General features: G+C 42.6%; 2 protein-coding genes and 1 pseudogene across 2 annotated transcripts; all 3 read left to right on the forward strand.

The window, feature by feature from the left end:
- The first annotated feature begins 2,016 nt into the window (after positions 1-2,016).
- Positions 2,017-23,003, forward strand: LOC115779515 (GTPase IMAP family member 7-like). Its single transcript, XM_030728221.1, has 2 exons — positions 2,017-2,108; positions 22,139-23,003. The coding sequence occupies exons 1-2, from the start codon at positions 2,090-2,092 to the stop codon at positions 22,981-22,983; spliced, it is 864 nt and encodes a 287-aa protein (XP_030584081.1). The 5' UTR covers positions 2,017-2,089; the 3' UTR covers positions 22,984-23,003.
- Positions 23,004-47,291: 24,288 nt separating this feature from the next.
- On the forward strand, positions 47,292-59,247 carry LOC115779499 (NACHT, LRR and PYD domains-containing protein 12-like). Its single transcript, XM_030728196.1, has 9 exons — positions 47,292-47,415; positions 48,487-48,667; positions 49,026-49,082; positions 50,586-52,511; positions 55,244-55,432; positions 55,577-55,825; positions 55,903-56,073; positions 57,516-57,689; positions 59,002-59,247. The coding sequence occupies exons 4-9, from the start codon at positions 50,689-50,691 to the stop codon at positions 59,063-59,065; spliced, it is 2,670 nt and encodes an 889-aa protein (XP_030584056.1). The 5' UTR covers positions 47,292-47,415; positions 48,487-48,667; positions 49,026-49,082; positions 50,586-50,688; the 3' UTR covers positions 59,066-59,247.
- On the forward strand, positions 59,120-65,138 carry LOC115788732 (NACHT, LRR and PYD domains-containing protein 1b allele 2-like; annotated as a pseudogene).
- The last annotated feature ends 6,951 nt before the right edge of the window (positions 65,139-72,089 follow it).

Below are 72,089 nucleotides of genomic sequence, written 5' to 3' on the forward strand. Positions count from 1 at the left end.
AGTAATTCCATTCAAAAAGTGAAACTTGTATATTATATTCATTCATTGCACACAGACTGATATATTTCAAATGTTTTTTTTAATTTTGATAATTTTAACTGACAACTAATGAAAACCCCAAATTCAGTATCTCAGAAAATTAGAATACTGTGAAAAGGTTCAATATTGAAGACACCTGGTTCACTTTTTGAATATTACTGAAATAAATCAACTTTTTCATGATATTCTAATTTTATGACCAGCACCTGTATACTATTATGTTAAAGCAGAGAGGGAGATAGATGTTCCACCAGGGGATCAGCGCAACACTACTCGCTGGCCTCCATTCATGCACAGATAAAAAGAAAACTTGGACTATGCCTAATCATTTGAAGCCACTGAACCTCAGACCTTCATTGCACTTCGATACCCTCTGGTGCTGAGCTCAGTGTAATGCCTAACACCACATCAAATCCCTTTCCAACAGATTCACAGGACAACATTGTGGTAATGGGACAGAGTGTTTAACCTTTTGATCATCTAGTTCACATCTCAAGGGAACTGTACAGTTTTCTGAAATTGGGACCCCATTTGATCCCGCTGTAAGGCATGTTGTACTACTTTTCTTTGTAGGATGAGATAAGGCATCCATTCAAGCAGCATTTTTAAGCTGTTGTTCAAATGGCTATTCTTATTCATGCTTTCAGGAGTAACTCCACTGTGTGTGTGTCAAAGATTTCTTTCAGCCTAGAGTATTTTTATTCTTCCCTTTCATCTACACTTTGTATTTTCATATGAGTGACTGTGGGTGCAGTTGGGCGTGTCACTTCTAGAGGAGCTGCTGGACCAGTTTGTTCTATTTGGATTAAGATGAGATGCAGTTTCACTCTCAAGGTGGGGGTGGAGGATCTACTGCATCTCTGGCCTACAGTATTATTTCCTTATTTCACTCTTGTTTCATTTTTTGCTGCCACCCATTTTCTTGTTTGTGTGAGACCTTTTTTATTTACTTTTGGCACATTTCCTGGCAAATCAATATTCTTACTTATGGCCAATCAGTTTGCATGGAGTTCACCTGAGCAACTGGCTCCTACGGATGGGTATTGCTTATGTTGTTTTTAATATTTTAACATAGCTTTTGATTCAGACACCATGTGTTTCAGAGTTCTTGGATCTCATCATCCTCCACAACCCAGCAGATCCTGAAGGGCTAAGATGTTGGAGAAATTATGACAAAAGGCACAAGATCACACCTGCTATCTGAAGAGAAGAGAAATTTTATTACTTATTAGCAAGGGAGCAGGTCCATGCAGAGAATCTGCAGTGCAAATGCTCCAAATACAACATTTACACAGAGCTTTAAAATACAGAAGCAGAAGACACATTTTGACTCAAAGGCTAAATTCCCTGAACTGGTGTCTCACAATCAAACAATGGGGACAATGTCCATGATAAGCAGAACACCTATCCTTACTCCTGTGTGACTTAAGCAGAAACAACAGTCAGGACCCGTTCCCCGGTCCGAAGGCACAGGGAAGCAACCCTCTCAACTATCCAACTTACAGGCAACAAGCCAAGGGGATACAAAAACACCCACCCCAGCTCCCTGCCTCTCACTGAGAGCAACCATTTGAAATATATCAGTCTATGTGTAATGAATGAATATAATATACAAGTTTTACTTTTTGAATGGAATTACTGAAATAAATAAACTTTTTCATGATGTTCTAATTTTATGTCCAGCACCTGTATTGCACCTAACCCCTACCACAATTCCTGTGTGGGGTGGACCTACAGGAGGGCGGATCCATGTCTTTACTTTGGGCTGCTCCTCCTAGGTGGGGCCCTGTTAACCCTATATATTTATATAATTTGGATAAAAATAAAATAAACTAATGATCCCTCATGGAAATTCATATCTGGTATGAATGTGATGTGAATGGATTTCCTTCCCTGAACTGGTCACACAGGTAAACAGATTTGCATCACATGTTCAAAGGGAGGGGACTAGAAACAGGTTATATCACAAAGCTGGCATGTAAAAGAAAACAGGCAGCAGAACATCAGCTGAGACTACATTTCACTATTTAACCATCTGATAAAGTCAGGCATGGCCACCAAACAAGCATGTGAGTACATTTTAAAAGATTTTATTCAATAAATCTAAAACATTTTTTATAATTAATTAAAAATAAAGTAATAAAGCTCAGTAGCCCTCTGTTTAAGTGATTATTTGACTTAACAGAGTTGGCTCTCACTGCGGTATTGTATCACTTCCTGTTCCTGTTTCGGAGCACAGTGTTTTGCTGTCTGTTAGCTGTTATATCTGTATAACTAGATTTATCTGGATAATAACATATTTTAGTGTAATCTTCACCTACTTTAAATAGCATACTCTTTGCTGAATCACCTGTATTCACATTATTCACTTTATTTGTTTTTAGAAATTCGCTAGCTTAGCTCAGCTAGTAGCTTAGCCCTTAGCCGACTCACTACCAGCATGGCTTCTTCTCCTGTCTCTCCTGCACTTTCCTGCTCTGGGTGTCACATGTTTAGTTACTCCTCGGCCTCCTTTAGCAGTAACGGTACTTGTAATAAATGTAGTCTGTTTGTAGCTCTGGAGGCCAGGCTTTCTGAACTGGAGACTCGGCTCCGCACCCTGGAAAATCCTACATCTAGCCAGGCCCCTGTAGCGGGTGCGGACCATGGTAGCTTAGCCGCCGTTAGCTCCCCCCCAGCAGATCCCGAGCAGCAGGGAAAACAGGCCAGCTGGGTGACGGTGAGGAGGAAGCGTAGTCCTAAGCAGAAGCCCCGGGTACACCACCAACCTGTTCACGTCTCTAACCGTTTTTCTCCACTCGGCGACACACCCGCCGAGGAACAAACTCTGGTTATTGGTGACTCTGTTTTGAGAAACGTGAAGCTAGAGACACCGGCGACCATAGTCAAATGTCTTCCAGGGGCCAGAGCAGGCGACATTCATGGAAATTTGAAACTGCTGGCTAAGGCTAATCGTAGATTTGGTAAGATCGTTATTCACGTCGGCAGTAATGACACCCGGTTACGCCAATCGGAGGTCACTAAAATTAATATTGACTCGGTGTGTAACTTTGCAAAAACGATGTCGGACTCTGTAGTTTTCTCTGGGCCCCTCCCCAATCAGACCAGGAGCGACATGTTTAGCCGCATGTTCTCCTTGAATCGCTGGCTGTCTGAGTGGTGTCCAAAAAATGACGTGGGCTTCATAGATAATTGGCAAAGTTTCTGGGGAAAACCTGGTCTTGTTAGGAGAGACGGCATCCATCCCACTTTGGATGGAGCAGCTCTCATTTCTAGAAATCTGGCCAAATTTATTAACCCTCCTAAAAACTGACTACCCAGGGTTGAGACCAGGAAGCAGAGTTGCAGTCTTACACGCCTCTCTGCAGCTTCTCTCCTCCTGCCATCCCCCCAAAACCCCATCCCCATAGAGTCGGTGCCTGCTCCCAGACCACCAAAAACCAAAGCTAAAATCAGCAAAAAGCTATTTAAACATAAAAATTCAAAAACAATAAATAATACAGCTTCATCAACTGCACCAAAAAATAAAACAATTAAATGTGGATTATTAAACATTAGGTCTCTCTCTTCCAAGTCCCTATTAGTAAATGATTTAATAATTGATCAACGTATTGATTTATTCTGCCTTACAGAAACCTGGTTACAGCAGGATGAATATGTTAGTTTAAATGAATTGTTACGGGCCCCAGGGATGGTGCCACCATAACAAAAATGAAATCCCTGCAAATACAGGTAACATTCAGGAGCAATGAAGACGCAGTGCACTCGGTTTGCCTTCCAGATTGCATCTGTTTAGCGGGCGGAAATTCACCCCCCTAAAGCAACCGGGGTGCATCTTCCCTGGAATCAACAGTTCCACCTGAGGTGTTGCTCCAATTTTACTGTCCTTCTGTATAGTCCATGTTGCCCAATAAATCAGCACAAATATTGGTCATGTTTCCCAAAAATATTTTGAGTCTTTGTCGCTGGAAATCACAGGTAAGCAAATTAAATAAATGAAATTAACAGATTAACACAAAAGTGGCCATACATTTTGGGTGTGCCACACGCTCCCCAACAAACAAAAGTGGCTCCTGACACTTGCTGTTAATAGTCCAAATTCCTTTTACCTCTTGAACCAGGTTTCAACTCCTATATGATACATATAAACACACATTACAAATTTATAACAGTATCGCATGAACAAAACCTGTCAGATGTCTTTCTCGACCTTAACAACAGTGGATACAATGATTAATTGGTGAGTAGGTGACAGGTATGGTGTGAGTGGGTTGGACTGAATACCAGTAAGATTGTGGGTACTGGCACATGTGAAATATCGGCTGTACTCCTATGGAGCCAACAACCAAACGTGGCTGATAAGTTGGCTGACCAAGGGAAGAGTAGGTCAGCATCTGGCCAGGTCGCCTCTCCCTTGTAGATCTCCTTGGCTGAGGCTGGAAGTCTGGTTGACACTCTTGAGTATTTCCCCTTGAGCTGTTTGTCTGAAGCACCTGCTGTGCTTCGTCAAGTTGGGGCTCCTCAGCAGAGAGCAAAATCTCACTTTCCTTCTCTTGCTCTATCTCTCCTACGTTCACGCTTTCAGACTCAGATTCCACAGGGGTGTGCTCCTCCAATAGATCTCCAGGTGTCTCAATGGTACTCTGTAGCCTGCTTGTGGTATCCTGCCCATACATGTCCAAATTGGCCTGCACTTGTTCTCTTGGTACCCGTAGCCAGTAACGGGGTGCCTCCCCATCCATCTCGGAATCACTTGTGCCACTGTTCTGTCTTTGTTCGACAGTTTCCAGGGGTGGATTTGACCTTCCTTTCCTCTTTTGAGGCTTATCAAGCATGGCAGACTCAGTTAGGTCTATTGGCAGATCATTAACTTGGAGTAACAAGTTTCTATGGAGGGTACGAGTGGGGTGACCCTTCTTCTCAGGACTGACTTTATAGACTGGGTTATCCCCAACCTGCTCCCTGACAATGTAAATGGCTTTCTCCCAGTATGGTTTCAGTTTGCATGGACCTCCCCTTTCTGAAAGGTTGCGAACAAGAACCCTGTCCCCGGGCTGCAGAGTCACACCTCTGTTCCGTTTGTCATAGTAGCGCTTTCCTTTTGCACTTGAATGTTGGCTGTTAGTGCTGGCTATCTTGTATGCCTCAATCATTTTCTCTTTCCATCTTTTTGCATATTCACTTTGAGTGCATGTCTCATCCTCAGTTACCAATCCAAAGAGAACGTCAATAGGCAGACGTGGATGGCGGCCATACAGAAGGTAATATGGAGAGAACCCTGTTGACTCATGTTTGGTGCAGTTATATGCATGAACGACGTAAGCCAGGTGATCTTTCCAGTTTTCTCTCTCTTTCTCACCCAGTGTCCTGAGCATCTGTAGCAGAGTTCGATTGAATCTTTCTGCGGGGTTGCCCTGAGGATGGTATGGGGAAGTTCTGGAATGATTTACACCAGACAGCTGTCTGAGTGTCTTGAACAACTCATTCTCGAACTCCCGGCCCTGATCATGATGGAGCTTAGCTGGGTACCCAAATCGCAGGATGAAATCACTGAAGATTCGGTCTGCAGCTGTCTTTCCAGCCTTGTTTCTGGTGGGATACGCCTGTGCAAATCTGGTGAAGTGGTCGACTACAACCAATATGTATTCGTACCCACCTCGGCTGGTCTCAAGGTGCAGGAAGTCAATGCACACAAGCTCTAGGGGTGAGCTTGATGTAAGGCTTCCCATGGGTGCTTTGTCAGGCAATGCTGGCTTTTTTTGCTTTATGCAGCGACATCTTCTGGTGATGTATTCCTCAACCTCTCTTTTCATAAAAGGCCAATAAAAGCGGTCTCTTACTAGGCCAAGGACTCTTTCCACCCCAACATATCCCATACTGTCATGCAGGTGTGAGAGGATAGTTGGCTTGTAGATGGCAGGCAGGACAAACTGTCGTCGCCCGGGAGTCTTCCTATAAAGAAGGCCGTCCTCCACCTGCAACCTGCTCCATTCCCGTGTCAGTTTTCTTGTGGGCATGTCAAGTGTCCTACGTACCTCATCAGTTAGTTCTCTGTTTTTCTCCTTTAACTCTAAGATTTTACCTATTACAGGATCTTTATGCTGTTCCTTTGCAAGTTCTTTGTGACTGATTACTGAAAGTGGCTCTATGTTTGAGTGTATTTGTTTTTGTGACGTGATATTGAGGGCTGCTACCCAAGCTACATCCCCTTGTTTGGCTGTCCTAGTTCCCTCCCAAGTGGCACACACTACTTCTTCTGATAGTCTTTCTGAGCACTGATCCATAAGGACATTGATATCAAGTGGACAGCGAGAAAGGGTGTCTGCATCAATGTTCTGTTTGCCGGGCCGATACCTAATTTCAAAGTGGAAATCAGCAAGCTGCCCCACCCAGCGATGTCCCACGGCATTCAGCTTGGCCGTACTCATAACGTAAGTGAGGGGGTTGTTATCTGTGAATACAATGAAGTGGGGTGCATAGTACAAGTAATCTACAAACTTGTCACATATGGCCCACTTCAAGGCCAAGAACTCCAGTTTCCCACTGTGGAGGTGGTAATTCTGTTCAGCTGGAGTCAGGGTACGGGACCCATAACCTATCACCCTCATCTTACCATCCTGGTTTTGGTATAGTACTGCCCCGAGGCCCTGTTGAGAGGCATCTGTGTGCAGTATGAACGGGTGGTCAAAGTCTGGGTAGGCCAGCACTGGTGGGTTTGTTAGAATATCTATGAGGTGCTCCAGAACCTCTTGGTGCTGGTCATCCCATTCTACTAAAGTCCGTGAAGGAAGCTGAGGCCCCTTCATTTTCCCTCTTTTTGGCTTGGTCAGCGGTGGACTAGGTTTTGTCTGGAGTAGTCCATAGAGTGGCCTGGCTATACGGGAAAAGTCCTGTACATAAGCGCGGTAATAACTCAGAAAACCCAGCAGTCGCCTGACATCACCTACTGTTTGTGGGGTTTTCTGCTTCAGTGCCTGTACAGCTTCAAGATCTTTTGGGTCTACCCTCACCCCATCTGCAGACACCAGGCGGCCAACATACCTGACCTCCTTGCGGAGTAGCTCACATTTCTCAGGCCTGAGTTTAACCCCATGTTGTTTCAGAGCTTGGAGTACACGCCGCAGGACCTCAACATGCTCCTCAATAGACCTGGAGAAACAGAGTACATCATCCAAATACGGGATGCAACACTCATCTCTGAGTGTATCCAGCATTTCCTCCATACTTCTTTGGAAGGCTGCTGGTGCGTTAGACAGGCCAAAAGGGATCCTAACCCATTCATACAAACCCCATGGGGTTGTGAATGCAGTCAGATGTCTGGACCCCTCAGCGATGAAGCCCTGGTGGTAAGCTTTGCCCTGGTCTAAGATGGAAAACCATCTATAGCCCCCCAGTGAGTCAATCAGGTCCTGGATGCGGGGAAGAGGGTGCCGATCTGGCACAGTCTTTTTGTTGAGGAGCCTGTAATCAATGCAGAGGCGCAATGATCCATCTTTCTTCCTCACACAAACAATAGGTGCAGCATATGGTGAGTGTGATTTAATAATCCAGCCTTTCACCAGCAGCTCCTGGATATACTCTTTGACTTCCCTATACAATGGCTTTGGGATTGACGCATAAGCCTTTTGGACAGGGGTTTCGTCTCTGAGTCTAACTGACATCTGGAGAGAGGGAATACAGCCAATGTCACTGCTGTCCCGAGCAAATACAGTTGACTCCTCATAAAGTACTTTCTCAACTATTTCTCGTTGGTCTGAACTGAGGTGACTGAGGTCAACCGGTGGTTGCCACAGGTCATTAGGGGGGGTGCTAGGGGAAGCAACATTAACTTCAGCCGTTACTACACCGGCTGGTGATGGCCTCCCACATTGCACATTCTGCTTGCCTAGTTCGAGAATCTTGACTACATGCTGGATGAAGCCAAGTTGAGACCTTTTTGGCAGGATGATTTCCTGCTTAGTGTGGTTAGAGATTGGCACTTTAACAAATGGTTGCCGGCTATCACTGATTTCTAGTAGACCCTCTCCAACACTAAGCTGTTCGAGGATGGAACTCTCTTCCGGTGGTTCATACAGGACCACAGGATTTGAAATGTCAAAGGTAGGTGGTACTTTACATCGCACACGCACCGTTTTACCAGGTGGGAGATTGATATTTTCCCTACCTACTCGAATGGCAGCCATACTGTAATTTGGCTCTTTCTGAACACTGATGAAGTTGACCATGGCCCTAGCCTGCTCTTCCTCTACTCCTAGGGCTTTGCTGAGGAGGCTAAGGATCATAGTTTGTGCGTCTGCATCAGTTTGCTGGTTATTTACCATCCCCTGGAGAACATTGGCTCCCAGTAGTGGCTGGGGAAGCGGGATCTGGCTAACAAGGAAGGGGACTTCCATTGTGAGGTTGGGGTCAACATTCCCTGGGAGATTGACTGCTAGCTCCACCCACCCATCATATGGGATGGACTGGCCATTTGCTGCACACAAGTCAAAGCGTTCCCCAGGCTCCAGGAGCTCTTGTAGAGGCCTTACTGCATTTTGAGGGATGAATGCCTCCTTCCAGGCTCTATCAATGATGCTTACTTGTGAACCAGTATCAAATAGTACTGAGACAGCAAAGCCATTGAGAAAACAATTAATCAGACTCTTTCTACCAATTAGTGGCACTGTGCGCACTGTACTGTTACTAGCAGCTTGTGTCTTAAGAGGGCATGAATGTCTTGTTTTTTTGCTATGTTTCTTTCCATTCCGATGTCTCTGTTTGTGGGTGGCCATTACTGAGCGGGACTGAGACTGTGGAATGGCCTCTGTCTGTCCCTCAACAGAGACCGACTCCCGTTTCCCGACTGTTTGGGTCTTTTCAGACAGCCAACTGCTCTATGCCCGGGGTCCCCACACAAAAAACAGTGGTTACAGTTCTCTGAGCCTTGCTGCATGCAGTTGGTGCAGCTGAATATTTTACCCCTCCTCACAACAGAGGGCTGACTTGGTAGAGGAGTGGGTGCTTGGTGAGCAAGAGGCTGGGTGGTATGCAACTTGTCTTGGTCTGCTGTTTGGGTAGGTACAGCTTTTGAGTGGGTTGCTGTCTGTTGGTCCATTAGAGTTGCGACCATGTTAGCTAAAGCCTCTACTTGTACACTGAGCTGCTGTATCATCTCACTACCACCCTGGTCTACGGTCCCCTCTCTTTCTTCCACTTGGATACTGTGTGCATGTGTTGTTTTTTGACGGGGAGCATGGCCTAGCCTACGCTGATGTTCATTTTCATCACTCATCATTTTTGTAACCTGGCTGAGAATCTCCTCATCGGTGACTTCGCTGTTTGAGAGAAGCGGTCTCAGCTGTTGTCTGATGTCAGTGTGCTTTGCGCACAAACCCTGATAGATGCTGTGAAGAAATACTCCCTGAATAGTCCTGCGGTCATAGCGAATGTCTGTACTGGCCTGTTTTGACTGGAAAAGGATCTTCTGTTTGAGCCCAATCATACGGTACAGAAACTGTTGGGGGGTTTCTTGGTCATTCTGTTTTGCACACATTAGTTCTTGGAACAATTCAGTACTGGCCTTTTCGCCCAAGTGTGATCGGAGGAAGCTCTTGATTTCACTGATGGTGATTTCCTCTTTGTTGATGAGCATGTCCTTGAAGACACCTGGCTTCACTATCCTCAGTACACCTCGGATTACCTCAGCATCTGTAAAACCCTCTCTGATTCCTTCATCAATCTGTTTGCACATGCTGCTGTAAGTTATGTCAGAGTTGTGGTCCCCAATCTGTCCACCGTGTACCTTAAATTCCCTCCGCTGGAGGTAAGAGAGGTCCTTTATGGAAACCATCCTCTCACTGGCTACATGTGATGGAGTATGACATAATGTAGCACGTGATGCTGTGTCATGTGTACTGTGCACCTCACTGGGTTGTGGGTTACTCCAAGTTCCAAACTGCTGTGGCTGCTTACCCAGCTCACCTCGTGTGATTCTAGCCTGGGTTAAGCTTTGATTGGTGTTGGGTGTCTGTGCACCAAAGTCAGTGTGCTGTAGAGCATCAGTAACTGGTGGTGACTGATGGGAGGCAGCATGTGTGAGTGTGGTGCACTCTACTGTCTTAGCGGGTACATTAACATTGTCCTGTGACTGTGCAACCTTATGCACTATGTTAAGCAAATCACGATTTTCAATTATGCTGCACAACATATCATTTAACGCTAGCAGCTGACTCATTCCTTCATCTTCAGATTGTAACAAGGCATCAGACTGCATATATTTAATAATGCATTCCACACAACCTTCTTCATCAGTGGGTTCTAACTCATCACCTGGATAGTCAGTTGCAATGTCTCTTGCTAGCTGGTAGGCTTCCCCACCTGAAAGCTTATACAGGTTCTTTTTGATGCTCCAAACCAGCTCCTTGCGTGCTGTTGACATGATGTGCTTCCACTGGTGAGACACAGCAGTGCAGTTCCCTTGGCAGAACGAAGATCCTCGCCTGAATCTTGGCTTCCCCTCACGGACACTCACCAGCTGTCGTCTTGGCTACAGCAACGTCACCTCGCGTTGGCCTGATGGTTCTGATATCTCTGGACCCTCTTCCGTCGACGAGTCTATTGGAAGTGGATCCCGGACGAGCCCCCACAATTTGTTACGGGCCCCAGGGATGGTGCCACCATAACAAAAATGAAATCCCTGCAAATACAGGTAACATTCAGGAGCAATGAAGACGCAGTGCACTCGGTTTGCCTTCCAGATTGCATCTGTTTAGCGGGCGGAAATTCACCCCCCTAAAGCAACCGGGGTGCATCTTCCCTGGAATCAACAGTTCCACCTGAGGTGTTGCTCCAATTTTACTGTCCTTCTGTATAGTCCATGTTGCCCAATAAATCAGCACAAATATTGGTCATGTTTCCCAAAAATATTTTGAGTCTTTGTCGCTGGAAATCACAGGTAAGCAAATTAAATAAATGAAATTAACAGATTAACACAAAAGTGGCCATACATTTTGGGTGTGCCACAGAATCAACACCCCCGAGTCACAGTAACTGTCAGAATGCTCGAAGCACAGGTCGAGGAGGAGGATTAGCTGCAATCTTCAATTCCAGCTTATTAATTAATCAAAGACCCAGACAAAGTTTTCATTCTTTTGAAAGCCTGACTCTTAGTCTTGTCCATCCTAATTGGGAAAATCAAAAACCTGTTTTATTTGTTATTATCTATCGTCCACCTGGTCCTTACTCAGAGTTTCTGTCTGATTTCTCAGACTTTTTATCTGATTTAGTGCTCAGTTCAGATAAAATAATTATAGTGGGTGATTTTAACATCCATGTAGATGCTGAGAATGACAGCCTCAACACTGCACTTAATCTATTGTTAGATTCAATTGGCTTCTCTCAAAATGTAAAGGAGCCCACCCACCACTTTAATCATACTCTGGATCTTGTCCTGACATATGGCATAGAAACTGAAGACTTAACAGTATTCCCTGAAAGCCCCCTCCTGTCTGATCATTTCTTAGCAACATTTACATTTACTTTAATGGATTACACAGCAGTGGGGAATAAGTTTTATTACAGTAGAAGTCTTTCTGAAAGTGCTGTAACTAAGTTTAAGGATCTAATTCCTTCATTGTTATGCTCTTCAGTGCCATGTGCCAACACAGTGCAGAGCAGCTACCTAAACTCTGCTCCCAGTGAGTTTGATTATCTCGTCAATAGTTTTACATCCTCACTGCGTATAACTTTGGATACTGTGGCTCCTCTGAAAAGGAACGCTTCAAATCAGAAGTGCCTGACTCCGTGGTATAATTCTCAAATGCACAGCTTAAAGCAGATAACCCGAAAGCTGGAGAGAGAATGGCGTCTCACTAAATTAGAAGATGCTTATTTAGCCTGGAAAAAGAGTTTGTTGCTCTATAACAAAGCCCTCCGTAAAGCTAGGACATCTTACTATTCATCATTAATTGAAGAAAATAAGAACAAGCCCAGGTTTCTTTTCAGCACTGTAGCCAGGCTGACAAAGAGTCAGAGCTCTGTAGAGCCGAGTATTCCCTTCACTTTAACTAGTAGTGACTTCATGGATTTCTTTACAAATAAAATTTTAGACATTAGAGAAAAAATTATTCATAACCATCTCAAAGATTATTCTTCATGTTCGGCTGCTTTCAGCACTGCTGGTATTTGTTTAGACTCTTTTGCTCCAGTTGATCTTTCAGAGTTAACTTCAATAGTTACTTCCTCCAAACCACCAACATGTTTGTTAGATCCCATTCCTACTAGACTGTTCAAAGAAGTCTTTCCAATTATTGATGCTTCAATCTTAAAAATGATCAATCAGTCTTTATTAGTTGGCTATGTACCACAGACCTTCAAGGTGGCTGTAATTAAACCTCTGCTTAAAAAGCCATCACTTGACCCAGCTGTCTTACCTAATTATAGGCCAATCTCCAACCTTCCTTTTCTCTCAAAGATTCTTGAAAGAGTAGTTGTAAAACAGCTAACTGATCATCTGCAGAGAAACGGTTTATTTGAAGAGTTTCAGTCAGGTTTCAGAATTCATCACAGTACAGAAACAGCATTAGTGAAGGTTACAAATGATCTTCTTAGAGCCTCTGACAGTGGACTCATCTCTGTTCTTGTCCTGTTGGACCTCAGTGCAGCTTTTGATACTGTTGACCATAACATTTTATTACAGAGATTAGAGCTTGCTATAGGTATTAAAGGTACTGCACTGCAGTGGTTTGAATCATATTTATCTCATAGACTCCAATTTGTTCATGTAAATGGGGAGTCTTCTTCACACACTAAGGTTAATTATGGAGTTCCACAGGGTTCTGTGCTAGGACCAATTTTATTTACATTATACATGCTTCCCTTAGGCAGTATAATTAGAAAGCATTACATCAATTTTCATTGTTATGCAGATGATACTCAGCTTTACCTATCAATGAAGCCAGATGACACACATCAATTAGTTAAACTGCAGGAATGTCTTAAAGATATTAAGGCCTGGATGACCTCTAATTTCCTGCTTCTTAATTCAGATAAAACTGAAATTCTTGTTCTCGGCCCCACAAATCTTAGAAACATGGTGTCTAACCAGATACTTACTCTGGATGGCATTACTTTGGCCTCCAGTAACACTGTGAGAAATCTTGGAGTCATTTTTGACCAGGATATGTCCTTCAATGCACATATTAACCCCTTAACTGGCAAGGGCCCGGTGACGGGCCGTTTGTAGTCCCTTTTATATGGCAGGCTAGACCCTCCCATTTTTATTGACACGTCATTCGGCCAATCATGTAACTGGCTGCACCAAATCACCTGACAAAGCTACGTGACGCCCTCTGAGTATTATTGGCTCTGGGAAACCCATTTCTTAACATGATTGGCCGAATGAGGTGTCAGTCAAAATGGGCGGGTCTAGCCTGCCATATAAATGCACTTCATTCGGCCGGCGGACCAGACGCAGCCAGTTAATAGGCTATGAAATGGGTTGTTCAGAGCCAATAATAACCAGAGGGTGTTATGTAGTTTTTGTCAGGTGATTTTTTTGCTGCCAGTTAAGGGGTTAAACAAATATGTAGGACCGCTTTTTTGCATTTGCGCAATATTTCAAAAATTAGAAACATCCTTTCTCAGAGTGATGCTGAAAAGCTCATTCATGCATTTATTACTTCTAGGCTGGATTATTGTAATTCATTATTATCAGGCTGTCCTAAAAGCTCCCTGAAAAGCCTTCAGCTGATCCAAAATGCTGCAGCTAGAGTACTGACAGGGACTAGAAAGAGAGAGCAGATTTCTCCCATATTGGCTTCTCTTCATTGGCTCCCTGTTAAATCTAGAATAGAATTTAAAATTCTTCTCCTCACATACAAGGTCTTGAATAATCAGGCACCATCTTATCTCAAAGACCTCATAGTACCATATCACCCCAACAGAGCACTTCGCTCTCAGACTGCTGGCTTACTTGTGGTTCCTAGGATACTTCAGAGTAGAATGGGAGGCAGAGCCTTCAGCTTTCAGGCGCCTCTTCTGTGGAACCAGCTTCCAGCTTGGATTCGGGAGACAGACACCCTCTCTATTTTTAAGATTAGGCTTAAAACTTTCCTTTATGATAAAGCTTATAGTTAGGGCTGGATCAGGTGACCCTGAACCATCCCTTAGTTATGCTGCTATAGGCCTAGTCTGCTGGGGGGTTCACATAATGCACTGTTTCTCATTCACCTTATTTACTTTGTTTATACTCCACTCTGCATTTAATCATTAATTGATATTAATCTCTGGCTCTCTTCCACAACATGTCTTTCTCTCCCCTCAGCCCAACCGGTCGCGGCAGATGACTGCCCCTCCCTGAGCCTGGTTCTGCTGGAGGTTTCTTCCTGTTAAAAGGGAGTTTTTCCTTTCCACTGTCACCAAGTGCTGCTCATAGGGGGTCGTTTTGACTGTTGGGTTTTCTTTGTATTATTGTAGGGTCTTTACCCACAATACAAAGCGCCTTGAGGCGACAGTTTGTTGTGATTTGGCACTATATAAATAAAATTGAATTGAATTGAATTAGTAACAGTTTGTGTTTTTGCACTTATTTTTCTTTATTTTATCTTTTATTATTGTATCTGATTTCTAAAGGTGCTATTTACTCAAATTGGACTGTTATCAATACATTTAAAATCTGTCCAGTCTAAACAGATGCACCAGCTATAACACACCAGCTTTTAGTTATTTTTTTTAATTGTAGAAAAAAAATCTTCCAACAGTGATTAAACCTAAATAATATAATGTTGAGACAATGTTCAAGGTTTTATTTTTTGTATACTTGTCAGTTTGGAGAGTTTTGACTTCAAATGTCCAGTAGCACTTTTTATTACAGCTCAGTAATAACTTGGTATTAATGGGATAACCAGGTGGAAACAAAAAAGTAATGATGTGGAAATTTACAAGTTATTACTAGCCAACTACCAAGGTAATAATCAGGTAAAAACCGTGTAATATCAAGGAAGCAAAAGCAGTTACAACTGAGTAATATTCCACTGAAATTTATATAATTGGATAATAAAGGCCCAAAAACTGAGGGTAATACCATGGAAACAAAGATATGCCAGTGAGGCTAAATCATTCAGTAACAGTCGCATAATAATGTGGTAACATATGGTAAACAGCTAAGACGGTGACATCTATGCAAGTCAAACAAATTCTTTCATGAACTGAAGTTCATAAACAACTTAAATTTTAAAACGACGCCGTTGTCGTGTAAATGGGAGGCCAAAACGCATCAAAATGACGCCGTTTTCATTTTAAAAAGGTGTCGTGTAAACAGGGCCATAATCTCTCCAGAGTGTCCTGGGTCTGCCCCGGGGCCTCCTCCCAGAAGGACATGCCCAGAACACCGCACCCAAGAGTTACCCAGGAGGCATCATAATCAGATACCCGAATCACCTCAACTGGCTCCTTTCGATGTGAAGAAGTGACTCTTCTTTGAGCCCCTCTCAAATGGTTGCATGTCTCACCCTATCACTAAGGGAGAGGCCAGCCACCCTTAGGAGGAAGCCCATTTTGTATTGTATGGATTGTATTCACGATCTTATTCTTTTGGTCACTACCCAAAGCGTACATAGGTGAAGGTAGGGACGTAGATTGACCGGTAAATTGGCAGCTTCGCTTTTATGCTCAGCTCCCTCTTTGCAACTACAAACCAAGTCCAATAATAAAACACCATTCGTGTTCAGATCAGGCTGTTGCTCCCAATCATGTCCCTCCAGGTCTCACTGTCATTGCCCACATGAGCGCTGAAGTCTCCCAGCAGGACGACGGAGTCACCAGATGGAATATCCGACTCCAGAAAAGGGTGGGTACTCTGAACTGTCATTTGGTGTATGAGTGCAGGACTCTTTCTCCAGCCCAAAGGCACCAGGAAGAAGCCCTCTAGTGTACTGGTGAAAACTCCAACATACAGCCAGCAAGCCAAGGGGATACAAGAATACCCACCCCAGCTAGCCAGCTCTCACCAAACTACTGGCTGAGTAGACAACACAGAAATGGAGCTCTTGGTCACTTTTCAAGAATATAAGAGCCATACATCCTGTAGAATAGCAATCATAATCATTCCACTGGCCAGGGCCTTTTTGTGTGGATTTTGTATGTTATCACTAGATCTGTGTGGGTTTTTTCTGGCTTCCTCCCACAGTCGTGCATGGGGTAAGGTTAACTGGTGTATCTAAATTAGCCCTAGGTGTGACTGTGAGAATTGACCATTTGTGAAAATGTTAATTGTTTGTCTCTTTGCATTAGCCCTTATTAGAGGACTCTGTGGAACTCCATAATTAACCTTAGTGTGAGAAGAAGACTCCCCATTTATGTGAACAAATTGGAGTCTATGAGATAAATATGATCCCAACAACTGCTGTGCAGTGCCTCTCAATTATTTTCTGTTATGGCCCCCCTAGGAAGAAGAACACCTTTTGCCCCCCCCCCCCCCCCCCCCCCCCCCCCCAACTCTCCAGCACGACTAGAGCCTGCTCTACGCTCTGAGTAGGCAAAAAAAAACAAAAGAAACCCCAAAAAAATGTGCACCATAGAGCTATTACTTACTGCTCACACTCTGACAATGAGAGCACCACTGCCACTTACTGTTAAGATAAGATAAGATAAGATAAAACTTTAATGATCCCACGACGGGGAAATTTGTGCATTACAGCAGCTCAATACAGAGAAAAAATCAAAAGGATGAGTAAGAACAAATAACTAAATTAAAATAGAATAGAATAAAATAAAATAGCAAAAATCTATACACATATACATAAGTACTATATACATAAATATATATATCAGTGTCAATACCCACATTTACATATACACACATATACACACACGTCAAAACACTATATACAGATATCAAAATATTATATACATTTGTAGCCGGTAAGGTACACAGCATACACGGTATGCATTATATGGGTGAGTGTAATAAATAAAATGTATCTGACTGTATGGATAAAGTGATGGCAGAGGAGGTAAAGTGTCCAAGTGACTCAAGACATTATGAAGTGTTGTACAGTCTAACTACTGTTGGGATGAATGACCTGTGAAAGCGCTCCTTCCTGCAGCGAGGATGTTTCAGTCTCTGACTAAAGGAGCTGCTCAGTTCACCCACGGTCTCATGCAGAGGGTGATGGGGGTTGTCCATGATGGATATCAGCTTTGCTAACATCCTCCTCTCACCCACCACCATCACAGACTCTAGAGGACATCCCAACACAGAGCTAGACCTCCGCACCAGTTTGTCGATCCTGCTCCTGTCCCTTTCGGTGCATCCACCCCCCCCCAGCAGGCCACTGCATAGAAAAGGGCAGATGCTACCACTGTGTCATAAAAGGTCTTTAACAGAGTCCTGCAGACACCAAAGGACCTCAGTCTCCTCAGCAGGTGTAGTCGACTCTGGCCCTTCTTATACAGGACGTCTGTGTTTGTACTCCAGTCCAGCTTGTTATTGAGATGAACACCCAGGTACTTGTAGGAGACCACTGTCTCAATGTGCTTTCCCTGGATGTTCACCAGTGCTGTAGGGGGTGACTTCCTCCTGAAGTCTATGATCATCTCCTTCGTCTTGCTGGCGTTGATTTGGAGTGCGTTGTTCTCACACCAGCCGACAAAGTCACTGATGACCCCCCTGTATTCCTGGTCGTTCCCATCTGATACGCATCCGATGATGGCCGTATCATCTGAGAACTTCTGTAGGTGGCAATGGTCTGAATTGTACCTGAAATCTGAGGTGTACAGACTGAACAGAAAGGGTGAGAGGACCGTGCTCTGTGGCGCCCCCGTGCTGCAGACTACTACATCAGACACACAGTCATGGCACCTCACATACTGTGGTCTGTTGGTGAGGTAGATGATGATCCATGCCGTCAGCTGCCTGTCCACTCCGGCTCCCTCCATCTTCCCTCTCAACAGTGCAGGCTGGATGGTGTTGAAAGCACTGGAGAAGTCAAAGAACATGACCCTCACAGTGTTCCCTGCCTGCTCTAGGTGAGAGAGGGATCTGTGCAGCAGGTAGATGATGGCATCGTTCACCCCGATGCCAGGCTGGTAGGCGAACTGCAGGGGGTCCAGCGCTGAGCTCACCAGTGGGCGGAGGTGGTGCAGGATGAGCCTCTCCATGGTCTTCATCAGGTGAGAAGTCAGGGCCACAGGTCTGTAGTGGTTGGACTCCCTGGGATGTGCGATCTTTGGCACTGGAACTATGCAGGAAGTCTTCCACAGTTCAGGAACCCTCTCCAGATTCAGGCTCAGGTTGAAGATGTGCAGGACCACCTGACAGAGCTGGTCTGCACAGTCCCTGAGCAGTCTGGGGCTGATTCCATCTGGACCCGCTGCCTTACTGATCTTCGTCTTCCTGAGCTGACTTCTCACCTGATCAGATGTGAGGTGGATGTGAGGCTGGGTTGGTGTGGGTGATGGGGCTGGCTCCGCTGTGGGTGAGGGTGAGGAGAGCGCAGGCAATGATGGCATTGCACCAGGAGAGGGGGGGGTCAGCATACGGAAGGGGGCAGATGGGAGCTGAGGGGTGGGGGAGGTGGTCAACGACCCAGAGTCAAATCTATTGAAAAACAGGTTTAGGTCGTTAGCCCACCCCCGGTCAGCAGACACTGTGGCTCCTCCATTGTCCTCGAAGTGGCCGGAGATTTTTTTCATGTTTCTCCAGACTTCTCGGACTTTGTTATGTTGGAGCTGTTCCTCCATCTTCCTCCTGAAGCTCTCTTTGCCTCTCCGGATCTTGTATTTTACATCCTTTTGCACTCTCCTCAGTTTCTCCTTGTCTCCAGATCTGAAGGCCCTCTTCTTCTCGTTCAGCAGGGCCTTCAGCTCTGGGGTCACCCACGGTTTATTGTTGGAGAAGCACCGTACCTTCTTGGTTGGCACAGTGTTCTCCACACAGAAGTTCATGTAGTCTGTGATGCAGTGGGTGAGGGCGTTGATGTCCTCACTGTGAGGCCTGCAGAGTTCCTGCCAGTCTGTAGATTCAAAACAGTCTCTCAGGGCCTCACTGCAGTCCTCAGACCACAGTCTTATTGTCTTTTTGGTGGGGGGTTTCTTCTTCACAATGGGGGTGTAGGTGGGGTGAAGAATGACCAGGTTGTGGTCCGAGTGGCCAAGCGGGGGTAGAGGCGATGAGCTGTAAGCCTCCTTTGTGTTAGCAAACAGCAGGTCTAGAGTTTTATTGTCCCTTGTGTGGCAGTCAACATATTGGGTGAAGTTAGGGAGAGTGGAAGAAGGTGAGGCATGGTTGAAGTCCCCAGAGATGATAATCAGGGACTGCGGATGTGCCGTCTGTAACTGAGAGACGGTGGTGTGGATGTCCTCACAGGCTGCTGTAGCGTCGGCCGACGGCGGGATGTAAACAATTAACACAATAACATGTGAAAACTCCCGGGCCAGGTGGTATGGCCGAACGCTAACCGCTAACAGTTCAATGTCTTTGGTACAGCGCTGCTCCTTCACAGTGATGTGTTCTGGGTTACACCATCTCTCATTAACGTACATCGCCAGTCCCCCACCTCTCCTCTTACCACTCTTCCTCATGCTCCGGTCCGCTCTCACCAGTTGAAAGCCCTCCAGTCCGGTGTGTGGTCCATGAGCCAAGTCTCCGTGAACAGCAGGAGGCTGCTCTGCTGGTACTCCCACTGGAGTCTGGTTAGCGCCGTCAGCTCTTCCATCTTGTTGGGTAAAGATCTTACGTTACCCATGAGAATAGATGGAATGCTCGGTTTGTACCGTCTCCTCCTCTTCCGGTACTTCGCTCCAGCTCTGCATCCCCTCCTCCGACGCCGTAATTCCTTCGGAATCTCGGGTCGCTCCTCCGGGAGTACGCTCCTGTTGCACAGCGCTAACAGCTGATCCCAGCTGTAAACAATATATATTTATATATGTAAAAATAATATATATATATATATTTTTTTTTTTGTCCCACCCCCTGAGGGCCCAGAGGTGGGCCTTGACTAATTGGAGCCACCTGGGCTCACTAATTTAAGCAGGGCTCCACTAGGCTGGCTCTAACCTCGGTTTATCTTTTGTTCTGGTTTGGTTTTGCATTGTAATATTCATTCAGATTTCCACATACATGGCCACTCAGTCATATACTGCATACACAGGACATATTGACATATTCACATCACATATTTATCTTTCTTTTTGATTTGTTTACTTTTCAATAAAACTAATCTGATTGGTCTATACCTTTGCCTCCCCTCATTCCTTTTTACGGGCCATGAACCAGCCTGTGAGAGATATATGAATATATATACACACACACGGTTTTTGTAGTACCGGCAAGAGTTTAAAACTACTTTCATCCCTGCTCATAGTACCATATCACCCCAATAGAGCCACTCTCAGACTGCTGGCTTACTTGTGGTTCCTCGGATACTTAAGAGTAGAATGGGAGGCAGAGCCTTCAGCTTTCAGGCCCCTCTTCTGTGGAACCAGCTCCCAGCTTGGATTCAGGAGACAGACACCCTCTCTATTTTTAAGATTAGGCTTAAAACTTTCCTTTTTCATCAAGCTTATATGCTGCAATAGACCTAGGCTACTCTGTTTATACACCCCTCCATCATTATTTATCTCTCCCTTCAACCCAAACTGGTTGCAGCAGATGGCTGCCCCTTTCTGAGCCTGGCTCTGAAGGAGGTTTCTTCCTGTTAAAAGGTAGTTTTTCCTTCTCACTGTGGCCAAGTGCTGCTCATAGAGGGTCATTTTGACTGTTGGGTTTTCTCTGTAATTATTGTAGGGTCTTTACCTTACAGTATGAACCTCCTTGAGGTGACTGCTGTGATTTGGTGCTGTATAAATAAAATTGAATTGAATTGAAAGAGGCCACAGCCATCAGAGAATACTGTTTCCAAGAAAGGGTGTAGATGGTCTACAACAATACTTATGTTGGTGGTACCCGTCAAACTAACATCTACATGAATGATAGGACCCAAGGTTTCCCAGCAGATAATTTCCCAAAGCATCACACTGTCTCCACTGGCTTGCCTTCTTCTCACAGTGCATCCTGGAGCCGGGTATTCCCAAAGTAAGCAATCCAGCTTTCCAAGTGCTGTAAAAGAAAACAGGAATCACCAGACCAAGTGCTCACGTGCCCATTTTTGGCAGTTTCAGCAGTGAAAAGAGGTCAGCATGGGCACCCTGACTGGTCTGCAGTTATCAAGCCCATACACAAGAAACTGTGATGCCCTGTGTATTCTGACAACTTTCTATCAGAACCTGTGGTGTGTGATACAAAGTTGCTCAAAATAAACACCCTCAAGTATGCTTACCCATTTTTCCTGCATCTAACATGAACTTAGCTCAGTTGTTCCCTAATATATCCCACTAACAGGTGAAAAAGAGATAATCAGTGTTTTTCACGCATTTAATCATTAATTGTTATTAATCTCTGGCTCTCTTCCACAGCATGTCTTTTTCTCTCCCCTCAACCCAACCAGTCGCAGCAGATGACCCCCCCTCCCTGAGCCTGGTTCTGCTGGAGGATTCTTCCTGTTAAAAGGGAGTTTTTCCTTCCCACTGTCACCAAGTGCTGCTCATAGGGGGTCGTTTTGACTGTTGGGTTTTCTCTGTATTATTGTAGGATCTTTACCTACAATACAAAGTGCCTTGAGGCGACTGTTTGTTGTGATTTGGCGCTATATAAATAAAATTGAATTGAATTGAATTGAATTGAATTGAATTGAATTTCACCTGTCAATGATCATAATGTTATATCTGATTGGTGTATATTGTGAGAGTACTTTGTAGAATCCAAAGATGGTAGTACACCTCTGAGCACCAGCAGCTGATCACAGCCGCTACAGAGTAAACAAATCCACTGGAATTCACTGTATAACATTGGACTTATTTCTAAATGAGCCTGTGAAGCTACTTGCATTTTCAGTACCTGACCTTTTGGAGTACATTTGTGCACTCGTGTTACTGTGGCTGCTTTACCATTAGCTCACTACTGACACTAAAAAATTCAAATGGATTGTTTTGTGGCTGTTTAGAGAAAAGGTTTGGTAAATTTAACTTTTTACAGCATCAGCAATTATCAGTAACAGAATTTGTTTGTCAAATTCTCCTGTAGGTGCAGAGGAACGCGACCTCAGGATTGTTCTTCTTGGGAAAACAGGAGTTGGCAAGAGTGAAACAGGAAACACCATCTTAGGGGAAAAATCTTTTTTTTCAAGGCTGTCTCCTTTCTTAGTGACAAAAAAGTGTGAGAAGCAAACATGCCAGTTTGATGGTCAAAAGCTGGCTATTGTTGATACTCCAGGTCTGTTTGAGATAGAAAAAGATCCAGAAAAATTGAAGAAAGAGCTTGTTCGATGCTCCTTCTTATCTGCTCCCGGTCCTCATGTCTTCCTGGTTGTGATCCAGCCTGGAAGATTTACCGAGGAAGACCAAAAAACAGTGAAAATCATTCAGGACGTCTTTGGACAAGAATCAGCATGTTACACTGTGGTCCTGTTCACTCGTGGAGATGACCTGAAGGAGGAAAATGTTTCCATAGATGATGTCATCAGTGACAGTCAAGCTCTCCAGGACTTTATCAGTCAGTGTGGTGGAGGACATCATGTTTTTAACAACAAAGACAACGATAACTCTCAGGTTACAGAGCTGCTGAAGAAAATCAACAGAATGATTGAAAATAACGGAGGGAAATACTACACCAATGAAATATTTGAAAATTCAGAAAAAGCCATACAAGAAACGATGGCAAAACTTCAGAAAGATGATCCAAATTTGAAACCTGAAGAAGCCAGAAAAAAGGCAGAGGAGTACAACACACGTACTTTGGATGATTCAGCTGCTACCAGCTCTGCTACAACTGACAGATTTGTTTCAGCTGCTGCTGCTACAGTTACAATGGCAGTTGGAGCTGCAGTTGCAGCAATAGCAATGAGAACCAATTCATGCGTTATCCAGTAATATATACTTTTTTTTTACCTATCAATTATTCATTCAATTCATTTAAAGACTCTATTAACCATTTTATTTTTATTATAAAATTTTGTCCAAAAATAGTCAACATGCCGTACTGTTAACAGATTTTTCTCACACTGCTGATTTGTTGATATGATTTCTGAGGTTATCTTGAATTGTTAATAATTTCTGTAAGAATCTGTCAGAGAATCATAAAGATATTTCTGTGTTGATCAAAGTGAGAGCTTAAATGGCTAAACACAGTCACAGTTTGGTTTCCATGTACTTTCAGGAAGTTCTGACATGTTAATAAATATAAATTTGTTGCATGAGAGTCTCTGTGTTCATATTTCATTTTTATTCTTTTATAACTCATTTAATGAGATTTTTTTTTTTAAATCAAGCATTAAAATGGAAACATTAAATCTCAAAGAACTGTGAAATTTTCACTGGCTAAGTGATTGTGTGTTAATAGTTAGCTTAGTTGTATTTGGCAGTCTGCCCTCCCCTGATGTCCTGTGTTGATTGCAGGTTCAGGCTCAGACCTGAGGATAGTGCTGGTGGGTCAGGAGAAAGTGGGGAAGAGTTCAGCAGGAAACACCATCCTGGGAAAGAAGGAGTTTGGCTGTAAGATAAGCTCCAGCCCTCTGACTCTGAGCAGTGAAAAGAAGGAAGCTGATGTTCTGGGTCGCAGAGTCTCTGTGGTCGACACCCCCGGACTCCTCAACACTCGGCTGACTGCAGAGAAGGTGAAATCAGAGCTGGAAAAAGCTCTTGAGCTGAGCTCTCCAGGTCCTCACATCTTCCTCCTCATCCTCCAGCTCGGAAGATTCACCCCACAAGAAAAGGAAGGGCTGAAAACTCTGCAGACAATGCTGAATGATGACATCTCCAAACATACTATGGTGCTGTTCACCTACAGAGACCGACTGGAAGACACCGACATGGAGCAGTTTATCAGCGAGGACAAGAACCTGCAGGAGATTTTGAAGAGATGTGGTGGTGTCTACCATGTGTTCAACAACAAAGAGATGGAAGACAGGCATCAGGTACAGGAGCTGCTAGATAAAGTGGACACTATCTGTGAGGGGGGACACTCATACTATGAGAGAAGGTCTCTGTTACTGAGGTTTGTCAGGAGTCTAGAGCTTAGGTCTTTATTCAGCACTCTCCCACGTTGCAGTATTTTGATACTGGGATCGTTTATTGTGTGTTTCCTTCATTTACAGTGTGTTCGTAGAAGAATTCCCACACCTTGCTTATTCTTCTATAACTCAGTGAGACGTTTGCTCTTGTTTAGGACAACTGAGATGCACCAGGTGTTTGTTGAGATAGATGAAATAAGGTGCACCAGTTGTGTTTGGCGCTATATGAATCTAATTGACCTGAATTGAGTTGAAAGCTAAAAGTAATGTCCATGATTTGGGGCCTCAGGAAGTAACATCTTTACACAGTTAGAAACACATAAATCTGCAGTAAATTGGAGAGTAACAAAAGGGAAATCAGGGAGATACAAAGTAGGCAAAGAAAATGATACAAGTTTTGGAAGATATTATCACATTTCAATCACAGATACCATGATCATTAAAAAATTTTCAATATATACTATTCTTTATATACTGCCATCTACTGGTTTTTCAGATGACTAGAGAGAAGGGTAAGAAAAGATAACGAAGAGACGTGAAGTAGAAAAAGAAGATGTTGCAAAGTGTTAACAAGCTTCAAGCACTTTTTGAACTGGCTCTCTTCCACAGTGTGTCTTTTGTCCTGTCTCTCTCCCCTCATCTAAATCAGCGTCCAGCCTCTCATATGTAGGGGTTTTGGTGTAGCTAGAGGTTGGTAAACTAGAAGCTGACAAGCCACAGTCTCAGAACAGCAGGACTTCTTTAAAGAGAATTTCTTTGTTAAAGTAAGCCCGCAAAATTCTGTCCTCTTTGCATTATAATGAATTTTCACCCATTAGTAAACCTGAGTGAAAAGCCTATTACAGAGCTAAAAGTCTAGAATGCCTTTCAGAAGCTTGTTTTGAAAGATAACATCTTCTAGTTCCCAAAGCTGTGCTTGTTGACCATGTGGTTCTAATGCTCCTGTAGCTAACCCTAACCCAGAGGTATCAAATATGAAACACAAATCTATAAATCTAAATTCACAAAGACTTAAAACTCAACATTAATAAAAGGACAACAAGAAACAGGTAAAAACAATAGTGGAGGGTAGGAACTAACAAAGACTTTCAGGTGGCTGTCCCAGGATGTAGAGCAGGATGTCTACTAATCAGAAGGTTGGCAATTCAATTCCTGGCTGCTCCAGTCTGCATACCAAAGTATCCTTGGGCAAGACACTAAACCCCAAGTTGTTGTTTTGTATTGGGGGGGGTACACTGAATGCACTGTTGTACTAAACATATTTGCTTTTACAAAAAGAGCTCTATACTTTTTCTATAGGCTATTCTTGTTAATGTTTGTATTTTATTTTTATTTTATTTATTCAGGCCAGGTCTAACAGGCAGGAAGGAAGGGGTAAGAAGAAGAGAGATAGAAAGAGAAAAAAAAAAGAAAAAAGGGAGAAAGCAGAAAAAACAAGAGAGGTAGATAACACACACACACACATATTCACACACACATACATGCATAGACACACACTCAATCTTGCTGTGTGTGAATGTTTGATTATAAGCACTTAGCTGTAGAAGGAAGTGCTTGTGTGAATAGGTGTGAATAGGTAAATACAAACGTGTTGTATAAAGTGCTTTGAGTGCCCAGCTACAGTAGAAAAGCACAATATAAAAATGAGTCCATTTATCATTTAACAAAGACTTGGAGGGCAAAGGGCTAACACAGGGCTGCGCTTCTGAATCAAACTTGTTTAGCTTAGCTCGGTTTTATTACCTCACTCACCAATAGGTGGAGAGAGGTTATATTAAAGTTATTATTATATATTACATATTATTATATTAGATAATATTATTATGTTATGTTTTTGGTCACATTTGTTGCTCTGTCTGTCAGCATGATAACACAGACAATTATGAATGGATTTCAATGAAAATTTCTGGAGCTGGGTAGTACAGGGAACAATTTATTGAATTTTGATGGGATCCAGATGGATAACCATCTGGATCCAGGATTTTTTTTAGTATGATACTGTTAACTTCATAATCCTGGGACCATTGACCAACTATTTTTGGTTTAATTTGAATTTTGTTTTCCTTTTTCTGCTTCTTTTGTTACATTTTCAGTTTTTTTTCTGTGTCATGGGTTTTGTTCTCAGTTTTTTATTCTATAGTTTAATTTGTAGCATAAGCCTTCTTTGTTTAGTTACCTTAATCTTGCATATGGGTGGGTTATGTTGATTGTGTCTGTGTGCTTGCCTCCTCATGTTTCAAGTCTGCATTTTTGTCTCGTTTGTTCACTTCCTGTTTTATGTTGCCAGTCTTTTATTCCCTTTGTGTTGTGTTGTGTTTTGCTTTCCACTGTGTCATTAGTGTCATTTTGGTCACCTATGTTTCCCAGCTGTCTCCACTCCCCTCATTATCCTTTGTATGTTTAAGCCCTGAGTTTCCTCTGCTTGTGGTGTTGTTGTTAGATCTCAGCTGTGCGTGCCTTAGAGTCATGTTTGTTTTTATTCATGCCTAGTTAAAGTCAAGTCACAGTGAAATGTAATTTGTGCCACTGATTCCTGTCTGGCTAATAAAGTTTAAATTTGAAATATTAGCTTTCGCCTTTCGTGTCCTGCATTGGGATCCTCTGCCTTTCCTGCCACAGTGATAAATGATAATTAATGTTGTTGGATGGGGATAATATTCACATATTTGAGGATTACTCAAACAATTATGAACAGATTTCAATGAAACTTACAAGTGCCCATGGCCAAAGGCGATGGACAGGGAACTGTGATATTGTACCTATATTATAATCACGCTATTGCTTTTTGGCCACTTAAAATATCTTTATAGAACTGTGATGTTATATTTATTGTGATTTATGCAGCCTTCTTAGCCAGATTTCTGTTTAAAAAGACATTTTTAATGTCAGTGACATTTTACCTTGATAAAAAAACAAATATATAAAAGTCACTTTGACAAAAATTGATTGCAGCTTCTACCTTGTAATAGAAATGCTTGTTCTCACTCCAAATGACCTGATATCATTCATGAGATATGTTTGACATATGTTTCACAGATAATAGGGTAACACGTCGTTTAGAGCCGTAATGCAGGCAATCATTTTTTGACAAACACCAAAAATCGCTTTTTGGCATATGATCACTTTTTGGCAATACACCGGCAGCACCCCCCCGCCACCTCAACATAAAAATGACAACCACGAAACGAGGGTGAGTCAGCTGTGTTTAAGGGCAGCATCTCCTCTACTACATACTGTCCAACCAACTTCTTCAGCTCTCCCCCACTTACTGGTTTGTACTGAAGCCCAGCTTTTGTTGTTTAGGTGCTGGGGGGCTCCTGCATTAGCCGCAGCTCTGCTTCGCTCCACCTGGTGGGACTCGCTGTAAGTTTGACTGCGCCGTGACTCCAGATGTTTCTTCAAATCTGACGTAGTGTTTCTGAAGCTAGATAGCACTTTGTCGCCAGCACAGAGCACACAACTAACCTTGATATTGTCATCTTGAGCTGACACAGACTCACAATAGTGCCTGTATTTCAGCTACAAAATGCACACCTCTCGCCTCCCTCCATTGTTTACATTTGTGTCGCTGTGTGCTATTAATGTCCTCATGCTGAAAACGGGACTGAATTGACACATTGGCCACTCATCACTGCCCGATATACAAGAAGAAAGCAAAAATATATATCTGTGTACTACGGAAAATGACAAAAATAGTAACGTGCAGTGACTTGGATAATCTGATCGCAAAAAGCAACACGTTAGATTACTCATTACCCAAAAAAGTTGTCAGATTAGAGTAATGCGTTACTTAGTAACGCTGACATCACTGGATGGGACATCGTGCAACCCAGTGAGCAGAGCCAAGGGAGTGGCCCTACTCACTGTAGTACTAGTCACCCCCCCCACCACCAAAAAAGACTCTACATGTGTGTGATGTATTTTTTGATTATGTGGGAGGAGGGGAAGGGCCAGGATAATATATGACATTGAGGTAGAAGACTACCCCTGGAGGGAGAGATCCATCTACAGATGCAGCCACTTAAAATTGCTGCTCCCCTCCTTCTTCTGGGGGTATCTACTTCCCAGCATGATCACACCCCTTTCCCTCAATTGCAGAGTGTCACCAAGAGATGGCGCTTTCTTCACAGAAATTTATGTGATTCACAAATGTTTTAACATTTCTTGCTGAAGTATTTTCACTGTCTAAAACATAGCTACAACCAATGGTGTTGGAAGTTCCATGAACACAGCTTCGAGCTGCACTTTTTTTTTTTTTTTTTTTTTTTTTTTTTTTTTTTTTAGCCTGTCATGTCTGGTAGATCTTGCAAGCAGAACTGTGATCTGAATGCGTTGTTGTGCCAAACATATTTGCTATTTCAAGATGAGCTCTATAGGTTCTCAATAGGCTCTTCTTGTTGATGTTTTAACCCTTTATTTTATTTATCTGAGTTATTTTTCCACATACTATGTAACAGCCAGAGCTGACAGGCTGAAGAAGAGGAAAATAAAGAGAAGAAAAAGGGAGAGAGAAAGGGAGCAAAAAAAAAAAAAAGGGGAAAGAGCACAAGTCTATTAATCAGATACTTCATCACTTTAACATATAAAAAAATACTATCAATACTTGCAAAAATAAATTTGTGTGTGAAAAACAAAACTAACAAAGCATGTTACGCACACCAACAATTTTGTTGAGTTGTGATTGAGTGGGCGTTTGTGTCTGTGTCATGTTTGTGTCTGTGTCATGTTTGTGTCTGTGTCATGGAACGTACTTACCAATGAGGGCAAAACGCTGCAGCTCCACCCATCAGAAGCCAGAGGCAGGTACGGAAAGCCCCCGGAACCCCAGGCCACCAGCAGCCCACCAAGGGCCAGGAAGACCCCCGGCCACTCAGTCCAAAGACAACCGCATACCTACCCCAGCAGACGGGAGAGGGTGGTCTCAGACGGAGCCCCCCCAGTCGAGGAGCGAGGGCTCCAGGGAACCCAAGGCGATGAGAAGCCAGCCCCCCCCCAGCGGCCAGCCCCCTGCACTGGCCGGCGGCAGGGCTCCCGGGCCCACGGCACCCAAGGACCGCCCGACCCTCCACAGAGCCCCCCCCCACGCCGAAGAAGCCAACGCAGCCCCGCACCGCACCCCCAAGGGGGGCAGGCCAGCACCCACGCCAGAACACCCAGCCCCACCCAGGAACCCCGAGGCACCCCCATCCCAGGGGGGTAGGGGGGAGGAGGCAACCAGCAAGGAGCGGCCAGGAGGCAAGGCACAAGGCCCAGACCCAGGTCCAGCCATACATACAAACACACCCAGACACCCGTGTACACATTTATACACAGATACTCATACATGCCCATACATACTTACCCACACACAGATATGCCATACATACACATTCACTCACCCACCCATACTCACGGAGACGGTGACAAATACACAAAGACACACATTCATCCATAGCTACCCACCCTCTGAAGGCGGGGCAAGTGGAACCCACCCCAGGGCCAACAGCGACCCCAGGACGCCACCAGCCCGGTCCCCAAGGAACCACCCGACCCCTACCCCAGGCGAGACGCAAGAAATCGGGGTGTAAGATGACCCATCCACCCCTCCTCCTCCCCAACTTGTAGGTCTATGTGTTAATGTTTGTGAGTGAATGAGGTGTATAGGGTGCAGTTAAAATTGAGGGGACAGTTATGCCACAAGCGCCAACTGTTGGTCGTCAGCGCTTGCCCACACTGCCCCCCCAAAACCCTCCATGTCTAAAGTGCAAATAAAATTTGGAGACAGACAGTGACGAGGATCCGAGTGGGGCCACCTCAGCGGCCCATCTCATCAACCTCTGAGTAACATGCCTGCCCCAAAGGTCCTATGTGTATCAGGTTGTAAGTGTGTATGTGTTGTGAGTTATAATGACTAAAGTGCAATTAAAACGGAGAGGCAAGTGGTGGTGCAGCTCTCCACGTGGCCTCTCCATCCTACATCTGTGAGTGATGTGTATTCTGTGTGTGTGTGTGTGTGTGTTTGTGTATGGGGAGGGGGAGGGGGGGGGCATATGACCAGGAAAAATCCTGGAAGAAGAGAGCCAGCTGTCCGCTGGCTCAATAGGCACCCCGACCTCCCACACCCCAGCACAGGGCAGGGGGAGGTGAGCCCGGGGCCGCGGTGACAGCATCCCGGAGCACTGCAGCACCCGAGGTTGGCGCCCTCGCCCCCACCGCAGAGGGCGGCCCGCTCCTCCTAGATGCCCATTCACTCAACAATAGACACAAACAGGCGACAGGACATACTGGCCTGGGCATGGAAATGCAGTGCCCAGTCCCCCCCAACCACCCCACCGCGGCCCCATCCCCCACCCCACCCCCCCGCAATGCAGGCACCCCAGGGCCCCAAAAGCGTAGACCGGACATCCCGACGTCAGGCCAACCCACCCCACCCGGCGGCGCGGCCGGGACAGCAGAGGCCCCCCCCGCGCCAGGGGGGGCCCACCGGGAGCCGGCGCGGCCCCAGTGCCGGGGCCCCAGACCCCAGCCCCCAAGCCATACAGGGAAGACCAGCCAACCGACCGAGGGCCGGCACCACCCCCCCAAGCACCCCGCCCACACCCCAGGACCGAAGGCAGCACCATCCAAGCCCCCACCACCATCAACCAGGACAGGCACACAGACATCACCAGAAGGTCGCCCCAGGGCCCCAGCCCCAGGAGGCTACCAGCTACCCAGGCCCCCGGAGTCCCCCCCCACCCCCCCACAAAGCACATCAGGAGCAGAGCCCGCAGCCCATCACCCCCACTAAGTAATGGAGCTGAGCAGTGGGAACCAAAGAGAGTCAAATTCCTCCAATTTGTTTTTAGAAGAAGCAGACATTCTCTCTAAACTAACATGATCTACTAATAAATTTCTGTACTGAGTAATACATAGTTTATTTTTTGTCTTCCAGTTCATGAGGATCATCTTCTTAGCGATGCACAAGGCAGTAAGAACTATGTGTGATATATTTAACTCCATAATTAATTCACTGACATCACCTAAGATGCATAGTCTGGGGGAAGTTGGGATATGACAGCTAAACCATGTGGATAGATCTTCACAAATCCTCTGCCAAAATCTCTGAACTGGTACACAAGACCACAGAGCGTGTAGATGATTATCCTCTGAATTGCTTGTACAGTGGGTGCATATGTTTGAGTGTGTAAGGCCCATTTGGAACATCCTTTGTCCAGTGTAGTATGTTCTATGGAGAATCTTATATTGTACAAGTTGTATTTGGGGTCTTTTAGTCATTTTGAAGATATTTAAACATATTTCTGTCCATAAATTTTGATCCAGGTTGACAGAAAGATCACGCTCCCATTTTGTAATTGGGAGGGAAACTGAATCATCAGTTTTTATTAATAATTTATATAATTTTGATAACAATTTTGGGGTACAGAGGTTAAGAAATTCTGTTACCCAAGTAGGCATTTCTAGATTCAATTGATTAAGGTTAAATCTTCCCTGTAGGACGGACTTAACTTGTTGATATTCCAGAAATCTACCGTTGCCAATTCTATATTTTGATATAAGTTCTTGGAACGTGATAAAATTTCCATCTTGGATAATATGTTCTAAGTTATTTATACCCTTATCACGCCATAACGGAAAATTCAGCATTTTCTTTTTCTGACAAATATCTGGATTGTTCCAAATGGGTGTTAGTTTACAGGGGATGAGTGAAGACTTAGTTATTTTTAAAAATTCCCACCAGGCTGTCAGAGAGGTATTTATACTAAGGACTTTATAGCAGTTATGATGTTTAATACTGGAACTAATGAAAGGTAAATCTGAGATTTTTATTTTTCCACAAAACGCCTGTTCTAGATCCAGCCATGGGTTGTCTAATAAATTGGATTTGATCCACTTTGAAATATACTGCAATCTACTGCTTAAGAAATAGTAATAAAAGTTTGGTAATTCTAGACCTCCACTGTGTTTTGGCTTTTGTAAAGTTTTTAAGCTTATTCTTGATGGTTTGTTTTTCCATAAAAATTTTGAGATGTTTGAATCTAGTGACTTAAACCAAGGAAGAGTAGGTTTATTAGGGATCAATGAAAATAGATAATTAATTTTTGGTAAAACCATCATTTTAATGGCAGCAACTCTCCCCATGAGTGATATAGGTAAACTGTTCCAACGTGTGAGATCATCCTCTATTGTTTTTAATAAGGGGATATGATTTAATCGTACCAAGTCTGAGAGCCTGGCGGAAAAATTTATGCCTAAATATCTAATATTTCCTGACTTTAGTGGGGTCCTAGAGGTTCTCTGGAAATTACAATTCAGAGGCAAAACTGTTGATTTACTCCAATTGATAGAGTAATCAGATATAGATGAGAACTTATCTATCAGTGTGATAGTCTTCAAAAGAGAGCCTTGTGAATTCCCAAGGAAAAGTAATACATCATCAGCATAAAGGCTAAGTTTATGGTCCATATTTTCAGTTTGAATCCCTTTAATATTTACATTTTGACGGATTGCTGCTGCTAGCGGCTCAATGAAAATTACAAAAAGAGAGGGAGAGAGTGGGCAGCCCTGCCTAGTGCCCCTCTGCAGACTGAAACTTTGTGAAATGAGATCATTTGTCCTAACACGCGCATTCGGAGAGCTGTGTAGTGTTCTGATCCAGTTTATAAAGGATGAACCGAATCCAAATTTTTGCAGAACTGCTAGTAAGAATTTCCAATTTACCCGATCAAATGCCTTCTCTGCATCTAAAGACACGGTTGTCGTCTCTAATTTGTTAATAGAACAATAGTCTATTATATTTATCAGTCGACGTGTATTATTGGCTGAGTGCCGACCCTTGATAAAGCCTGTTTGATCTGGATGTACAATAAATGGAGTAATACTTTCTAATCTTTTGGCAAGGGCTTTGCAAATTATTTTAAGATCTACATTAATGAGAGAGATTGGCCTGTAGCTGGATGGGAGTGTGGGGTCTTTGCCTGGTTTAAGAAGCAGGCTAATGTTAGCAGAGTTTAAGGTTGGAGATAAGATGTGGTCATTCTGAATCTGAGTTACCATTCTGAAAAAAATGGGAGCTAGCTCAGACCAAAATTCTTTATAAAACTCGGCTGGAAAACCATCTGGGCCTGGGGCTTTATTATTTGGGAGATGCTGTAGGGCTTCACTAAGTTCACACAATGAAAGAGGTAAATCCAGAGCTGCAGCCTGGCTGTCATTTAGTTTTGGTAGATTTATATTATTAAGAAATTCTTCAATTTCAGTATCAGATGGGTTAATCTGTGGTGAATATAAGGCTTCATAGAAGTCTCTGAAAGAGTTATTTATTTGTTGTGGGTCATGAGTAATAATACCAGTCGAGTCTTTAATAGAAAAAATAGCTGTTTTTTCTTTATTCAGTTTTAATTGCTTGGCCAGGAATTTTCCAGATTTATTTCCATGCTCAAAGTTTTCCAAACGCAGCCTCTGCAACATAAATTGTGTCCTTTTATCAATTATTTCATTTAGCTCCAGTTTCAGTTTCCTCAGGCTGATAATTGTATGTTCTTGTGGTGAAGCGGCATAGGCAGTTTCTAAAGATTTAATTTTTTGTTCTAATTCTAACACAAGTGCTTTTTCTTTATTTTTCCTATGCGAGCAGTAAGATATTATTTTGCCCCGCATTACTGCCTTTCCTGCTTCCCAAAGAACACATGGTGATATTCCTGGAATATCATTATATTCTAAGTATCCTGACCATTCCTTTTTGAAATAATTAATAAAATCTTCTTCTTTAAGTAATGATGTATTAAATCTCCAGTTCCTGATTGGTGGTGTGACTCTTTTCTGTGTCAGAGACATAGACACCGGTGCATGATCGCTAATAGTGATAGGGTGAATCTGAGTGTCTGTGATATCCATCATTATGGAGCTGCTAACTAAAAAGTAATCTAAGCGGGAATGAGATTTGTGTACTGGTGAGAAATAACTATAATCTCTCAAAGTAGGGTGATGTGAACGCCAAGCATCGCAAAGTCCAAAATCCTTCATGTACTGTTTAAGAATGTCTGCAGACTGCCAGTTCCTCTGACTCACTGCTGTACTGAGCCTGTCAATATCTGCATTAAGTACCAGGTTGAAGTCTCCTCCTATTACAAGTGTGGTGTCAGAGTGATCTGAGAGTGAAGTGAACAAAGCATGAAAGAAGGAGGGGTCATCAACATTTGGTCCATATATACTAGCAATACATAAATCTGTATTCTGTATAGATAAATTAAGTATTATAAATCTACCTTCAGGGTCTATTGTACTGTTGCTAATGTTAAAGTTTATCTTCTTGTTAATCAATATAGCTACACCTCTTTGTTTGGAGTTATAGCAGGCTGAGTACGTGTGAGGGAACTGTGGAGAGGAAAGAGTGAGCACAGATGTTTTGGACACATGTGTCTCCTGTAGAAAAACAACATCTGCTTTTAAGTCTTTTAACCGATTAAAAATTTTTAGTCTCTTTTCCCTCGAACCAGCCCCGTGCACATTCCATGAGACAAATCTGAGTGTGCTCATATTTAAACTAACTGATGGACTGTTGTGTGCTCACTAAGGATGTGTGTGTGTGTGTACATATGTTCTGTATGTTGGCGTGTGCCCTTTATATTGATGTGTGCGTGTGTATGTGCGCTGTATGTTGGTGTGTGTGCATCTGCGCTGTATGTTAGTGTAGTAAACTGTAGCATTGTAAGTGACGTAAACATATTGCTGAGTGCAGAAAGAAAAAAGACGTGTAAAAAGTGACCTAAGTGACATAAGAATGAAATTAGATGAGGGGAAAACAAAACAGAACAAACAAACAAACAAACGATCACGGTACTATGCTGACTCGTCGGCGTTAATGGTACTACTTAGACAGATTTAGACTATTTAATGGTACTGTTTAGATGGTTGAAAAAAAAACTCAGAAAAGAACGTTAATATGGACACAGATCACCTGATCGATCAGCAGAGCCATGGCGTGGTGTTTTTGTCTCGGTAAAGCTGTCCGTTTACATACAGTTTGTCCACGGCGATGACAGCCCGGGAGCCTTCCTGCATGAGCTTCTTCCGGATGGGGAATAGGGCCTTGCGTCGCTCCAGAATCTCCTTTGGAAACTGGTCGTTGACGCTGAAGTCCGTCCCTCTCAGCTCCCGGCCGCGGCTCTTCACCAGCTCTTTTTCTTTGAAGTGTTCGAATTTGGCCACGATCGGTCTGGGTCTGCGTGCTCCGGGTCGCTTCCCTCCCAGGCGGTGGACTCTATGGAAGGCGATGGTCTTCACGGCGTCCTCCGGGAGCTTCAGGTGAGTTTGGATAAATTCCTTCACTGTAGCCTCCGGGTCCTCCTCTGCCTTCTCCGGGATACCTGAAAACACAAGATTTTCTCTCATGCTGCGGGCCTGAAGCTCGATAATCGATTCTTTAATTTTCTTATTTTCTTCTGAGAGCCGGGTCGTTTCCTCGGTGAGGGAATTCACCGACTCTCTGAGGACAGCGTTTTCAGCAGCCAGTGTTTCCACCTGATGCTGGCTGAACTCGACTGACTCCCGCAGGGCCTGAAACTCCTTGTGAAGGATTTCAACCAGGGCCAAGCGGGCGTCAAAGCTGGACAATTTGTTATTAATGGACTCCAGAATGTCCACAATATTGGTGGTGGGTGACGAAGTTGCCTCTGGGGAATCTTCTGGGCGGCTTCTTTTTGTGGACGGCGTTCCTTTGCTGGTGGAGGGAGTCGGCGTCTTGTCTGTTTTCCCCATGACGACTCGCTCAAAACACCCGTCGATGTACCGCAGCAAACTATCCAGGTCCTCTTCACCGTCCTCCAGATTGTTGTAAATAATTTAAGTTAGGCTAAGAAACTACCTATATTTTTTGGTTTTAAGCCTGTCTAGTTATAAATTGGCGAAAAAAAAAAAAAAGGCTAATCAGGCAAATGTTTGCTGATAGAGTCACGCCGCCATTAACGATACTGCCGAGATTCACAAAGTCTCGCGTGACTACAGCATAGTCTCCTCCTTCGGGCTGCACTTTTATAAAATTATTTTAAAAGCTGTTCACTAAAGGTAGCTTATAAAGTGTCATCGGCATTAATATGAACACCCACCACCTCCTCCTGCTTCTGCTGCCTGGTGTCAAACCTGATTTGCATGACAGTATTGTCCCAACTGTCCCTCTGGATCGGAGTCCACTTGCACAATTATGAAACTGATCCAAAACGGATCCGGAGTGGATCCGGAGTGGATCAGTTTAAATAGCATGTCATCCGGCCCGGATGACACGCGGCCTGGATCATTCTCTGTGGTTTGTCGTCAGCTGTGCGAACAGCTAGCAACAACAACTGGTTACAAGCTAACATTATGCCAGCTAACTTTAGACTCAAGTGTCCTGAAGTCCCACTTTCTCGCCGATCTTTCTGATCACATTATCACTTTATATGAGTTTAATCTAAGTGTTGCAGGTCAGTGATGATGGATCTACTTCAAAGCCGACAGCACTATAAACACCAGGGCTCACTGACTGAGGCCAGGATGTCCTCAGCAGCTCACCTCAGAATCACTGACACTGCTCAGCAGAGCTTCACTCACTTGTATTGAACTCCTTTTACAAAGTTTTCCGGCCTCCTTGTTACGTTCCCCAAAGAGTCTAGGGAGGTTGGGGGCAGTAACAGAGTGACCAGATTGACAAAAGGAGACATGAAAGCAAAATTGGTAAAATAAAAGATTTTTATTAATGCTTTAACAGCTGCTATCACCTTCAAAACAAAAAGGGAAAACAAAACACAGGAATTAGTAAACCAAAACAACAAGGTATGGTAAAAGGCCTCAATCCAAAAACACCCTCCTCTCCACTGAGCAGGAGCAAGCAGCTGCAACACAGTCCACCAGCTGTCACACTAAGCACTCTCTAGCAGTCACTGGCCAGGAGCTCCACTCTCTCTGCCCTTAAGTACCCCAGCTTGATTTCTGAGTTGCTTTAGCTGTACAAAAAGGGGCAGCACCTAAGGCTGGAGAAAGCAAGCCACACCCAGTGAGTCAGAAAGCCACAACAGGCCCTGCTAGGGCTGTTTAACTCCTCCAGAGTAGCGTGGAAGTTTCTTACAGCACACTGACAGCTGCAGAAACTCGGCCGTTTTTAATGTTAAAGAGTAAAAGTGGGCTTATATTAATAGTAACTCTGCTGTGGCTGTCAGAGAGCATCATCTTTCAGTAAAATCTGATAGATGATGCAAAGCTGATGTTTCTGTCTGGAAACCTTAAGCATTTTGTATGTAGAAATAATGAAATCACCAATAAAAAGTGAGCTTGTTGCAGCCCATCAGTGTGATGTTCACTGAACAAGGACTTCATAAAGGAAATGGTCATAAACTGTGGCAAAAATTTCATCTTAGACATTTTAACTTCAACAGTAGTTGATGACATTCAGACATTTTTTAGGCAATTAAGCTCAAAATCAGACTGTCTTAAATTCAAATTTGGAGTTATGAAACATCCTCATGCATCCCACCCACCCCCCACAGAAAGAGTGTAAATGTGTGGGAACCACTGAGGACTGTGTTTGACTCACCGAGTAAGAAACTGCTTCAGCTTCTGTTTGCATCTCCTGCACATAAATCACCGCTTCATCTGTGAGTCCAGTTTTTAAGAAAAATGTCAGAGTTTCACATGTCTAACAAAAACCTCTGTCCTCCATCTGTTTGTTCTGTTTGTTTCTGTAGAGCAGCATTAACATCATCTTCTTTCACAGGGACTGCAGCACACCTCCTTCTGTCTGCTGCAGGTTGAAGGCTTTAGGATGTGTTCAGGGCCAGCCTGGGAAACACGACTCTGTTGGGTCCTATTTTTACTCTTTTTACTTTATGAACAAAAGTATAATGCTTAAGCGTAAAAATCCAAGAATTGATTCATTGATTAATGAATCAATTGAATAGTTATATGGTGAACAAATCAGACGATTAAATTAATAATTGAATTAAATAAAAAATTGGCAGTTGACTCAAAGCTTTAAATATTTGTTGATTTAATGATAAATTAATACTTGAATCAAATAAGGTTTAATCAGTAGTCAAATTAAAATGATCAATAGTGACTGAATTAAAATAACGGACAATTAAATAAATACATTAGATAGTGAGAAGACAGATGGAAGACCAGTGGTTTCCAGACCAACTTTACGGCGTTTGGGAGATATGTTTATCTCATTTATAGCCTTCCTGATCTTGGAGAAAAATATGTTTATCTTACCTCTATTGCTAATTAGAATAAAACTACCATGTCATGAATAGGAATATGTGAGGGAGGAAGGCAGGTGTTTATGTTACAGAGCTTTTATTGCTGATTGGAGAAGCTTGTGCCATGATGTCAGAACCAACCACTGGGATGGCCTGGGTCCAGGCCCGGATTAAGGTGGGTCTGGGCCCCGGGGCAAGGAGATTGCAAGGGCCCCCCCCCCTCCCGCTCCGAGCCCATACCAACCCCACCCCCCCCCCCCCCCCCCCCCCCCCGACACACACTCCCCTACAAAAGTCTCTTTCTGCTCTTCCTTCGTGCAAAATCATCTACCAACTCATCAAAGTTCAGCTGTTGCACAAACTGTGATTCAATTGCAAGAAGTGAGAGGGAGTTCAGACGATTTTGGGTCATTTTCATCCTGAGCTCATTTTTTATTCGAGCCATTCTGGAGAATGACCGTTCCCCTTCACAGTTCGTAATTGGCAGAGTCAAGAACAGTCGAAGTGCGATGTAAAGACTTGGAAAATTGGACTGCAAATCCAAATTTACCACGGTCTTTAGCATTGTATTTGGGCATCTTTGCTCCTTTGGAATGAATGATTTGAATTGAACAAGTTCATCTGCCAGGCTCATGGTTAGATCAGTGGGATATGCTGCAGCAAGTGCTTCGGCCCTTGAAGTGAGCTCACTGATTGACATATTATCAGGCATGAAAAGAACATGAAAAAGATTGGTCAAGTGTGTGTATGCAGTTAACCGATGGTCAAGACAGGACACAAGCTTGTCAATTAGAACATTGAACGTTTCAATTCGAAACTTTTCTTTTCCACCTAATTTAACATCTGGCTCTGCACTTTCATCAGCCATATGTTTGCGCTTCTTTGTGCGCTGGAGATCATGTCTGTAGTCTTGGGAGACTGAATCAGTAACACTTAAGGCTGATCTTTCAAAATGGGCAAAATTGTCTCTCTGTGCTGCCACAAAATCACAAAGAGAACTGAGAAGCTGTGTTGCCGTATTTATGTTGATGTTAGGCTTCTGTAACTGCAGGCTTGTGGCTTGGAACCGCTGCAGTATTGTATCCCAAAAGTATGCCATGACAGCTATCTCTAGGGTGTCCAGCTTGCCACAAAGTGCAGAGGCCTCACTTCTAGTGTCACGTTTCTCCTGTGGATCTTTGGAAATATTGTTCAGTGAATCTCTCAGTTGTGCATAATATTTCCACAGAGCATTTGTTGATTCAGCTCTTGCACTCCAGCGAGTGCCTGACAAGGACTTCAGTGTGAGTTTCACATTTGTATTTCTGAAAACCTTTCCCCACCTGTGTGTTGAAGAGGCACAAAATGTGTACAAAGATTGCAGGAAGTCAAAGAAACGCCCAGCTTCTGGGCTACTGTCAACAGCATTGACACCAACTAAATTCAATGAATGCGCAGCACAGGGGACATAACAAATCAATGGGTTTATGCGTTTCAGATGAGCTTGAACTCCATTGTACTTTCCTGACATATTACTTGCATTGTCGTAAGACTGGCCACGACCGTTACTTATGTCTAGGCCCAGGTTCTCCACCATTGCAACAACACACTCAGCCAAATTGCTCTCGCTATGATTCTCAATAGGCTCGAAACCCAGAAACCGCTCAACAACGTCTCCCCCAGCTTCAACAAATCTGAAAATAAAAGTGAGTTGGTCCACATGTGCAAGATCGGGAGTGGAGTCAACGATAACAGAAAAGTATTTGGTCTCTTTTATCTCACTGATAATCGCTTCCTTTGTTCATTCTTTGATAATGCCTAAGAAATTACCATTGTGAGGTGATCCAAACTGCTCGTCATCTCCCCTGAACGCAAGGCCCCTCTCTCCCAAAAACGGAATTACAGCAACAACTCTTCTCAAAACGTCCCGCCAGTATTGCCTTTCTGCATCAATTTGTTTCATAAGATCAGAATCAATTCTTCCTGTGTCTTTGGAACGACTGTGTAATGCTAACATGCAAGCCCTATGCTCCTCATTCCTCTCATGCTCACCGATACGCTCAGAATGTTTCCAATCAGAAAACCCATTGACAAATGCATTGCACTTACTTGAGAACAGTTTGCAAGCAAAACAATAAATGCAACCAGAGGAAGGTGAGTAAAGGAGCCACTGCCTTTCCACAGACTGACCATTAGGTAGACAGCATTTGACTAAGGAATTTGTGAAACTCCTAGTGCCACCCCCCCATGGTCATTGTTGGAAAGACCGACCTACTGGGCATGCGCCAAGTAGCAGTATAGCAGCAACGTAGCAGTAAGATCGGCAGTGGATGGCGAGTGCTGGAGTGGACTATGAGGGAAAACCTTAATGTGTGTAGTGTGCGTCATTGCTGAGGATGTGAGTGATCATTTAACTGCCTTTTTCTTTATTGTGTGTCGTACTTACGAGTAGCCTGAGTTGTAGGTGACGTAGTGTGATAAACTTACAGTTAAGTCCGATCCGTGATGAGCAGGACCAGTTCCCTTTGTATTCCAATACAATTTCTCCCAGTGTAAACTGTGGGCAGACTTCACCCTTCAGCTCACATCCATGTTAGAATGTTTACCTTGCTTGTGCCATGCATGTTATGGTGATACTAGTTGTAAGCTAGCGGTTGGCTTGCCGACCCATTTGCCGAGGGGCATGTAGCGACATGTCTCCATGTTATGAGCCATTGTAGCCACTAGATGGTAGTGTTGCATTACATTTGAATGTGAATTCCCTAATACCTGTAGAACTGTAGTGAAGTAGGAGAAATAGGTAGAATAGTGCAACTTCCTGACCTGTTGTCAGATGTTTAGTAAGTTGATGATGTTTATTCAGATTTATCTGTTTATTGAGTTTATTAATGTAAATATTATTTCTTTATTAATCTTTTTCAGACCACACATACTATCACGCATGCCTACTGATGTTACTGTGCTGTTCATATGCCAAAGCCTGATTAAAGTACACAACTGCATGTGATGGGCTGCTGAGTGTTCTGATCGACACACCGGGAAGACACCCAATATCACCTATACAGTCCTTTCTGCTAGCGCTATCTAACAGTCATATCTCTAATTGAGGCAGGGTACTTTTCACTCCGATTTTGAAAAGCAACTGCTCCTCTACTAACCAGAATCGACTTAGCCTGTTCAGTAATGGCATTTGGCCACAAAGCAGGGTCATTAACGGTTTCACACCAGGAGTTTGAGGTCCTAGCTGCTAATGGGATACTGGTCTCAGTGTACTCCTCCTGGTCTGACAGTGAGTCTGCTGTTGTAAGAGTACACGAGTCTGGAATGGCTGTGGTATTTGAGCATGAAGCAGAAGATCCATGACTGGAGATGGTGTCCCCAGCTTCTGGGTGGAAACTGAGCTCTGTGTGTGGCCCTGAAGCCTGAGCCTGAGAGGCCAGGTCTACACCGGATTGGATCTGTGTGGGCTCCGGCATGATCAAATCAGTGGTGCTCTCTACACTGCTGCAACTCGGACCACTGATGACATTATCAACATTGGTATCAACATTGGAATCCTTTGGCTTATCAAAAAAGCCAGAAATCGAAGGCACATTTTTTAAGAAGTCAGCCTGTTTTGCCTCTGTTTTTTTTGGCTCTTCGCTTTGAAGCGCCACTTTTTTGTTTGCAATCCATAGGCCTACTATTAATGACAGTTGCAAAAAAAAACAAAAAAAAAAACAAGACAAACAAAAAACCAAGTCGCCACTGGCTCTGTGAAAAGTCACTTGATGACAACACGATATATGATTAAGGGCAGAAGCTAGATAAAGGTAATATCTCAACCGTGTAAGACTTCCTAAGACAGAACAGAATATGATGAAATGATTAAAATGGGAAAAAGTCGCTTATCAGCTTTTTAGTTATTAAAGATGGCCAAAAGTTGCAGTGTGAAGCTTAAAGGCAGAAAGTAGCTGTTGTTTACATATCAAAACTAATAGGCAATGTCGCTAAATTCACTAAATGAAGTTGCCAGAGAATGGCCAAATACAATACAACACTCCTTAAAGTTCGGAAGGTGTTATATTTAAACACGAAATACACTAGCCTTTTAAGGTAGGCTTTTAACCTTTAAAGGTGTAATGTGATATGCGTATAATGTGATATAGTATAATGTGATATAGTACACAATAATAAAATATAAATGTATACAAGCCTTTAAAAAGGCTGTTGAATATTAAACTACATATGATGATATAGTATGATATAATATAATACAATATAATATAAATGTATACAAGCCTTTAAAAAGGCTGTTGAATATTAAACTATACGTATAATGATATAGTATAGCTTAATATAATATGATACAAATGAATGCAAGCCTTTAAAAAGGCTGTTGATTATTACAACTAAACAAGTGATGTTGCACAGGTTGAATGCAAAGCAATTTGTCAAGCAGTAAGCCAAGGTCAAGTTCTGAGTGAACAGAAGTGATGCAGGGGGTTATATATATAGAGACAGAGCCAAAGTCTCCGCCCCTTCTTTCAGTCCACTACTTGTGGCCAATTCAGCGACTTTTGATGGTCCCTGGTGACTAAAAATGTCGTGTAGCGCCTTTGGCAACTTTTTGGTCAGCTGATGACTCAACTCATCTTTTCAGTGGCATTGTCCGTTGATTCTCGCTATCCCGACATGCCGCTATTCCGACAACTAATGTAATAAATATTTGCCTTTACTGACGGTTAGGGTTAGGAATAGTTTTAGGGTAAGGCATATGCCTTTATTGACGGTTAAGGTTAGGAATAGTTTTGGGTTAGGCACATTTAATTAAACAGTGTGTCAGTAATAAACAAAACCAAAACATACCGCTATGCCGACAATAGAAATCAATGGCAATAGCGACATGCACCCGGCATAGTCATTGTTTTTCAGCATAAATGTAACTCTGTGCTGCTATCAGAAGTGTTTCTCATGTTGAAATAGTGCTGCAGATTAGCTCTAATCTTTAAAAATTGCTAGCATTGCCCTTTTGCATTATGAACGCAGCCATGCATGCACGTTTTCTAGAGATGAGCGTTGTGTATGACGCTTTGCCGTCATATGTCACGTCATGACGTCATCTGGCGATTTTTCAGAGAGCCAATAGTGACTTTCTGTGATTTCCACAGGAAAATCCATATTGGACATCCAAATTTGTTCATATGGACATATGCAAGCGAAATCTGCAAAGTTGAGAGGTACAAAACCTTGTGTTCTTAAGGTGAATATCTACTGGTGTATTACTCTCCCCGAAGAGAACTAATAGGTTATAATGACAAGTGAATCACCATGTCATTTTGTGTGCAAACAATATTGTGCAGGAGCGAAATCACTTCCCACAGAATATAGATACAAGTTCTGCTAGCTCTCTACTGGGGCCAGCGTTAGGCCCAGGATACGTTGTGGTCACGAAGCAGGTGTTGTCAATTGAGAAACTTTGCCGTTAGATTTAGTGATTTGTGGGGGTTACACCTCTCCATTACGAAACCCCGCTACTCCGAAACCCGAAACCGGGGGTGCATATCCCTACCCCCTTACCCTAACCCTAACCCCGTTCGGAGTGGCGGGGTTTTGGAAAGGAAAAACGTCCGCACTTGTGGGCGTCCCTAGCGACAAAAAAACATTTAGCAACTTTCGCAACCTTTTGGTGAATCTGGCTGCTCGTCTTTAAAGTGACAAAAATCATTGTTCTCAACATAACTGTAGCTTTGCGCCGCTGTCAGAAGCATTTCTAACGGTGAATCAGTGCTGCAGATTAGCTCTGATCTGTAAAAATCCGCTAGCACTGTCTTCTACTACAGACATAACCGTCCCCACACGTTTTCTAGAGATTGGCATTGCGTGCATGGTGCTGTGACATCATACGTAATGTCATGATGTCATCTGGTGACTTTAAGCGACTTTTCAGAGAGCCAATTGCGACTTTCTGTGATTTTTAGCAGGACTGAGTCCACTGGAAAATCCATATTGGTTTTTCTCTTACAATGGCTGCCGTTCCTCATGGCCCAGGGATCCTCTGGTTGTCGTCCCCCATGCCCCAGGGGCCCTCTGGTTGCCATACATCATGGCCCAGGGACCATCTGGTTGCCATATCCTGTAGCCCAGGGGCCCTTTGATTGCTGTCCCCCTAGGCGCTCTAGTCGCCGTACCGCATAGCCCAGGGGCCCTTTGATTGCCGTTTCCTGTGGCCCAGGGGCCCTATGGTTGCCATATCCCGTGGCTCAGGGGCCCTTTGATAGCCGTCCCCGTGGCCCAGGGGCCCTCTGATAGCCGTCCCCTGTGGCCCAGGGCCCCTCTGATTGCCGTCCCCCGTGGCCCAGGGGCCCTCTGGTTGCCATATCCCGTGGTTCAGGGGCCCTTTGCCATCCCCCGTGGCCCAGGGGCCCTCTGATTGCCGTCCTCCGTGGCCTAGGGGCCCTCTGGTTGCTGTACGACATGGCTCAGGGGCCCTCTGGTTCCTATGTCCTGTGGCCGAGGGCCCTTTGACTGCTGTCACTCCCCCCAGCCCATTTCAGTTAACCCTTATAGACTAAAGAAGTACAACTAAAGAAGATCCTAGAATAGAGGGCTCTATCGCAATCAGCATCGACATCGGTATCTGGATTGTTGTTGGGCCCCCCCTGGGCCCCCTGGATCCATGGGCCCCGGGGCGCCAGCCCCACTCGCCCGGTCGGTAATACGACCCTGCCTGGGTCTGCCTGAACCAAATGACCTGTGTACACAAAATTCTTCTGATTCTTTAATATATTAAATGTTTTAATTTTTAAATTGTTTTAGGTATATTCCTTCACACATATAACAAGCACGCACTGACAGTTGGTGACCCTGATGTGATTTGTGGAAGGAGGATGATTGGCATGAGAGGACAAAGGGGAATACTTTCTTTACAACTCACCTCAGGATCTTATCTCCTCAAAACACTCACAGGGGGTGCCTCATGAAAAAGGTTTAATTTCAGAATTGGGGAGTCGAATAGAATAAGCACTAGAATCCTTTTCGTTATGTTTTCTTTCGTATACGTTGGCAGTAAAAATTTAAATAAAAGTGCTTTTATGAAATTGGCATGAAATTCTTAGACTGTTTTAGTAAAAGTTGCAACTAAAGGTATGAATGATTGAGGCCTTTGAATGTGTTAAGTGAAGAGTGATTTAAGTGGTGCTCTTCAGTGATAAGCTACACAGAGTGTTGGCACCTCCAATTCATGTGCGAGTGTGTGTGAACAAGAAGGCTGATACGGCAGTCAATCAAAAAGAGGATGGACTCTTCAACCAGTGGAAAAAAATTAATGATGCATAAAGACCAAAGGATAAATATTAAGGATATAGCAAATAAAAACAAGTCGGAGACATCCCTGTTATCTCAATTAGGTAAAGCTGATGTTTAGATAAATCCTTGGTTTGCTTCATACATCTGAGAACAGGTGGTTACATAAGAAAGGAAAAAGAAACAAGTGTCTGTACTCTGATACTGTGTGTTACTGTCTGTACTGTGTGTTACTGTCTGTACTGTGTGTGCGCGCATGTGTACCTGAGGGGGGAGAGAGAGAAAGAGGAATGCAATGACAGACGCTGAAGCCTGTGGGCTTGGTTAATCAGTGATAAAATATATTTCTCTCTCCCAGAACCTGCAACTGGTCTATTGGAACATCTCATTGTCTTATGCACACAAACCCAATGGAATGGAAAAAAAAACAAAAAAACAAACTGGTCACCCTCCCCATCCATGGAGGTGCTCCCGAGTCCATGTCAGGGAAAAGGGAACAGGGAAGCTCTACCCACGCTCACTGCCACCTAAAAAACAAACCACGAGCATCCTAATGACACTCGCTGATTAACCACCAAACACAAACCCAGTACAGGCCCAAAGTGAGTCACAAAACCAAACTAGCAAATGCTAACCAAACAAAAGGAACCAATGCCCACTGCTCACTCCAACCAAAATGGCCCAACCAAAATCTCCCCCCAACAAACAGGCAGGGAAACAAAACCAAGACCAAACAAAACACCCAAACAATCAAAGTAACCAAACATTTGAAGAGCCCCCCACTTGTCACAGGCTGGCTCACGGCCCTTAACAAAGAATGAGGGGAGGCAAAGGTATAGGTCAATAGATTAGTTTTATTGAAACTTAAACAAAATAAAAAGAAAGATAAATATGAGATGTGAGTTCGTTATTATGTCCAGTGCATGCAAAGTGTGAGTGCGTGGACATGTATGTGGAAATCTGAATGAATATTGCAACCCAAAACCAAACCAGAACAAAAGACAAACCAAGGTTACCTGGAGGAGCAGAGAGGGGAGAATGGTTAGTGGAGCCCTGCTTAAATTAGCGAGATCAGGTGGCTCCAATTACTCAAGGCCCACCTCTGCCTGCAGGAAGCACCGCCCCTGCAGGTCAGAGGAGGGGCCGTGACATTATATAGTGATCCCTCACCTATCGCGGGGGTTACGTTCCAGAGACCCCCGCAATAGGTGAAAATCCGTGAAGTAGCATTATATTTATTTTATTATTTATTAAATCACTGACTAAAAAAAAGTTGTTTTTTTTTCATTCATACACCTGTAGCTGTTATATCTACATGTCAGGATCTGGTTATTGTAGACATTTATCATCACAGTAACAGCGTTACAAACATTGGTGGCTGTAAACACTCATAAAACCATTAGAAATACAGAGAGGGAGAAAAACTTCCTCTCAGTATCACATAATATCTACAGTAATGCATAAGTAATGTGTTATATTACATACGCAGAAGTGTGTGTTCCTATTGATGAAGCTACCAAGCACCATTATTTTGCATTTGTTAACAAAAAACAAGCTCAGTCTGGTGTAACTGTAACATCACTTCCTGTTGCAGCAATTTTTCTTTCCAACTGTATTGTTCACCAGCTCACACACACAGAGGTACAAAAAAAACAAGGAAGTAGAGTGGATTGGATCAGCTCAGCAGTCTCATCCAATCACAGCAGAGCATGCCCCTCACTGTGTCCCTCCAGCCAATCCATTCAAGTATCTTCTTCACTGAGGCGGAGCTCAGAATGAAGAAGAGAGAGAGAGAGAGCAGCTGAGCAGTTAGAACAAAGGTAAGTTCGTCATATTACTGTATGAAAACAGCTTTAAAGTTAAACTGTGTCTAAAAGAAGTGTGCCTGCTGTCTGAGACAGCAGCTTCGCTCAGCTGTGGGTTACAGGGACTAATGTTGGTTCATTTGATCTGTTAGTAGACACAATCTGCTGCCGTTTGTGTGGCTGTGATAAAAGTGGGTCAGCCTCGTCACTGTTTGCTCTCTAATTTACGGCTTTGCAGAAGTTAAAGGTTTTTCATTTTCACTGGTTTGTTGATGGAGGCACAAAATCTGCAGAGTTCTTTATGAGGCCTCACAGACGAGGAGCTGTTACAGACTGAATCTGGTGGAAAGTCTTTTCAGGTTAGAGAGAAACTTTTAAAGGCTTACACTTTGTTTTAAAGTGCATTTTATTACTGCTGGTGAGATACATCTGTCATTCAGCACCTTTGCTCGGTGTCCCTGAAAAATAAGCTACCTTCCATATTTGAATATGTTGTCACCACTACAGAAGTCATCATAGAAGAGTCACCTGTGATTTTAATGGTGATTAAAAACCTACAGTTTGCATGAGAAAGGTTGCAGTGTTCAGTCCTGTGTGATGAGGCAGTGACAGAGGAGCTGCAGGTGTTATCTATTCACTGCTGTGCTTGCTGTGAAATACATTTTGCTGTGCTTTGTTGAACAAGTTTGTACAGTGAAAATACACTTAGTACCTCATGGTAACAAAGTAAAAACAGAATTATACACATTTAACTTCATTAAATTTTATTTTGTTTTATTTTCAGTTTTCTTAAATTTTTACTTAAAAACGTTTTTCCTATTTTTTAAGTCAGTGTAAGTAGCTACACTTTAGAAATGACTTCAAGAAAAGTTAAAAGTTTGAATCTTAAAGCCAGCTTCTCATTTCTTGGTTGGCTGTAAGCCAGCCTGACACTCACTGGGTTCAGATGTTGTAGACACCAGCATGCTGTACACCACCCTGCACTGGTAGGGAGGTGCACCGTGTTACCTGCTGTCCAACCAGAGAGACGTGCTGTCCTCTTCTCTTTGTCTTGGTGGTCCTCATTTACTTTTCATGTACTTGTAGAGCTGAGACACCCACCCAACACTGAACCATTCATTGGAGGAGGGGAGAGGAGCAGATGTGTGCAGACTATGACAGACAGACTTGGAGAGCTTCTGAGAGTCATAAGCCTCTGAAACTAGTGAGGGCATCCCTCCATCCTTTGCTTCATTTCAGGCTGACCGCAGTGAGGCCTGGTGCAAAGGTGAAAATCAATTAATCCTGGGTGTGATTCACTGATTAATCATTTGATATCATATATTTATTTCACTAGAATGTGGTTCACTGCACATTCTAGTGAAATAAGTACATGTTTTTTTTTAAACTTGACCTCTCTTTTCTCTCCTTTTTCAAAAATTACAACCACAAATCACACTGATGTGAGTTCATTTGTGTGGCATGCATGCAGACTCAAGGTCAAGTCAATACTGGCCATCATTTCAATTCAGTTACTAATTCAATTATTCTCATTTTGAAAGTGTTGATTATTGTTTAGGAAGTTTGAATTTTCAAGCTAAATCTGCTTGATTTTCTCCTCTCTTCTGTCATTCCCATTTTTCCAGCTTGATCCTGAGCATGTCCTGAGCAGCTGTGTAGATCTGCTGATAGAGTGACAAAGGGTACGAGGTACACGCCCGCTGATCGCTAAACACAGACCCTGCAGTCATCAAACTTTGACAAATATGACAAAACAAAGTACAAGCTGATGATTTCTGGACAGTCATTGTGATCTTAAACAGGACATTTAACTTCTCCACACATTCACACATTCTTACTTTTTCCATCTGTTCCAAGGAATCTGTTGATTCAATCAGCATCTCTGTCTAACACTGTCAGCCATGTTTGCCACAGCTACCTCGATCCCAGCATCATTGGGCTCAGTGCGTCTTGCACTATGTTTGTGCCCACCAGCATTGGTGACCAAGGGCCCACAGGGGAGAGGTTACTGAAACTCAGTGAGAATGGGTTTGTCTTCACATTTTGTAGATCATGCTGACACCATGATGGTGCATCCCCGTGTACCAGCTCCACGTTTTTTTCATAACAAAAAAAATATTTTGAATGTCAAAATAAGTGCATTTCAATCCTACATTGAAAAATGTGAGTGCAACTTATTTTGGGGGAATTTCATCATTCTTACCTCTATACCTACAGTGAAGGTTTTACCTTAATGGGAAACCTGGATACAAATGTTTGTAATTGTAATAAAAGATATAGTTCCACAGCTTTGTTCTCTCATCACCACAGTTTTGACAGCTGTGGTCTTCTGGTTTACTCACAGCAAAAACAAAAGCAAAGTTTTATGTTACTCACATGAATACAGTCACATAGGAGACCCACAAATATTCAGTAATAGCCAATGGGACAGGGAGGCAAACAACCAGTGCTTAGAATCAATAACATATTTTACTTATTTTTCTCTAAGCCCTCTGCTTTTTCCCTCAGCAAAAAAGTTGAATCGTACAGATCCAGCACTCAGAAAGCTTCTCTTCATGATTAGTGTTAAAGCACCATTAGGCCCATTGTCCATAGATAGATAGATAGATAGATAGATAGATAGATAGATAGATAGATAGATAGATAGATAGATAGATAGATAGATAGATAGATAGATAGATAGATGTGTAAAGGACATCTGGAGACAGATGCCTTGCACACCAAGGCATCTGTGGTTGAAGACCATGTCCACCTCAGTGTGCCAGATGATTAACGGTGTTGGTTTGGTTCTTCCTCCTACCCCTCTAGAAGTCCACAACCATGTCCTTGTTTTTGCAGTGTTAAGATGGAGATGATTGCATTCACTAAACTCCTTAATTGTTCCTCTGTACTCCTCCTCGTCACATCCATTGATTAAGCCAACAACTGTTGAACCATCAGAGGGAAACTTTTGTCAGTGTTGTGCTGAAATCTGCCGTGTAGATGGTGAACAAGAACAGAGCCAGAACGGTTCCTTGTAGGATTATGCTGGCGATGACACTAATGTTGTTAAGTGTAGAATTATGGAGGGAAAATAAATGTAAACAAATACAGCAAAAAATAAAGGTTCTTAATATGATTGATATGATGCACTGTGAATCATAACTGCATATAACTGCATTTATATATTTTTTCCTTGCTTTCAGGTTTTTTACATTAATTTCAGAAGGATCTCACTGACAAAGAGAGAAGTGATGGGAGCAGAAAGAAAGCAGCTATTTTCAGTGTGGAGAAGATAGAGCCGCAGACATGGAACAGAATAAAGTGATGGAGAGTGTTAAACAAAGGCTTAAAGACCATCTTCGGGACAAGTTTACATGGATACATGAGGGGACATCGGATAGTCGGTCTCGACTTGACAGTGTCTACACAAGACTGTTCATCACCCAGCAAGCTCAGGAATTTAGTTCCATACCACACGAGATTCTAGATCACTTTAATGTCCCAGATCAGCAGTCACCATTTTCAGAGGTTAATTATCAACAGATTGACTTCCTGAATATCTTTAAACCAGGAAGAAGCAATGTCCAACAGCAACCAGCAAAAGACAAGGCAATCCAAAGAGTCTTGACGAAAGGGATCGCTGGTATTGGAAAGACATTCACTGTCCAAAATTTTGCCCTCAACTGGGCCGAAGGAAAATCCAACCAGCACATTGATTTTATCTTTGTGCTCCTCTTTAGAGAGCTGAACATGCTCAGAGATGGTGACTACAGTCTGCTGCAACTTCTTCTTTGTTTCTACCCTGAACTGAAACCCCTGGAAGGTATGCAGCAGCTTGTTAACAAGCAGGTGCTGTTCATCTTTGATGGCTTGGATGAAAGTAGATTTCCACTGGACTTTGATGGAAGTGTAAGAATGGATGACATGAATCAGAGATCAACAGTCAATGTGTTGCTGACCAACCTCATCAAAGGCAACCTGCTGCCTGGTGCTCTGCTGTGGGTAACATCCAGACCTGCAGCAGCCAGTCAGATTCCTTCAAAATACATTGATCAGATGACAGAAGTCCAAGGCTTCACTGAGCGACAAAAAGAATTATACTTTAGTAAGAGATTCAGCACAGCCAGCCAGGCCAAAGAAGTCCTGTCTTGTCTTAGAGGAATGATAAGCTTCTATTTTATGGGCCATATTCCAATCTTTTGCTGGATCATTGCTGAGGTGTTTAGGAAAGGATGGAGTGATGAAAAGAGTCGCAGGATCACAACAATGACAGAACTGTACATTTATTATTTACTGATTCAAACACAAAGAACAACACAGAAATATGCAGGGAAAAGCTCAAAGAAGAGAGCCAAAAAGAAAAAGTCTCAGGCCCAGAATTCTGCCATGCTGTCAAACCTGTCCAAGTTGGCATTTGATCAGCTGCAGAAAGGAAACATCATATTCTATGAAGAGGACCTCAGAGAAAGTGGCATCAACGTTGATGAAGCTTCAGTGTTTTGTGGGTTTTGCTCAGAAATCCTGAAGGAAGAACGTGGTCTGTACAAGAAAAAGATGTTCAGCTTTGTGCATTTAAGCTTTCAGGAGTTTCTTGCAGCTCTTTACATGCACCACTGCTGCATGACAAAGAACATCAACACTTTGAAGTCTTTCCTGAGTACTGATCCTACAGATATGAGCTTTCTTGAACTACAGAAAAAGGTTGTGGATAAAGCCATGCAAAGTGAGAAAGGTCAGTTAGATCTGTTTCTCTGTTTCTTCCTTGGATTTTCCCTGGAGTCCAATCAAACCATGCTGCAGAGTTTACTGCCTCAGGCAAAGAGCAGCTCGGACACGAGTGAAGAGATGAAGGGATACCTAAAAAATTTCAGTGTTGAAAACATTCCACAAGAGAGGTGTATGAATCTTTTCCTCTGCAAGATGGAGCTCAAGGAAGAGAGATTTCAGGATGACATCAGAATGTATCTAAATTCAGGAGTGAAACTCTCACCCATTGACTGTTCAGTACTGTCCACCATGCTGCAGATATCTGGGGAAGTGGTGGAGGAACTTGATCTGACAAAATCCATTACACCAATTATAGGGACTGAGAAACTTGTCCAGCAATTGAAGAACTGCAAAAAGGCTGTGTAAGTAGAATTGTGAGCAGGTTTTATCACTGAAACAGCCAAGACTAAGCGATCCTCTTAGCTATGGATAATTCATGAGTTGAGGATCAAATGATCAAAACATGATCTAGTAGAAAGTTTGCCATTTCAATATAGTGGAAATTATATATAGAATGTGCATGGCAAGGAGAGGCTCTGGAAGAGGCTAATAGCCTAATTCCAATTCAATTTCAGTTCAATTCAATTTTATTTATATAGCGCCAAATCACAACAAACAGTTGCCTCAAGGGGCTTTGCATTGTGGGTAAAGACCCTACAATAATACAGAGAAAATCCACCAGTCAAAATGACCCCCTACGAGCAGCACCTGGCAACAGTGGGAAGGAAAAACTTCCTTTAACAGGAAGAAACCTCCAGCAGAACCAGGCTCAGGGAGGGGGGGTCATCTGCTGTGAACGGTTGGGCTGAGGGGAGAGAGACAGGACAAAAGACATGCTGTGGAAGAGAGACAGCGATAATAATAACTAATGATTAAATACAGAGTGAAGTGTAAACAGAGTAAAAAAGGTCAATTAAAAGAAACAGTACATTATGGGAACCCCCCAGCAGCCTAGGCCTATAATAGCATAGCTAAGGGATGTTCAGGGTCACCTGATCCAGCCCTAACTATAAGCTTTATCATAAAGGAATGTTTTAAGCCTAATCTTAAAAATAGAGAGGGTGTCTGTCTCCCAAATCCAAGCTGGGATCTGGTTCCACAGAAGAGGGGCCTGAAAGCTGAAGGCTCTGCCTCCCATTCTACTCTTAAGTATCCTAGGAACCACAAGTAATCCAGCAGTCTGAGAGCGAAGTGCTCTATTGGGGTGATATGGTACTATGAGGTCTTTGAGATAAGATGGTGCCTGATTATTCAAGACCTTGTATGTGAGGAGAAGAATTTTAAATTCTATTCTAGATTTAACAGGGAGCCAATGAAGAGAAGCCAATATGGGAGAAATCTGCTCTCTCTTTCTAGTCCCTGTCAGTACTCTAGCTGCAGCATTTTGGATCAGCTGAAGGCTTTTCAGGGAGCTTTTAGGACAACCTGATAATAACGAATAACAGTAGCCCAGTCTAGAAGTAATTAATGTATCAATTAGCTTTTCAGCATCAGTCTAATAATATTTCTAATTTTAAGATTTGTCTGGCAGAGCACAAAAACTTTTGTTTTATCTGAATTTAGAAGCAGGAAATTAGAGGTCATCCGGGCCTTTATGTCTTTAAGACATTCCTGCAGTTTAACTAATTTAATCATCTGGCTTCATTGATAGATAAAGCTGAGTATTATCTGCATAATAATGAAAATTGATGCAGTGCTTTCTAATAATACTGCCTAAGGGAAGCATGTATAATGTAAATAAAATTGGTCATAGCACAGAACCCTGTGGAACTCCATAATTAACCTTAGTGTGTGAAGAAGACTCCCCATTTACATGAACAAATTGGAGTCTATTAGATAAATATGATTCAAACCACTGCAGTGCAGTACCTTTAATACCTATAGTATGCTCTAATCTCTGTAATAAAATGTTATGGTCAACAGTATCAAAAGCTGCACTGAGGTCCAACAGGACAAGCACAGAGATGAGTCCACTGTCAGAGGCTCTAAGAAGATCATTTGTAACCTTCACTAATGCTGTTTCTGTACTGTGATGAATTCTGAAACCTGACTGAAACTCTTCAAATAAACCGTTCCTCTGCAGATGATCAGTTAGCTGTTTTACAACTACTCTTTCAAGAATCTTTGAGAGAAAAGGAAGGTTGGAGATTGGCCTATAATTAGCTAAGACAGCTGGGTCAAGTGATGGCTTTTTAAGTAGAGGTTTAATTACAGCCACCTTAAGGGCCTGTGGTACATAGCCAACTAATAAAGAAAGGCTGATCATTTTTAAGATTGAAGCATCAATTAATGAAAGGACTTCTTTGAACAGTCTAGTAGGAATGGGATCTAATAAACATGTTGCTGGTTTGGAGGAAGTAACTATTGAAGTTAACTCTGAAAGATCAATTGGAGCAAAAGAGTCTAAACAAATACCAGCAGTGCTGAAAGCAGCAGAACATAAAGATAAATCTTTGAGATGGTTTTTAACATTTTTTTCTCTAATTGTTAAAATTTTATTTGTAAAGAAATCCATGAAGTCACTACTAGTTAAAGTGAAAGGAATACTCGGCTCTACAGAGCTCTGACTCTTTGTCAGCCTGGCTACAGTGCTGAAAACAATCCTGGGGTTGTTCTTATTTTATTCAGTTAATGATGAGTAGTAAGATGTCCTAGCTTTATGGAGGGCTTTTTTATAGAGCAACAAACTCTTTTTCCAGGCTAAATGAGCATCTTCTAAGTTATTGAGACGCCATTCCCTCCTCAGCTTATGGGTTTATCTGCTTTAAGCTTAATTGTGCGAAGCACTTTCAAACATTTCTGTTTAGCTCAAACTTGAGTATACTCATATGATCCACTTCCTAATGCCTGTTCTCTAAATTAAATTTGGATTAGATGGATGTCATGAAGTGTGTTACACTTAAACCTACTTCATTCCTGGTGTGATACTTGTAGTGCTTCAAACCAAAACTATACTATTGGTTCTGTATAAATGTTATAAAACTGACACACCTTAACATGTTAGCTAGTAGTGTTCACTGCTGCTTATGCTTTCATATTAACCACAAAACATCAAAAACCACCATGACAGACTGCTTTTCTTCTCATTCGACAGACTCAAAAGTGAGCATGCCTCAGTGAGTGCAACAGATGATCGTCTACATATACTACTCTCCATTCTTCAGTCAGCAGACTCTTGCTTAAGAGAGCTGTGCTTGGTGTGTTTTGCTAATATGAGTGGTAATTTTCCTTATGATCTCTTGGTTGTGTTGGGAAGTCCTGACTGTAAACTGGAGACACTGAGGTCAGTTTAATCACTATTTGTTTAGTTTTTTTTTTTTTTAGTTAAATTATTAAAATATGGGATATATTTAACTGCCCTAGCTTCAGTTTGCCTACCCACTGAATTACAAAACTACATAACTTAACTCATATGTGTTTTGCACAGGTTATCAGGATTTTCTCTAGACTTTCAGAATTGTCACATTATGGCCTCTATCCTTCAATCTAAACAATCAACCCTGAAGGTGCTGGACCTGACTAACTGCATGTACAGTTATGCACAGAACTACAGTGGATATTATACAAGAGAGTTGAAGATAAATGAAAACTATGAAGATTTCATTGATGAATTAACTCCACTGACTGTTATTCCTTCTGCCTTGATTGGTCCTATCTGCAAACTGGAGGAGTACAGGTAAATGCAGTTAGTGGTAGGATCATATATGGTTCTCTTACAGATATGATGTTCAGATGTTTTTGTTTTGATTGCAGAATGGCTGGTTGTTACCTGAAAAATAAATGCTGTCAGCTGTTTGCCTCAGTTCTCAGCTCTAACTCCCAGCTGAGAGAGCTTGACCTCAGTTGCAATGACTTGCAGGATTCAGGCGTGCAGCTGCTCTCTGTTGGACTTGGGAGTTCAAAATGTAGGCTGGAAACACTGAGGTAAAGATATGTCCTCTGATTTTATAATGTGGTTCAGTAAAATCATGGTTAAAAAAAAAAATAAAAAGTACAAACTCAAGTTTTACATAAAACAGTACCAGTCAAAAGTTTGGACCCACTTACCGATGAATGAGTGTGTCCAAACGTTGGATTGGTACTGTATATAATAAAAATTATGTAAAAATATACACTTCTTACTAGGTATTAAATTAAGTAAATACAACTATAGAAGAACAACACAACATATTAAGCTGTGTCAGCATTTATTTAACAAAAACCAAACCACAACGCACAGGCTTTGTGTCAAAGACCAAGTACATATGATTCATTAGCTTGGAGAAACATTTTTAGCAATAATAACTTGAAGTAATTGTTTTCTCTGTTACTTTATAACATGTTTGCCTTTATTGGTAAAACTTAACATTCATTACAGACTTGGAAAGCTGCTTTCAATCGTTGCAGCTAAAAATGAAACTATGACTGACCTCTGACCTCTAACAGTAACTCAGTGAAACATTTCTGCTGTGGCTGTCAGAGAGCCGTCATGTATCAGCGAAGCTGATCTTAGATCAGATTAGAAATGCTTAAACTGGAAACATTAAAGCAGTTTTTCTGTAGATCTCATTAGATCTCAGTTTTTATTAAGTAACAAACTGACCTGAGGTCAGCTGTTCTGAAACGGGAAACTCAGAGTTGCCGATCTCAGGGTTGATCAACTCAGAGTATGTTTTTAAACTCAGAGTTTCTTGAACCTTCTACCTGGAATAGGGTCCTGTTGCATCTGAGATGTAACTCAGACACTACAGGCAATTTCTTAGGCTAATTCATGGTCTGACCTTGGGGTGAATTTGCTGGGAAGTCCACTGTGTGGAGACTGGCAACTTGCCAGTGCGTAAACTTTCTCACTGTAGAATGATGGACTTCAGCAAGTTTGGAATTCACCTTTTAACCTTTATCAGATGGATGGTGACGGCCGCTCATTGCTGATTTCTCCATGTTATTGTGTTAACCTGAATGCTCCAGACCAACAAACTGCCAGAACCTCTGCTTTTATAAATGCGCTCACACTTGCTGATGATTAGTTATTAAGTGCATTTGATTAGAGGCATCTGGCGGCTACTTACCCTCTTAATTCCAATACAAACAATAAGGCTGTACTTAGTTTTTCACACACAGCTTTTACATTTTTGCACACATTTTTGTTAAATAAATAATGCCTCAGTTTAACAAGTGTGTTGTTGTTCATCTGAGGTTGTATTTACTTAATTTTAAGACTTCCTAAGGACCAGATTTTTTTCATTATGTCCTGATAGCTAAACCTTAGAAATAAAAGAGGCTGTACTTTTTTTCTTTTTTTTTAATCAGTACTGTATTATACATGTGTATTAGCACTTAAAAGTTGCAATAGACTTTTGGTTTGATAAGAGCCATTTTCTCTCCAGGCTATCATGCTGTGGGATCACAGAGGAAGGCTGTGTCTCTCTGGCCTCGGCTCTGAAGTCCAACCCCTCATATCTCAGAGAGCTGGACCTTAGCTACAATCATCCTGGAGTGTCAGGAGTGAAACTGCTCTCTGAGCAACTGGAAGACCCAAAATATAGACTGGAAAAGCTCAAGTCAGTATTCCTTATAGCTTCCACACTAAATTAAGCTACAACTTCCTATTCAGGGATTTCATCTTGACCATCTTTGAGAAAATATTAAACTATATAGCTAGAACTGCTTAACCTTTCTGAAAGTGAACTAAGCAATTTTATGTGTTAAATACTTTTACTTTGCCATTGGTTTGTAATGTTAAAAATGAGACTCTCCATGACTTTCTTGGTTGCCTGTAACATTCCCATTAACTTTAATAAGACCCATTTCTGTGTGATGGGCTCAACACAAATTTTACTCAAAAATCCAAAGCATGCAATGTTGCTCTGTTGCCATCAGCTTGTTTCAGTGTTACTCTCCTGTTATCCAGCAGTATGAGTAGCGAAGAATATTAAATGTCTCTAGAAATATTAGAATAACAGAAACAATATTTAATGTCAACAAATTAACAAAACCAACACAAACCCTTCATAAGAATTAAAACAAATGTTTAGCATATGCATCAGATAGCATTTTACTACAGATAACTTTAGCAACAAAGTTAGCCACCTAGCCGCTATATTAGATAGTTATCAGTTTGTCTGTGGCTAAAAGTCAGCAGAACTAGGTTGAAATCAATAGGGCATTTGATTAATGGAGGGCTATTTCTTTGGTTTGAGAAATAAAACTCACCAAGAACTTGCTCTTTCTCTCTTTTTGGGGGGGTATTTAGCAAATGCTACCGTAGCCTGTACTGTACTGAACTGTACCCTATTTATTGTCGCAAAATACTTTTTTGAGTAACAAAGGTCAGTTAATTCATCCAGACTCATGGGGCTGGGCTCTCTGGTTAACTTAGCTGGTCATTGTTAAATTAATTTATCAGCTAATGTTACACATGAACTTTTGCCAGATTCATGCAGCTCCATAAGCTCAGCTTAGTTTATTTAGCCAGTTAGCTATTTGTTGTTATACTGACAGAGCAGTATCTACACTGATCTTAGTCTCTCAGTATACATAACATGCAGTAGATGCCCCCATAACTGCTTAGTGTGTGACTGCACTCCTTTGTGGAGTCCTTCTCCACAGAGATAAAAACCACAGAGTGGAGCATGTCTCTGAGTGCTGCTTCACCTTGGTCAGGCAGGATTTCTTTCATTTCAGGTGGTAAAGGAATGATACTTGATCTCTGACCATTTATCTAGTAAACTCTATCTGTAATATTGCTTTTCTGTCCATCTGTGAATCAATTTTGCTAACTCAAGGCAACAGTTTCCTGTCTACCTACTACCTTGAGAAACACTGTATAATATATCATATTTATTGTTCATGTTTATTGCTCTTCTGCCTCAGTGTGGACCACAATGAAGAGCACTGGCTCAACCCACAGCTTCTCAACAAGTGTAAGTGTTACTGAGTTTCTGCTCTGTGAAATGGACTAAACTGAAACTTAACTCATACAGTTTCTTTCATAGATGCCTGTGATCTTACATTCGACCCCAACACTGTGAACAAAAACTTCTCTTGTCTGAATGTGGCAAGAAAGTGAGCCACACTCAGGAAAAGCAGCCCTATCCTGATCATCCAGAGAGATTTGACCAAACATGTCAGGTGCTGTGTAGAGAGGCTCTGACTGGGCGCTGCTACTGGGAAGTAGAGTGGGAAGCATTTGTGAATATTGGTGTTGCATATAAGAGCCTACCGAGGAAAGGATTCTTTGACACAGAAATTGACCGAACCAACAAGAGCTGGTGTTTCATGATCACCTCTTCAAAAGGTTACTCCTTCCGACACAAGTTTATGGAAACTTTTATACCAGTCCCATACATTGATGTTCAAGCATTCCTGGCCAGACCAAAGAGAGTGGGACTGTTTCTGGACTGGCCAGCCGGCATTCTGTCCTTCTACTGGCTGTCTGGTGACACAAAAACTCTCATTCATACCTTCCACACCACTTTCACTGAGCCTCTCTACCCAGCATTCACTGTTTATGCTGGAAATTTGACCTTGTCGAGGGTGGTGAAGCTGACAATGGGTTCTGTGAGTGTTTCTACTTGTCTCATAGCACCAGATAACCAGTTTCAGTAACTAGAAAAAGTATTTTATTTGACCTCTCTGGATTTTTAGGCTCACTCAAACTTCACGCCGGAGATGAGAAAAGAAAGAACAGGCATTTCATACAGGTAACATATACAAGCTTTGATAGTTACCATCATTCAGTTCAGTTCAGTTTTATTTATATAGCACCAAATCACAACAGTAAACTCAAGTCACTTTATATTGTAAGGAAAAGACCCTACAATAAATAAAACGACCCCCTATGAGCAAGTACTCGGCGACAGTGAGAAGGAAAAACTCCCCCTTTTTTTTCAGCCTGTCCTGTCTGGCAGCTTAAGCAAACGACATAATGGTCTGCATGCTGTGTTGAGCCACACATTTGTTTTACCGAGAGGATCTTTAAAAAGGCTCCTCTTGTTTTGTTTGTTTTTATTTATTTATTTAATTATTGGTATTGGTACAATGTAGTTTAACTATACTGGAGTTGACAGGTGGGAAATAAGTGACAGAGGAAGAAAGGAGAAAAGAAGAGAACAGAAAGACAAGAGGAATGGGGGGAGGCCTCCAGCAGAACCAGGCTCAGGGAGGGGCAGTCATCTGCTGAGATCGGTTGGGGCAGCGGGGAGAGAGACAGCACAAAAGACATGCTGTGGAAGAGAGACAGAGATTAATGCTAACTAAAGATTAAATGCAGAGTGGGGTATAATCACAGAGAGAAGAAATATTCAGTGCATCACCCCCCCCAGCAGCATCACTAAGGCCCCGTTTTCACGGAGGCTTTACAGATACGATCTGCTTTTACACAGAGACACTTGAAACTGTGAAAATGATGTAGTCCCCACTGCCAGGTCACAAGTTGCTGGTGTTGTTTTTGTTTGTTTGTTTTGTTTTGTTTTCAAAGCTTGTTTATGCAACATGCACAGGCCTGGAGGGACTCAGTAGGATAGTAGCAAATATTTGTTGATTATTTACACAATAATCAATGTATTATCTTTGTGTGGACTGACGATGAGGTTAGATTGCTGCTGCACACAACACTCAATTATAAAACTGCAAAAACAAGAAAATATCGACTGTGATTCACGCTACTCGAAGTTCGCTGACGCACTTGTGAATCCTAACCCTAACGAGTATTGTTCATCAATTAGCGTATGCGTGAAAAACTAAACTGTGGCGTCGCAACCATAGTGCTCATGTGGGAGTGCCCCCATTTCCATAAAGCATCGTAGTTGTCTGTTTACATGGAAACGGAGGCCGGAACGTTTCTGAAACTCTCCACTCTGGACCTCGTTTCCAAAACCCATCGTTTTCACTCCATTCTCATTTAAACGGGAGGCCGAAATGCATCAAAATGATTCTGTTTTCATTTTGAAACTGTGTCGTGTAAACGGGGCCTTAGTATTGGTTCAGTTACCTGATCCAGGCCTAACTATAAACTTGATCAAAAAGGAAAGTTTTAAGCCTAATCTTGAAAGTACAGAAGGTTCCACAGAAGAGGCGCCTGAAAGCTGAAGGCTCTGCCTCCCATTCTACTCTTAAGTATCCTAGGAACCACAAGTAAGCCAGCAGTCTGAGAGTGAAGTGCTCTGTTGGGGTGATATGGGACTATGAGGTCTTTAAGATTTATGAGGTCTTTAAGGCCTGATTATTCAAAGCCTTGTATGACGGTCTGATGGAATCACAGTAGAAAGATGCTGTAGGTCTCTTCCTGTTAAAAGTTCTTCTTTCTTTCTTCATCATCACCAAGGGCTGGTCATAGGGGATCATCTGATCATTCGGGTTCTCTCACTTGTATTGTAAGATTAAAAACCCAGGGTCTTTACCTTACAAACTGAAGTGGATTGAGATGACTGTTTGGCACTATCTAAACCAGGGGTCTCAAACTCACCCCTACTTCCGGTCCGTGATTTGATGCCAAAACTATAAGACAATTTGGCCCTTTATGTTACTTTTTTTGACATTTCCCTACCTCCTTTTAATTGGAAGGGAAAGTGAAATGTCAAAAAAGTAACTTAAAGGGCCAAATTGTCTTGTATTTTTGACATCAAATTGCGGACCGGAAGAAGGGGGCGGGGCCGGATGCGGCCTGCGAGTTTGAGACCCCTGATCTAAACAAAACTATACTCAATGAAAAACTACAAAAATAAGCCCCATTTTGAATTATTCTGTGTTGTTCAGGTTCACGTTCCCTGGTCCGGGGTTGTTCCGGTGTTCTTTGACTGGTCTGGTCTTCGATGTGACTCATGAGAGCGAGGTCACCTACAGGACTCTGATCTGGGATCCTATGGTTCTCCAGCCAGCGCACAAGGTGGCTGGAGGCCCGCTGTTCAGCATCGAGTGTTCTCAGGACTCTGTTTGTCAGCTGCACCTCCCACACTGTGAGCCTGAGCCTGGTAAGGACACCAGCCTGACCGATAATTAAACCTAGAGAAACATTTTTTTACTTTCTAGAAAACTTGGATGGGGGTCTATAGCAGTGAAATAAATGGTGTGTTTTCACAGCACTGGTCTCTGACAGCATCGCTGTTGTTCACATCACGGATGATGGCATGAGCATCATACAGCCTCTGGAGATCACTGAAACTCACGTGGTCGTGGACGTCCCTCACCTCTCTGCCTTTGGCATCGTCTGGGATCTCACCGCGCGGTTTTTCAATTACGGGACAAAACCCATTCGTGGCCAAGTCCTGCTGTTCCTCAGAAACAGGCCGCGCCTCATCCTCAGTGTGATGCTGCTACCAGGAAACGTCCCTCTGCACGACGTATGCTTTAATTATTAAGTGGCTTCTAAATGAATAACTAGTCTCAGTGTCACCACAAAAATATTGAACTTTTGGTGATCAGGGCTTTTTTTATCAAAATCACTGCTCTAGCAAAATGTCCTGATATCTTTAAAGGTGAAAGTGCAGCACACTACTTCAGAGTACATCGAAGTGCCGTCCTTCTGTTATTTCCACAAAGGCCAAAAGTACAGTCTCAACAGCGCCCCACAGCACTTTAAAATCCAGCCTGCAGTGAGTATCAGTCACGCCGTCTGCAGCCATTTAATCCACAAAACTTTAAAAATGCCATATTTTCATTTCATTTCAGTGTGCAGAGTTTTTTGAAAATTATGGACCAAATTACCACCCGACCTTTGAGATCATCCTGACCATGAGCACAGAGGAAGTGACGTTGATGGTGCAAGATCCAGAAAAGACACAAGTGTGGGAGCATGACCTCCATCTGCCAGGTCGGTTTGGTTTGAGGGCATTTACTGGTTTGGTGTAGGTTTGGTAGAGGGGCTAAAAAGCTTTTGAAAAAGATTGCTTGCAAGTGATGACCTCATCTCAGTAACACCATAACTCTGTGTCTCACCTGGCCAGGAAGGACATTGGATGTTGGAGGCTTTGTCAAAACAGGAATGAGAAGCACCTAAAATGCTTCTGACGGCTCATTAGAGCAGCAAATGTAAATAAGCTGTAAACTGTTTTCTTTGCGTATTCTTTGCTAAAAAAAAAAAGAGAAAACCTTATTTTCACAACCAGTTTTGGAAGGTTTGCTGTCTTGATAAGAATCAGTGAGTTTGCAGAGCCGCTGACTTTGATTTGGAGAAATGTTGCTCTGAAATATGCTCATTGGTCATTGACTTAATTTTCCAGCTTCATCCTCTCATGATTCTCCAGCTGGAAGTCCTCCTCAGATGGGGATCAACACCTCAGCAGAGAAGCTGCGACGTGCTCGGACAAACTTCATCGATAAAGTGTCGGATCCGGTTCTGAACAAGCTGCTGGATGAGCTGCAGCACTTCACCGTACTGACCGACGCTGAGGGCGAAGCAGTCAGAGCCAAACCCAGAGCCAACAAAGCACGAGACCTGATTGACACGGTGCGAAAGAAAGGAGCAGAAGCAAGTTCAAAACTGATCGACGTCTTTCATGCCAACGATCCGTACCTGTGCAAAGAGCTCAGCTTAATGTGAAGCAGAAATCTGTGGAGTGACGATCACATGCTAACATCACCAAGCACAACACACACTCCACAAAAGAAGAAAAACCAACACTGATGTGACTTCAGAGGCTTTAACTGCTCGATTGTGTGAGGTTCAAGCTGAGACTGATCAACACTAAAAAAGCCAAAGCTGACATTCCTGCATGTTCCCATCAACACTTCAAGAAGTGTCCTCTGTGTTTGTAGGACCTGCAATCAAATGTGCACTTTTTGCACTAAACTCACATTTGTTGTTGGCATGTGATTTTTTTTTTTCAGTTTTTAATTCATTAAGTTCATATTCTGTCAGTTTGAGACTTTTTACAGTATTTTACAATCTCTAAAACAGTAAACCCCATTCCCTAAATCAGATCCACAGAAGCCTAAATGAACTTCTTGAATCATGCACTCTTTGGCCAAAGCGCGAACACAGTTCAGACACATCCTGTGCAACTCAATCACTGTTTTTGCATAACAACAAACAGATTCTCAGTCACTAAACACACTTCACACATATGTTGCTGAACCTTAAACACAGTCACTGAACACGTTGTTGCAAAACCGTAAACACTGGCAGCAGAATGTGAACACAACTCCAACACTGCTGTCAGCTGTTACACACAGCAACTCACAATTGAACCCACATTTTTCCAGTGATGTGAGCAGACCAACTGGGCAGGATCAAAGTCAGTTTAGTCAGTTTGACTACATGCCCCGGCTGCTGTGTCTTAAATTATTTGATGTAGTGTGTAACAGATGGTCTCTGTGAATACATTTATTACTTGTTGTGTGTGACGTGACCACGGTGTTTGGTTCTGCACACAGGTCTCTGTTTTTTGCAGTGATTATTTGATTTTGACAGGAAAGTGTTGGATTTGGGGGAATTAGCTTGAGTTTTTAGATTTGTGTTTAAGGTTTGGGGAAAATGGGTGATGGACTCGGGAAATGTGAGTTAGCAGTTCAGAAATACTGTAATAAAAGTTCAAAACTAGACCAGACAAAACCAGACAGAGATGAAGTGAATGAATTTCTATATGATCAAATGATGTGGCAACATTATTCTCATTGCATCAAATGTCAGATGCTGCTGGGATGCTGGGTTCTCAATGCTGTGAGATAACTGGTTTCATAGAGCAGGTTTATCAGCCAGTAGACTGTACTTTGAGTCCTGTTTGGACTATAGTGTCTGAAGTGCCTATGTGAAACTGCATGTATGTTGTCTCCTAAACATATAGCAAATTCCAGCAAGAGGCCTTCTCAGGTTTGGGAGCTCATCCTCCCTGTTTATCTTGACCAAAAAAGGAAAGTTGTAAAACTGAGGATTCTCTGACCCCCCCAAGAAAGCTGGTTTGAACCAGTCGGTGTGGCAGCATGTGTACCAGATAGTAAAGCATATATAAGGTGGAAAGTGTCTTTGTTCGGGGAGTTTGGATCAATTGGTTGTCCTCTCCCAGATGTTTCGAGCGTCTGTTTTGACATTGTCTTTTTTGTAAATAAACCTTATGTTACTTATTGAGACTGTGTCGGCGAAGGATTTCTTCAAACATAACATTATGGCATCAAGATTAAGAAACAACGGGACCTTTTTTTTTCTTGTTTTCATTGTTGCTTAGGCTCAGCAGATTGTGATATGGGTCATAATAAGCCCCTTCACAACAGTAATCCTGCAAACTGAAGAGTGATGCTTACCCAGTGCATTTAAATGTAACTCACATGGGGCCTTTACTAGAAGTGTAACAGACTGGGAATGGGGGCCGTCTCAATATTACCTTTCAGTCATGATTTCATGCCCTGTCAGTGAGAATGGGCACAGATGGGAACAGTGAGATTTAGAGTTAACAAACCGAGCTGATATCTGGGAGTGTATTTTTGATTTAGCAGAGTTTTATGCCAAATGGCCTTCCTGACACAACCCACAAAGGATTTGTGTGTCCTCCTGGGATCAAACTGTTAGACACATGTGTAAACACTACACAGTATCACTTAAAACTGTGTGAGACTAATTCAAAGAGTATTGCATCCTACACAAAAACAAATGTTCAAAGTTACAGTTTTAAAGAAAATAATCCAAATCTGTGCTAGAATGTTGCCATCTGCCTTTGCCCGTGCATCACTTATTAAAGTTATGTTGTTTTTACAGGAGATTACAACAGAACCCTCCCAGCAGCAGCAGCAGACAAGTTGCTGGTTTCAACAGCAAAAATCAAAACAACCAAAATTGAATATCAGGCTGGAAAACCTTAAATTGAGCCAAATAGCTGATCAGTTACACCACACACACACACACACACACACATCAAGTTAACACTGCTCTAATACGGTTTAATTAAAAAAAATTAACTTTATCATTTTTGCATATCAAAAACATTGACATCAATAGTTAAGGATTTCTTAATGTTGTAAACCCCCCATCCCTCATCCAGGTGGCATCCCCACATTTCTATGATGGTGGGAGAACTTCAGCTCACCCCCAGCTATGCCAAAGACAGCTGTTAAAGGGTTAAATTAAGTCAAACCATGCCTGATGCTGAGGGAAGATGTGTGTGTACGCTGTATAATATTTTTCCAGGTGTCTTCTGACATAGTTCCTCCAACTTCTCCCTCCCACGCTGTCTTGGCTTTCCCCATGTATGAGGACAACTATTCAGAATTAATGCATATTTTTTGGATTTTGCTCCTTTATTTAGCAGATTTACACTGAACTGAATACATTAAATCCATGGAGGGTAAGGATGGATAGCTTGGAAAGGCGAAACTCCAAACCTGAAGATAACCTGAAGTAATGAGACTTTGGTACATTATGGTCCTCACACAAAAATTTAGATGATGCAGAACTGTCATCAGAGAAAATGTCTGTAAAGTGAACCAGGCCACATCTGTACCAAACTGCAAATGCCCGATCTAATTGAGATGGTGTAAAGAGGTTATTACGTGTTAAGGGAGAGAAACTACACATACTATTAAATGATTAAAATGTTTTCTGAACTCGCCCCAGATCCTTACTGAATTACAGACCAAAAAATTCAAGCTCAGTTCAGATGCTTTGGCATTCAGTGAGAGAGGGGTTAGGATTGAAATCAGAGAAACTGGGAGTGTAGCTCTCAATTCCATATCGGCCCAAACTGGACCCTTATCAGCAAACATAATGATACAATATGTCAATTTAGCAACATTAGCTGCCCAATAATAAAATATAAAAGTAGGTAACCCCAAACCGCCCTCAGATTTAACTCTCCAGGTTTGCTCTCCTTATACGTGATGGTTTTCTACTCAATGTAAATGAAGAAATAAAGCGATCCAGTTTGGCAAAATAGGAATTTTGTTTGGTTTTTTGGTTTTTTGTTTTGTTTTGTTTTGGGGGGGGGGGGGGGGGGGGGGGGGGTCATTTGAAATAAATAAAGAAACCTGGGCATTACAGCCATCTTGACTGCATTAATCTGTCCTGCCAGTGAGAGTGGGAGCTTTGCCCATCCATCCAGATCCATTTGGTGCGGTCTAGGATTGGCCTGTAGTTGTATTAAAAATGGTCTTAATTGAGCCTGTTATTTCTATTCCCAGATAAGGAAACTTGTCACTTTCAACTACACTTTAATTTGAATGGTTCACTTACTGTGCAAAAATCTTGAATTTCTTCACATTTTTCAGGAAATAGGTGCAGCCAGTTATTGAAACATGCAAAGATACATGGAAATGCAGTCTATAAGGTTAAAACAGAGCTTTAAAAATCAGTATTTGGTATGACTACCTTTATTCTTCAGCACAGCCTAAACTCTAAGGCAGCTTTCTGTAATTTCTTTAAATAGTTGTGGCCCCACAGCACCAACTTGCCAGGGTGCCCAAACCAACAACACTGTACCTAATACACACACCACTTAAATGTAAGGAAAAGCAATAGGCATGCATTCAGTTCACAAAAATTACATTTTAATATCTTCACACACACACACACACACACAGGGTTCACCCAGTACATGGTAACTCCAAAAGCATTTTAATTGCTCTCAGACTCACAGTGAGATGAGTCACACTGAGGTTTGTGAATTCTGAGGTGGTTCATAAAGAACAGTTTACACTTTGTTGTATTTTTTCCAAATATATTTATTAATTTTCATTTTTAAGAACAGAACACAAGCCAAAGGATCAGCAGCGCAGTCTACAAAAAAATAAATAATAATTTTTAAAAAATAATTATGAGAAAATAACTAACTACTGTGGGGCTGACTCAAACTCCCTCCTCAGCTAACAGTTCTGATAAGATGTAGAGTTCATCAGGGTCAGGGAGATCAGTCCAACACAGGTCAGAAGAAGACAGGACGGCGGGGGGGTAGAGCATCTGTTTACAAAACATCCCGGAGACAATTTGATAAACAGCAGTCCAAGAACGCCAGGGAGCCAAATTCCTGATTCTATGACTTGTTTTGGTACAGACTGTACTGATTAAATTGTTGACAGCCTTCAGTTTTTCTGGCACCGCTCTGTGGCGAAAAAATCCAATTCATCCGAATCTTCTTGATTCATTCCTTCTCCGTGCAGAAACAGATACATACATCTCCAAGATCTTACCCCTCCGAATCAGCTCCAGATATACAGAGTCTGAGTTTGAGTCTGTACCTTCCTGCATTCCCATCATAAGCAGCCTTACCAAGGCCAGACAGCTGCCTAGACTTCCTTAGTTGCAACAACAAACCAGGTATCTCCAGGTCCAATCTGGAGGAACCCCAGTGTCAATAAGCCAGATGTGTGTGTATTCCATTGACAATACGGCCAAGCACGTCATCTTCCACACCACACGGGAACCATAACGTAGCCAGCGGGAATGTCAATTGATAAGAGGGAATAGGGTTCTCCTTCCCCCAATCTCCTCATGGTGAAAATTTGATCAAAACAATGGCGTTGAGAGACCAGCTGGCCAGATCCATAATTATAAATTCCAGTTCAGAAGTTGTGTGAAGAGACGCTCTAAAGCAGCAAAGCAGGGGAAAAAGGAAGAGCTGGGAGAGAAGAAAAGTGCGACCGTCTCCGCTGAGAGCTGAAGAGCTGAAGAGAGAGAAAAAAAATGTAGCTGTCAGATGTCAATCTTAGAGTCAACAAGGCATGTTAAAAAGTCAAGTGGGATGTATTCCAAAATAAGCTTCCTCCACCCAAAAACAGTAGGCAACTTATTAGAAATCCATTGCAGTAAAATATTCTTCCGAGCACAGTAAGTTAAAATGTTCTACAACTTAGTCTTCTTTTTGTTGTTAATATATTTACTCGGTAGACCGAGGAGAAGAGACACTGGATCGAGACTGATGTTAATTTTAATAATTTTCCAGTTTTTGACTAGAATGGATTCCCAATATTCCTGGATCTTGGGACAGTGTGTGAGGCTACCTTCATGTATTTTGCATTTAGGGCACTGTGGAGAGGAACCTGGTTTAAACTTAGACACCCGGTTTGGGGCCAAGTGCGCTCTATGCAGTAATTTAAGTTGTCAAACCCAGGAACGATTACAGATAGAAATTTTTCTGGCAGAATTCCAAATACTGCTTCACATTTCTTCTGTGATCTCTGTATTCAGTTCTCCTCCCCAGGTCTGGGCCAGAGTTATTAATGAGTCAGACTTATGACATTTTAATGTTTTGTAACACATACTTAGTGACACTTCACGAGTTCAGAAAAACTGCTTTTCAGTGCCCGAGATCTCAGTGTCCTCAAGTAAAGTTGGTGCTTTTTTAACAATCTGAAAAACGCAGAAGAGATTATTTTTTCCTATTCCAAAGGCTTCTACAATTTGATTAAATGACACGAGAATCCCCTCGTTTACACTTTGTTGATTATTATATGTCAGCATCATGAACAGTTTTCACACCTGTGTGCATAGGAGAAAGATTAAAATAGGAGTGAGAGAGCATCCCCTGATCAGAAACAGCTCAGCCACTTCCTGTTTCCATACAGAAGATATTTTGTGCACTGCTCAACTTTAATTCTGCTTCCAATATTAATTCTAAACATTTTAAAAACAGTGTGACAATAAACAAAACACACCTTGTCAAACAAGTATCTGTATTTCTCAATATTACACAATTACAAAACTGCATGTGACACACAGCGCTCGCTGTTTGAAATGTAATATATCAGAGCACTGAAAAACATACTGCTGGAACTCTTAAAGGCATCTTTATGTAAAAAAAAAAATCAACTTGAAACTCATCCCACTCAATGCTGCTCTTTAGCTCTGAGACCAGCAAGGCAGCAACCTCAACAGTTTATTTAAACTCTGGAGACATGAGGTACAAAGAGTTCAATCATCCAAATAAGACAGCAGCAGTTATTCCAGACTTTACTGACTCTTGTCAGACCAAAGGACAGTCCTGATGTCCTCTGGTTTGTCTCAGGGATCTCTGTTTTGAGTGTGGGCTCCTCCGTACATCCTTGGATGTGTCTCAGAAGCTCTGCATCAAATTAAAATTGACCGAATATTTAAGATGCTGGACAAAAACAACTTGGTGAGAACAGTCATAGTCAACCCACAGAGCAGCTCCAAAGACCTACAACATCATCTTGCTGCAGATGGTGTCACTGTGCATCATTCAACTATTCAGCGCACTTTGCACAAGGAGAGGCTGTATGTGAGAGTAATGCAGAAGAAGCCTTTTCTGCACACACACGCCACAAACAGAGTCTCTGAAGCACATTTGGACAAGTCAGCTTCATTTTGGAATAAGGTGCTGTGGACTGATGAAACTAACATTGAGTTATTTGGACATAACAAGGGGCGGTATGCATGGCGGAGAACGAACACAGCATTACAAGACAAACACTTGGTACCCACAGTAAAATGTGGTGGTGGTTCCATCATGCTGTGGGGCTGTGGGGTCAGTGCAGGTACTGGGAATCTTGTTAAAGTTGAGGGTCGCATGGATTAAAGTCAATATCAGCAGATTCTTGAGAACAATATTCAAGAATCAGTGACAAAGTTGAAGCTGTGCCGGGGCTGGATACTTCAACAAGACAACGACCCCAAACACTGCTCAGAATCTACTGAGGCGTTCATGCAGAGGAACAAGTACAACGTTCTGGAACGGCCATCTCAGTCCCAGACCTGAATATTATTGGAAATCTGTGGTGTGATTTAAAGCGGGCTGTTCATGCTCAGAAACCATCAAACCTGACTGAACTGGAGATGTTTTGGAAAGAAGAATGATCCAAAATACCTTCAACCAGAATCCAGACTCTCACTGGAAGCTATAGGAAGCATTTAGAGGCTGTTATTTCTGCAAAAGGAGGATCTACTAAATATTGATGTCATTTTTCTGTTGAGGTGCCCAAACTTATGCACCTGCCTAATTTTGTTTAAATAATTATTTCACACTTTCTGTAAATCCTGTGAACTTCATTTCACTTCTCAAAATCACTGTGTGCGTCTGCTGTATGATATATTTAACTGAACCTGCTGATCTGAACAACCAATGATTTATAAAGGAAAACCATGAAAATTATCAGGGGTGCCCAAACTTTTTTATACCAGACTGTGGGAGGAAATCCACGCAGACATGGGGAGAACATGCAAACTCCATTTACCCATTCACACAAGCACTTCTTATTCAAGCACTTATTGTCTAACATTCACACACATTCATACTGCAACGCTTGCGTCGGAGAGCAACTTGGGGTTCAGTATCTTGCCCAAGGATACTTTGGCATACAGCCCGGAGCAGCCAGGAATTGAACCATCAACCTTCCAATTAGTAGGTGACCTGCTCTACCTCCTGAACTACAGCCACCCCAGAAGTCCACTTATTTATGATACCCGAGGAAGCACACACATCTCACTTATTATTTACTGTTGCACCCAAGCATTCTGCACCTAACAAGGCCTTGGACTGTTAACCATTTCAGGCAAGTGGACTACACCACATTTTCTTATTCTCTCATCTGGGTGAGGTTTCCTTTTCTTGATTTCTGGAGTGAACTCTTCATCGTTTGAATCATACAGGTATTGTTGACATGTTTGTCCCTGGGTTTTCAGTTGCTTGACCAAGAGGAGTTTGAACTCCAGATACTGGGAAGTGTTCTTTGCAGCTCATTGTAAGACTTGGCTGTCTTGTCGATACTGAAGCCATGAACTGGTGATGGCCAAAATAGTGAAGCGACGTGTGGTGCAAACAGACCACTTCTTGGTCTAGCTGGACATTCTGTAGAAGCTGAGCAAGTAGTAACTGCAGGTCTTTGGATTTGCCTCTGATCTTCCTTTTCCATCTGGAACGGGAATCGTGGGGCTCAATTCCACTCAGTACCATGGCAAGAGCCTTGTTGCCCATCCATTTGGTGACTGCTACTTCATTAGATGTCTATACAATCTTTTCTGATCACCCTCTTGGTTTTGTGCTCAGGGTGTTGTCAGCACTGAAGTGGTACTCCTTTGGGATTTG

This window comes from Archocentrus centrarchus, chromosome 1 (assembly GCF_007364275.1).
Source record: "Archocentrus centrarchus isolate MPI-CPG fArcCen1 chromosome 1, fArcCen1, whole genome shotgun sequence".
Classification (NCBI taxonomy): Eukaryota; Metazoa; Chordata; class Actinopteri; order Cichliformes; family Cichlidae; genus Archocentrus; species Archocentrus centrarchus.

Bases quoted from the DNA above. Each gene is read 5' to 3' on its own strand.
- LOC115779499 (XM_030728196.1), top strand. From the start codon at position 50,689: ATGGAACAGAATAAAGTGATGGAGAGTGTTAAACAAAGGCTTAAAGAC. The intron at 52,512-55,243 runs GTAAGTAGAATT...CTCATTCGACAG, and splicing joins AAGAACTGCAAAAAGGCTGT to ACTCAAAAGTGAGCATGCCT. The intron at 57,690-59,001 runs GTCAGTATTCCT...CTTCTGCCTCAG, and splicing joins TATAGACTGGAAAAGCTCAA to TGTGGACCACAATGAAGAGC.